At 33.7% G+C, this 72,089-nt stretch overlaps 5 protein-coding genes and 1 long non-coding RNA gene across 8 annotated transcripts; 4 read left to right on the top strand and 2 right to left on the bottom strand.

The window, feature by feature from the left end:
* Positions 1–9,304: 9,304 nt before the first annotated feature.
* Positions 9,305–10,171, top strand: LOC145162367 (uncharacterized). Its single transcript, XR_013739060.1, has 5 exons — positions 9,305–9,392; positions 9,543–9,595; positions 9,725–9,774; positions 9,868–9,946; positions 10,119–10,171. It is a non-coding gene; the product is annotated as an uncharacterized LOC145162367 (long non-coding RNA).
* Positions 10,172–16,798: 6,627 nt separating this feature from the next.
* LOC145163608 (uncharacterized) lies at positions 16,799–20,585 on the top strand. The gene is made up of 4 exons (XM_079082425.1): positions 16,799–17,257; positions 17,377–17,617; positions 17,711–19,689; positions 19,758–20,585. The coding sequence occupies exons 1-4, from the start codon at positions 16,799–16,801 to the stop codon at positions 20,583–20,585; spliced, it is 3,507 nt and encodes a 1,168-aa protein (XP_078938551.1).
* A 519-nt stretch (positions 20,586–21,104) lies between these two features.
* Positions 21,105–22,577, bottom strand: LOC145163607 (uncharacterized). The gene has a single exon (XM_079082424.1). The coding sequence runs from the start codon at positions 22,575–22,577 to the stop codon at positions 21,105–21,107; it is 1,473 nt and encodes a 490-aa protein (XP_078938550.1).
* Positions 22,578–22,769: 192 nt separating this feature from the next.
* Positions 22,770–24,412, bottom strand: LOC145163605 (uncharacterized). The gene is made up of 3 exons (XM_079082423.1): positions 23,954–24,412; positions 23,594–23,834; positions 22,770–23,500 (listed from the first exon to the last, which is right to left on the bottom strand). Exons 1-3 carry the CDS (start codon positions 24,410–24,412, stop codon positions 22,770–22,772), a joined length of 1,431 nt encoding a protein of 476 aa, XP_078938549.1.
* Positions 24,413–39,579: 15,167 nt separating this feature from the next.
* Positions 39,580–40,493, top strand: LOC145163604 (uncharacterized). Its single transcript, XM_079082422.1, has 2 exons — positions 39,580–40,173; positions 40,251–40,493. The coding sequence occupies exons 1-2, from the start codon at positions 39,580–39,582 to the stop codon at positions 40,491–40,493; spliced, it is 837 nt and encodes a 278-aa protein (XP_078938548.1).
* Positions 40,494–51,150: 10,657 nt separating this feature from the next.
* LOC145165870 (protein ESSENTIAL FOR POTEXVIRUS ACCUMULATION 1-like) lies at positions 51,151–54,961 on the top strand. Of its 3 annotated transcripts, none has more exons than XR_013740212.1 (7): positions 51,151–51,530; positions 51,621–51,830; positions 51,915–51,980; positions 52,117–52,225; positions 52,759–52,901; positions 53,795–54,648; positions 54,752–54,961. XR_013740212.1 is itself a non-coding variant. In XM_079084781.1 (7 exons), exons 4-7 carry the CDS (start codon positions 52,208–52,210, stop codon positions 54,874–54,876), a joined length of 453 nt encoding a protein of 150 aa, XP_078940907.1. In that variant the 5' UTR covers positions 51,153–51,530; positions 51,621–51,830; positions 51,915–51,980; positions 52,117–52,207; the 3' UTR covers positions 54,877–54,961. The 3 variants fall into 3 exon arrangements, 2 of the variants coding, with proteins under 2 accessions (XP_078940907.1, XP_078940910.1); XM_079084781.1 differs by having other exon boundaries at positions 51,153–51,530; positions 54,482–54,648; XM_079084784.1 differs by having other exon boundaries at positions 51,153–51,530; positions 52,076–52,225; positions 54,482–54,648.
* Positions 54,962–72,089: the final 17,128 nt, after the last annotated feature.

Raw genomic sequence — 72,089 nt, 5'->3', positions numbered from 1 at the left:
GGACATACCTTAAGTATGCGATTTCCCTGACGTATTTCCTGAAGATCTACATGGAATACCACCCGTCCGACAAGTCGAGTTCCGGATCGACTTAATTCCAGGAGCAGCACCAGTAGCGAAATCTCCTTATCGGTTGGCTCCATCCGAAATGCAAGAATTATCCAGCCAACTACAAGAACTTCTTGACAAAGGCTTTATTAGGCCAAGTTTTTCACCTTGGGGAGCACCAATCTTGTTTGTCAAGAAGAAGGACGGATCCTTTCGAATGTGTATTGACTATCGGGAGCTGAACAAGCTAACGATCAAGAATCGTTATCTGCTTCCAAGAATTGATGATCTATTCGATCAACTGCAAGGATCCAGCTACTACTCAAAAATGGATCTTACATTAGGATACCATCAACTCAAAGTACAAGAAGACGACATTCCGAAAACAGCATTTAGAACTCGTTATGGTCATTATGAGTTCTTAGTTATGTCTTTTGGATTGACCAACGCTACAGCAGTGTTTATGGATCTCATGAATTGTGTTTGCAAACCATACTTGGATAAATTCATGATAGTATTTATCGATGATATATTGATATATTCACGAACCAAGGAAGAACATGGTCAACACTTGCAAATAATCTTGGAACTACTAAGAAAAGAAAAGTTGTACGCCAAATTCTCCAAATGTGAGTTTTGGATTAGAGAAGTACAATTTTTAGGTCATGTAGTTAGCAATGAAGGAATTCATGTTGTCCCATCCAAAGTTGAAGCAATCAGGAATTGGGAAGCACCAAAGACGCCAACAGAAGTGCGTCAACTCCTAGGACTTGCTGGCTATTACCGCAGATTCATAGAGAATTTCTCCAAAATAGCCAAGCCGCTTACAACACTAACCCAGAAGGATACGAAGTTCAACTAGGAAGACAAACAAGAAGCTGCTTTTCAGAAACTGAAGCAAATGTTGTATAGTGCACCAATCCTATCCCTTCCAGATGGGCTACAAGATTTCGTCGTATACTGCGACGCATCAAATCAAGGATTGGGATGTGTGTTGATGCAAAGAGGAAAAGATATCGCCTACGCATCACGACAACTTAAGGTGCATGAGAATAATTACACTACCCATGATCTTGAATTGGGAGCTGTAGTTTTTGCATTAAAAATATGGAGACATTACTTATACGGTACTAAGTATACTATTTTTACCGACCACAAGAGTCTCCAACACATCTTCGACCAAAAAGATCTTAATATGGGACAACGAAGATGGGTTGAATTGTTGAATGATTACGAATGTGATATTCGTTATCATCCTGGAAAGGCAAACTTGGTAGCAGATGCCTTGAGCCGGAAAGAATATATATTAAACCCCATCGGGTATGAACATTAACTATAATTATCCATTCTAACTTTACCGCACAAATTAGAGAAGTTGAACTTGAGGCTCTAAAATAAGAAAACATCAAGAATGAAGCTTTGTGAGGAATGGAAAAGCAATTCATACAAAAAGATGACAGAACACGACACTTTATGAACCGAATTTGGACGCCTAAGTTCGGTGGAGTCAGGAACTTGGTCTTAGAAGAAGCCCACAAGTCCAGATATTCTGTGCATCCAGGCTCTAACAAAATGTACTTAGATTTAAAAGTACATTATTGGTGGCCAAACATGAAGGATGAAATTGCTACTTATGTGAGCAAATGATTGACTTGTTCTAGAGTAAAGGCAGAACATCAAAACCCGTCAGGTTTACTTCAACAACCGGAAATACCTGAATGGAAATGGGATCAGATATCAATGGACTTCATCACTAAGTTACCTAAAACTCCTAGTGGGTTCGACACTATTTGGGTAATAGTCGATAGATTGACTAAGTCCGCCCATTTCTTACCAATTAAGAAGAACGACAAGATGGAGAAGCTAACTAGAGTTTATCCTAAGGAAATTGTCAGATTGCATGGAGTTACAAATTCTATTATTTCTGAACGAGATAGTAGATTCACTTCACGATTTTGGCAATCTCTACAAAAATCCTTAGGAACACGTCTAGATATGAGTACAACTTACCATCCACAGACTGATGGTCAGAGTGAGAGAACCATTCATACTTTAGAAGATATGCTCTGAGCCTGTATAATAGACTTTGGAAATGTGTGGGATACTCATTTACCGTTAATTGAGTTTTTCTACAACAATAGTCATCACACCAGCATCAAGGCTGCACCGTTTGAGGCTCCTTATGGACGAAAATGCCGTTCCCCAATATGTTGGATAGAAGTTGGAGATACGCAGATGGCCAGAGAACGTACAGGCGATACCTTACGTACTGGACCAGAAATAATCCACGAGACAACTAAAAAGATCTTGCAAATTAAGAATCGATTAAAGGCTTCACGTGATTGTCAAAAGAGCTATGCTGACGTAAGACGTAAGCCTTTAGAATTCCAAGTTGGAGATAAAGTAATGTTGAAGGTCTCTCCTTGGAAATGCGTAATTCGATTCGGGAAACGAGGCAAACTAAACCCAAGGTATATAGGACCTTTTGAAATTCTAGCAAGAATTGGTTATGTCTCATACCAACTCAAGTTGCCTCAAGAACTAAGTAACGTGCACGATGTTTTTCACGTATCAAATCTCAAAAGATGTCTATCCGATGAAACTCTTGTTATACCTCTAGACGAGATACAAGTCAATATGAAACTCAACTTTGTAGAAGAACCTGTCGAGATCATGGATCGAGAAGTCAAACGATTAAAGCAAAGTCGTATTCCCATAGTGAAAGTTCGATGGAACTCTTTACAAGGACCTGAATTTACTTGGGAACGTGAAGATCAGATGAAAGAAAAATACCCCCAAGTGTTTGACAAAACCCCATCCATAAGATAAATTTCGGGACGAAATTGTTCTAACGGGGGGAGAATGTAACACCAGTCAAAATAGGTCAATAACAATCACATGTGATTATGCCAATCATGTAATATGATTTTATTAAACTAGTAATGTGATAAACGTACTATGTAGTTCATGATAAATTCTAATATAAATGTGAACTTTCTTTATGATACAACTCAAAGTATACGTCCACACGATTCCAAAAATATAGAGAACGTCTGAATCTGACTTCGCATGAAGAAGTTATGATAAACCGAACACTATAAATATCTATAATAAGAGTACTCAAAGTATAGTACTCGTAAATACCTACACGTGGATATGAAGAACGTCAAAAACGGAGTTCGTATGCGAAAGTTACGACCTTCCGAAGATACAGCTGTCAGAAACCCTAATCCGACTGAGCTCACGACGTGAGCATAGAAACTCACGACGTGAGGAGTCAAATTGCCACATTTCGGACCTAGAAGGTGTGTGGCGAGGCTACGAAGGGATAAGTTCTAAGTTCACGATGTGATCAAGGATATCTCACGACGTGAGGAGTCATATAGCCACCTTCCGAAGCGAGGGACGCAAATGGCAAATCTACGAGGTGAGCAGGCTTGGCTCACGACGTGAGTTTTATAAACTCACGACGTGAGAGGCCAAAAACCTTCCTATAAATAGCAGGTCTGACTTTAGCTATTCCTACACCTGAACTTCTTCCCTTTCTCTTATTTGCTGAAGCCCTCTTGCATCTCGAGCCCGACGACCTCGTGCTGCTGACCGTTTCTGCTTAGATTACATAAAATCACGCTGCTAGGGTGAGTTTCACGGCCCCACTTTCTAATATTTTCGGTGGAAAAGGCATGCTAAATATTGTATATACGTTACTATTATGTCTATATGATAGTATATTAGTATCAACGTAGAAAGTTATATTAACCGGGATATAGTTGTTCTAAATATAATATTTTGAATATATACAACTATTATCAACTTGTTAGCATGTTCTTGTATTAATGTAGATCTTGAGTTATAGTTAGGATTCTATATATATGTTGTGTGCGATATAGTCTAGAAGTTATATTCGGGAGTTCTATATATTAAAAAGTATGTTGCTATTATTGGTCTTATGTCAAGATAAAACTTGGTATGCTATATGTTGTTATTGTTGGTTTTATGACAAGATAAAACTTGGTATGTTATATATTGTTATTGTTGGTTTTATGTTAAGATAAAAGCTGATTTTTCCTCAAGTTGTAGTTGTTGTACTGCCTAAATTAATATGAACTTAGGAGTAATGTTTAAAGGCATAGTCTAATAACTTAGGGTTTTAGACATGAAAATGCTTTTGTTGTTAGAGCTAGAGAGAGCCATCGGAGTCTACATGAGTAATTGTATTCATCAACTAAGATTGGGGATCTTAGCGGAAATCCTCTGAACTATAACCGTTAATCACGTGTGAGCGAGGAAGTCGTGTATAATTAGTATACGGGTTGACAACCCCACTTGTGATTGTTAGCTACAGTCAACCATAAGCGAGTGACGAACTATCCTCTTACTTGTTATTGTTCCGGCGTCGATGAAGCGTGCAGTGTTGTTTCTCATGGAAATCATGAGTGTGTTGTTTCTCATGGAAATCATGAGTGTGTTTTATCAGAGGTATTATGTCATAGCAGCGGTTACAGGCTCATGGTAGCAAATTGTTAGAAACATTATGCTTTGTCGTATACAAGTATTAATGTTAAGTATAAGTTTCCCCCTACTTATACCGTAGGTTCAAGGAACGTTTAGGTATAACACTTAATTGATAAGTAGACTATTATACCTAATATATATACTAAATGTTGGAGCTTTAAAATGATACTTTCATAAACTAAACTTTTGAACTCAGAAAAAGTATTATTTTTATAAGGAGTCAAAACCTGTGAACTCACCAACTTTATATTGACGTATTTTAAAATGCATTTGTTTTCAGGAACTTGAAAAGCTGGTATGTATTCGAACAGGAGAAGTTTTACTATTACCTTTATGTTTATTAAGTAGTATACAATAGTCGGATATTATGTAATAGGTTCTAGAAAATAAAGTAATGTAACTTTCAATCATCAATAAAGGTATGTATTTTCTTTAGTACTGTTCAATGTATGTTATATAACTGTGATACGAAGAATGACTTTACACCACCCGGTGTTTCCGCCCACGGCCGGGGTGTGACACTATTCTCTTGGTGCTGTCATAGGTTGTAGGTATTGATGCGATCACCATGCCTTTGATTTGCGATGCTAAACCCCAGATATATCGCTCAATCTTCTTATATTCAGGGGTTACAAGTGTTGGGCACATTACTGCAAGATCATTAAATCTAGCAGTATAAGATTTTATCTCTGAACCCTTCATGGTTAGGGTCCACAATTCTTGTTCCAGCTTTTGTATTTCCTCCCTAGGACAATACTCCTCTACCAGCATCATCTTTAGCTCTTCCCATTTCAGGGAATTTACAGCATCAATTCCCATTGTATTCATATGGCTGTTCCACCATGTAAGTGCTGCATCAGCGAAAGTACATGCTGCAAATCGTACATTACAATCGTCTGGACAGAAGCTTATTTGAAAGACAGACTCTGTCTTTTCAATCAACCTAGTAAAATTAACAACCCCTTCATTTCCATGAAATCTCTTTGGTCTGCAATTCATAAAGTCTTTGTAGGTACACATTCTAGCGGTCCCTACATTTCCTTCATTTCTAACTCCACCTCTTGTGACATTAGATAGAGCCGCAACGATTCTTTGAGCTATGATTTGTTCAAGTTCTGCTGAACTTATTGGGGGCTTTTGTGGTGGTGGTTGTTGTGGTGCTGATTGTTGGTTAAGATTTAGCCGAGCACTACTCCTTCTAGGCATTTTGTTTTAGTTCTTATTATAAATAATAAGAATTTTATGAGTTTTGTTAGTCATTTAATACACGAGTACTAAATACTTCAATTATTCTTCAAAGTGTAAAACATAATGGATAACACAATGATTACTGTAATATATGCTTCATATTATTACCAGCGGTTACATCAGTTTATTTAGGCTTATAAGAGAAAAGTTCCTATAAACATTGTAAAATCTGTAAGGTTTACTACACCCTTGCTCTAAACTTTACTCTCTTTGCCTTAACTAGTCTGATTTCTCTATTTACACAACCACTAGTTTTAGCTTATCTACCAGAAACCTAAGTGATGACCTAGCACGTCAGTGACATGAACCACTCTCTCCTCAAGTGCTTGAGTTCTCTGCTCAAGACCTCCTCTGTGCTCCTCGTTTCTCGAGGTTTGATTGCAAAGCTCTAACTCTGCAATCCTTGCATCGTGAGTAATCATATCGTTATAAGCGAAATTTATACGATGATGGACATCCATCACCGCCTCTTGATTGCGTCCTCTGTCCTTCTATCCTTCGTACTCTTCCGTAGAGATGAGTAGCCCTTCCTTCGATAATTTCCATCTTATCTTCAATTTTCACACTTTTCTCAAACAATTGAGATAAGGTGTTAACTTCAGAAGAATGTGGGGGATGTGGTCGAGAAGATTGACCAGTCTCATACATCTTAGCAGCTCTTTCTTTTGTCACCCACCTATCAATGGTTTGTGATATCCGTGCAAGTTCATCTTGAACTCTATGGGTTCCTGAAGATGTCGCCTTCTGATTCTTCTTAACCTTTATCCATTTCGGTATGTATTTTTGACCTGTGCGTTTCATCTTTGCTCCTCCTGGAACTTGACGGTAAAGAGTGTTCATGGGTGGTAAGGATGATGCAATTAATTATGTCTCTTCCATTGGATCGCTTTCTTCCATTGGTTCACTCTCTTCCCATTCGTTGGAAGGTAAAGGTGCTCCATCGTCAGAAGGTATTGGATGGAAGGTAGTTGGATTTATAGGGTAGTAAGGATCGCCTACTAGCATGGGGAATGAAACTTCTTCTTCTTCATCCGTATCCTCGATGATTATCCCTTCTCGTGAATGAGCCATGTCGAATTCCTATACGATCACCAAGTGATTAGTCTATCAAATATTTCTCCCAAATTAAAATTTTCATATGATCTGATCATAATAAAATGTAGTTGCGCACCTACACCTAGTTGTGATAGGATCTACGCACATATAAACTTTAGTTGGAATATTTGATCTAAATCCTTGAGATCAAAATCATTCCGGGTATTAAGGTGTATTCTCATCGCGGCTCTGAGTCTTTATATATGACTCTATATTCTTATTTATTGTATTCACGCTTTATTAATTATTTGATTGTTACTTCAGGCCTATCTGATAAGATACCTCCAGTCAGGACAGTCGAAAGGGCAGGATCATTTTAGCATATAGCCGTTCTGAAATCTAGCAACCCAAATCAACATGTCTATCATGTCACCGCTCCCGTAAGTAGTCCTTTAGTAGAATAATTAATAATACTTTTTATTAGGCTAAGGGATATACCTAAACCTAATAGAGTAAGCCCTAAACTATAGTCGTGCTTTCCTAAGAAAGTACTAGTTCACTATAGTTAATAGCTCTGATACCAAATCTGTCACACCCCAGCTGTCCGCGGAAACACCGGGTGGTGCAACGTCATACATTGTATCAAAGTTATATAACATACACTGAACAGTACTAAGAATTTTATAAAATACATACCTTTATTGATGGTTGAAAGTTACATTATTGTTTTTCTAGAACCTATTACATAATATCCGACTATTGTATACTTCTTAATGAACAGAAAGGGTAATAGTAAAACTTCTCATGTTCGAATAACATACCCGCTTTATCAAGTTCCTGAAAACACATGCATTTGAAAATACGTCAACATAAAGTTGGTGAGTCCACAGGTTTTGACTCCATATAAAAATAATACATTTTCCAGGTTCAAAAGTATAGTTTTGAAAGTATCATTTTGACTCTCCAACGTTTAGTATATATATTAGGTATAATAGTTTACTTATCAAATAAGTGATATACCTAAACGTTCCATGTACCTAGGGTATAAGTATGGGGAAACTTATACTTAACATTTATACTTGTATAACGAAAAAGTATAATGTTTCTAACAATCTGCTACCATGAGTCTGTAACCACGGCTATGACATACAATGCCTCTGATAGATCCCACTCATGCTTTGCATGAGGACAACCCACTCATGATTTCCATGAGGATTTCCACAATATATACTCAATACCGAACGATTCATCGACGCCGGAACAAATAAAAGGATAGTTCGTCACTCGCTTAAGTTGGGTTGTAGCTAGCAACCACGAGTGGGGTTGTCAACCCGTATATTATTCATACACGACTTCCTCGCTCACACGGGATTAACGGTTATAGGTCAGAGGACTTTCACTAAGATCCCCAATCTTAGATGATGAACATAATAACTCATGTATACTTAGTCGACTTCCTATAGCTCTAACAACAAAAACATTTCCATGTCTAAAACCCTAAGTTACTAGACTATGCTTTTAACATTACTCCTAAATTCATAATACTTTAGGCAGTACAACAGCTATAACTTGAGGAAAAACCAGGTTTTATTTTAACATAAAACCAATAATAACAACATATAACGTTCCTGGTTTTATCTTGACATAAAACCAATAATAACATCATATAACGTTCCTGGTTTTATCTTGACATAAAACCAACAATAACAACATACTTATCAATTAACATATAGAACTTTCGAGTATAACTCTGGAACTATATCGCACACAACATATATATATTTGTATATATATATATATATATATATATATATATATATATATATATATATATATATATATCTATACCATCTTATAAAGAGTTTATAATTGTGGGCCCTTCAAAATTTAAGACATTTCTCTTAAAAATCAAGGAAACCAATTTTTGACCTTTGGATTTAAATTGAATGGCCATAATGTTGTTATTAGCTATCCATGTGAAATTGTTTGAACCAATCAGGAAAGAGTTTATAATTGTGGCCCTTCAAAATTTAAGACATTTGTCTTAAAAATCAAGGAAACCAATTTTCGACCTTTGGATTTAAATTGAATGGCCATGATGATGTTATTAGCTATCCATGTGAAATTGTTTGAACCAATCAGGATAGAGAAAACCAATTACACGGATCTTCTATCCATCAAGCCCTAATTTACAATCTAATCTTTCTTTCTTTCTCATTCCGCCGTTACTCTCCCCATCAGCAAAATATCGACGTCCCAAAATCCCCTCGATCATCTTGTAATCGTGAATTATCCAAAGATCTCTCCTCCTCTTCTCTTAAACCATTCGCCATCTAAATCTCGCTCAATACCCTTACCCATCGTCACCAACGTCGTTACAACCAGCGATAGAAAGGTTCGGAACCCATCAGCCTCAAGAAAACTCGCCAAAATCCCATACATTTTGTCCTGTGTTAACCGATTTTGGTTTTTTGTTTCGATTTCACGTGCTAGGGTTCATACACTCTCGAAGTTTTCGAAGATTTTGTGGAACAAATGATAGAAAGGTTCGTTTTTTGATAACTTGGTTTGGTTTTTGAGTTTTGTTCTCCAGATTTTCGAACGATCGCCATTAGCCACAAAAAAATCGAGAAAATCCCCTACCTTTTGTCCTGTGTTAACCGATTTTGCTTGTTTGTTTCGATTTCATGTGCTAGGGTTCATACAATCCCGAAGTTTTCAAAGATTGTGCGGAACAAACGATAGAAAGGTTCGTTTTTTTTATAACCTGGTTCGGTTTTTGAGTTTTGTTCTCCAGAATTCAAAAATATCGCCAAAATCAAATACCTTTTGTCCTGATTTAACCGATTTTGGTGTTGCTTTCGATTCCATGTGCTAGGGCTCATACAATCTTGAGGTTTTCAATCTTGCAGTACAAACGAGAGAAAGGTTCGTTTTTTTTTCTAACTTGGTTTGATTTTTCAGTTTTCTTCTCCATAATAATGAACAAACGCCATTAGCCACAAAAATCGTTTTTTTCAGGTCCAAAAAGCTGGAACGGTGCATCCCATGGATGTTAGACGAAACTCTGATTTTACTTGGTGTTTTAGAATATTAGCAGGTTATATTTCTGTTGCGTTTTTTTGGTTGAACGAACCATTTCAGCATTTTCTTTTTCTATCTATTTACACATAAAAATTATGATTTTGTGCATTTTCTTTTTCTATCTATTTACACATAAAAATTCTGATTTTGTGATTTTTTCTTCTATTGTATATATGAAATGCAAGCAGATCAAGAAAGAATGATATCAGATTTGCACCAACAAACTTTTACGTTATTTAGGTATACTTGTTGGTGTTTATTTATATATTCATGATTAACTCATAATTTATGTTATTTTTTTTTTCATATCTGATGAAAGGGTGTGATTAATTGTTAAAGAAATATTTATTGAAGGTAGTTGATATTTTTCTAAACTCTTCATATATTTTTGCTGAGGTTTTTTTTCTATATGATATCATTATAAAATTTAAACTTTTAATTAAATCAAATTTTTATGAAACTTTTTTACCCTTAGAAATTGCATTATGCTTTTATTTAAATATATATGATCGTATTTATTCCTTTGTAAAATACAAAGTAAGAAATATCATCATACTTTAAATGGCACCTTTATTTGATTTAAAGAACAAAAAATGAAACCTTTTTATGAAAGGTATATAATGGCATCCTACTGTATGGTATATGTATGTAATCATGTGTGTATGTAAAAGTATAATGCAATTATAAAGATTTTATTACAAGCATCAGTATTTCTTTTTTAAAAAGTTAGAAAGGCTCGTTTTTTTTATAACCTGGTTCGGTTTTTGAGTTTTGTTCTCTAGAATTCAAAAATATCGCCAAAATCGAATACCTTTTGTCCTGATTTAACTGATTTTGGTGTTGCTTTCGATTCCATGTGCTAGGGCTCATACAATCTTGAGGTTTTCAATCTTGCAGTACAAACGAGAGAAAGGTTCGTTTTTTTTTCTAACTTGGTTTGATTTTTCAGTTTTCTTCTCCATAATAATGAACAAACGCCATTAGCCACAAAAATCGTTTTTTTCAGGTCCAAAAAGCTGGAACGGTGCATCCCATGGATGTTAGACGAAACTCTGATTTTACTTGGTGTTTTAGAATATTAGCAGGTTATATTTCTGTTGCGTTTTTTTGGTTGAACGAACCATTTCAGCATTTTCTTTTTCTATCTATTTACACATAAAAATTATGATTTTGTGCATTTTCTTTTTCTATCTATTTACACATAAAAATTCTGATTTTGTGATTTTTTCTTCTATTGTATATATGAAATGCAAGCAGATCAAGAAAGAATGATATCAGATTTGCACCAACAAACTTTTACGTTATTTAGGTATACTTGTTGGTGTTTATTTATATATTCATGATTAACTCATAATTTATGTTATTTTTTTTTTCATATCTGATGAAAGGGTGTGATTAATTGTTAAAGAAATATTTATTGAAGGTAGTTGATATTTTTCTAAACTCTTCATATATTTTTGCTGAGGTTTTTTTTCTATATGATATCATTATAAAATTTAAACTTTTAATTAAATCAAATTTTTATGAAACTTTTTTACCCTTAGAAATTGCATTATGCTTTTATTTAAATATATATGATCGTATTTATTCCTTTGTAAAATACAAAGTAAGAAATATCATCATACTTTAAATGGCACCTTTATTTGATTTAAAGAACAAAAAATGAAACCTTTTTATGAAAGGTATATAATGGCATCCTACTGTATGGTATATGTATGTAATCATGTGTGTATGTAAAAGTATAATGCAATTATAAAGATTTTATTACAAGCATCAGTATTTCTTTTTTAAAAAGTTAGAAATAGCATCATACTTGCATTGAATCTCTTTATAGCATCTTATTTTTCATGTTTATTTAAATAAAAAGCATGAAATAGGATCAAACTTTCTTTTATTCATGTTTTATAATGTGCTATTTTTTATTTAACTGAAATGAAATTATGAAGCTTTCAGGCAACAATTAAAGTTAGCTTATTTTTATATAATGCACTATTTGATGCTATATTGTGCTTTGTAAATACAAACTTTCATTGATTCCTTTTTTTAGTGTTGTTTTCTAATATATTTTAAATACAAGGCATGAAATAACATCATAATTTCTTTGATCCAATTTTTATAATGCACTTTTTTTTCTCATTGAAATGAAAGTAAGATACTTTTAAGTCTACAATTAAAGTACGATGCAAATATGTATACAATTCATGATTGTTTTATGATGGCTTATATTTTAACTTTTTTTGCTAGGTACAAGTTTTTGATGTGTTTAGACAACCTTCAAAATAAGTAAGGGTAGAAATATGATATTTTTTCTATTATGTAATCCGTTAATAAGTGTGTAATTGTATGTATGTATGTTAAAGTAAGGTTAAATGATAAAGAATTCGTGAAAGTACCTTGTTATTTCCCAGTTTTTAAAATACAAAGTAGGAAATAACATCGTACTTTCATGATTATGTCGGCATTGAAGTACAATGATATTTCTTGCCCTTCCTTGTAAGGAATAAGAAATATCATCTTATTTTAATTGATTCCATTATAATATAACCAAAAATTGAAATTATGATGCTATTTCTTGCATTGTAAACATTGATCATACAAGTTTTGTATAATATCATATTTTCTCACTTTTTAGTGTCATAACATTCTAAATTTATCTATATGTTTTTGAATTTGTTAATGTGAAAGTAGGATGCTTTATTAAAGAATAGAATAAAAAAAATTAATGCATATCTTAAATGTTAAGGTACATTTTTTATATTCTGTGTTTATGTGAAAGTAGGAATTTATTATAACGAATAAAATAAAACAAATAAAGGTATTTCGTTTTTTTTTAAACACAAATTGATTGCATGTCAAAAAAGTAGTTTTCTGATTGCAAAGTATTTTATTAGGTACAAATGTTGCCAGTAATAGTATTGTTGACTCTGAAAACAGCAATGTAGTAGGTAAAATCCATGTCAAAAACAGTAAATTAGTAGGTAAATGGGTGGTCATAAATAGTATTTTTCAGAGTGTCTAAAATAGTTTATTTCACAGTCAACAGTAGAATATTAGGTAAAAGCATGTAAAAAGAAAACAGTAATTTATAGACTCATAAAAAAAGTCTTATAGACTGTAAAATAAACTGTTTAATAGACAATAACAACAGTTTGTATAAACTGTCGTAAAGTAAAGTCTACTTTTGATAGCCTAAAGCCTAATTGAAACACTATTTTTTAAAGTCTACTTTTGACAGCCTAAAGCCTAATTGAAACACTATTTTCTGAAGTCTACTTTTGACAGCCTAAAGCCTAATTGAAACACTATTTTATAGACCATCAAAGTCAGTACTAGCAAAAGATTCCAAAAGTAAAACCAATATAAATATGTTCATTGGTTGATAAACAAATTGTAGAAGTTGAGTTTTAAAAAAACAGGTATGCTTCCTTTTTCTTTCTGTTGTATTTTGATATACAAAAATCAAATCGTAATTTCTATTTTTAATAATGAGTGATGTGTTTTGATTTTTTTTCATTTACCTACAACAAATTTTTAGTGATTTTTAGTGTATGCTTTAGAGTAACATTTACAATTTTGTTTAAATTTGATTAATTTCTATTTTTAATATAAAGTGATGTGTATTGATTTTTTTTTTTCATTTACCTAGCAACAAGTTTTTAGTCTATACTTTAGAGTAACACTTACAATTTTGTTTATATTTGATTTGGTTTTTAACAACTTATTTTTGTTTTTAATCATATCTATGATGCAGGCCGGTGCTTACTTTTGACTTGTGACCAAAATAGAGGTAAATTGGAAGTCTTTTTATTTACATTATTCATCTTGTTTAAATATCATTATGCTTTTTTGCTACATGTTTTATTCTATTATATTTTAATATAGTATTAGTTTTTCCTACATGTATAACTTGATAATACTATGTAGTTTCTTTTATTTACATGTTTTATTTTGTTTACATATCATTATCTTTTTTTGCTACATGTTATACTCTATATAATTTCTTTTATATTTATTCATTATAACAAATGTAAATCATTTAAAATATAAGTATAAACCATTTAAAGCTAATGATGTAAAAGTGGATGCAAATTTATACAAGACCAAATGTAAGAAATAGAGATATTAATAGTATAATATTTATAGAAATATATTATATGAATAGTTATTATTTTTTATTGGTTTTAGTTTAATATGTTGTTATTAAAATATAACAAAGAATAAAATTTTGTAGCAGTTATGATATCAAATTAGGTTTGTCAAAACTTTTAACATTGTAAATGAAAGTCTAAAATATTATATATCTGTATTTTATGTTGTTTATTTTAATAATTATAAATACAATATTTATTGTTATGAACATTATGAATCTTTTTAATATTTAAATTAATATTGTAAATGAAAGTCTGAAATATTTTATATTTGTAATTTCTATTGTTTATTTTAATAATTCTAAATACAATATTTATTGTTATGAACATTATGAATCTTTTTAATATTTAAATTAATAATATTGTTATCAATTATTTAACTTTTACATTTTATTTTAAATTTTGTAGAAAATGGATATGTATTTCAATGTTAACTCTTTTCGGTCACTCAATAGTTCATATGCATGGTATAATTTCGCTTGCGTTCGGATTGATTTTGTTTGGGTGGATACAAGGGAAAACAGACAAATTATGCTTGTAATCGACCAAAATGTAAGTTCCAAATATATATATATATATATATATATATATATATATATATATATATATATATATATATATATATATATAATGCCTAATTTCACCATATAAAGAGTATTTCTATTACTATTTTTTAAAATTTTTTTTATTAACTAGAGAGAAAAAATGGTGGTGGTTGTGCCTAGCTCTTTAATAGGAAGATACCTAGAAAGAGGTATGGAAGGCCGCTTATATTCTATAAATCATTTTAAACTCAATTCCACTCCCGATGACTTCCCCAAGTATGAAGGATACAACTTTGTTGATGATCAATATGTCATAATTGTCAACCAAGCTACCCGATTTACTCTACTTGAGCCAGTCATTGAAAATCATTTTCCGATTTATCCATTGGTTGAGTCTATTGAATATCTCGTGAGAAATCCACGTAAACGAAATCTGATCGGTAATTCTTAAATAGTTATTACAATATAATATTTAACTCATTTTTTTAAAAATAACTAAAATTTGTTTTACTTAAATGGTGGTTTAGATGTTGTTGGTAAAGTTATTGATGGCCGTCTTTTACACCATGACTGTGCGGTTGATTTACTTCTTCAAGATCAATCGTAAGCTTTTATATTATTATTATCATTATTATTATTAAGAGTTTAATTATAACTACTATTAAAATTAATATTTCAAATTATTATAGTGGCTATGTAATTCAGCTTATTTTGAACGATGGTCCTGAAGCCTTACCTTTTAAACTCGCACGATCAATTCAAGGGAAATGGATCATATATGTATCTCGTGTTAAATATCGAAGCCGAGGGGGGAGTAAGTATAAACTTTTCAGTTCAAATAATTTAACAAATTAATTATTTTTATTATCCATATGAAGTATTTATGTATAAAAATTAATTTCAGTGAACTTTTTGGAGTCTACTTCCATTTCGAGGGTTGCATATGAGCCGGTTATGGCACAAGCAAATGCTATTAGGGCGATTTATAGATGATATAATTATGTATTTCAATTTTAAAAATAAAAAACTTAAGAACGTTTGGTGGTGGTTTTTTTATGTAAGAATATTAGCTATTGGTATTTTGTTGTTGTAACCTTAATATATCTATTATGTTGCAATTTATTATCTTTGATCTATATTATTCAAGTATTGAACAAATTTATGTATTGAGTTGGTAGATATAATATGCTTTTTATTTATGTTTTATAAACTTATAGTGTGAAATGGGGACCCAAGATAGTGAAAATGAAAATGGCGATTTGACCCAAATTTCTTTAGATATCGAAAAAGGTATGCATATTATATTAATGATAATCATATATTGATTTTTCTTAATTTGAACTAAAAAACTTATAAGAAAAAGGATTGTATTATTAATATTATTGCAGAAAGAAGAAAACGATACAACAAAGAATATTGGAAAACACGATTTACGCAATACAAAAAGCAAAAGGTTGTTATTTGTGAGGAACCCCAAAGTAGTGCAGAAAAACGAAAAAAAAGCTAATCGTGAATATTATGTACGAATTAAGACCAAACAACAATTAGAAAAGGTACCATTACAAAACTTGGAAAACCAATGTAGTGGTGGAATAATGCTATCCGCAAATAACCATTCAACCTCACATGGTACTCGAGCCAGAGACAAAGAAAATATTATGCCGCGTAGTAAGGATAAAGCTGCTCAAAATAGGAAAGATACTAACAAAAAGTATTATGAACGCAACAAAGAAACAAGGAGAATGATTGAAAGAGATCACCAACAAAGAAACAATGAAAGTATATTTGCTACTGCAGAGGTCATTCACAAACATCATGTTACATGTGCTGAAGAAAACAACCAAATATATTCGGGGTTAACACACGAAACATTAGATGGTTAGTCCTAATTTAATTCTACAACAAATTTTAGTATAAACCATCATTATTTAAAATGAACAATTACATCTTTTTTATCTTTCATTTAAAATAGTTGTTTTTTCATATATTATAGAAGTTGGAGGTTGTAGCGAGGTCCATGTCAATCAAGTAATTCCAGATGACATTCTTCTAGAGGATCCATACCATTCTATTTTCGATGGTATCCCTGAAGTACATTCTATTTTGGAGGGAAGTAATATATGTGTTCATTGTGGAGCCAAACGGTTCAAACATGAATTCGCTACTTTTTGTTGCATGAGTGGGAAAACAAAGTTGGCATCTTCCCAAATTCCTGATGAGTTATATCGTCTTTTTACATCAGAAGAGGAGTCAAGCAAAATATTTAGAGATAATATACGTGCTTACAATACAAACTTTTCTTTCACATCCATGGGAGTAGAGTTGGATGATGATTTGAGCAATATGAAATCCGGAGTATATACATTTCGTGCGAACGGAGCAATATATCACAGAATTGATCAGTTAGTACCGAGGGATGGATTACCTAGGTACTTACAATTATATTTCTATGATTCTGAAACCGACTTTATACATAGACTTCAATGGCCAAATATTGATCGAAAGATCATTCAAGTGTTGGCGGGCGTTCTTTCAACAAACCCGTATGCTACAACGTTTCGAAGCCTTCGTGAGCTAGGACCTCTCGATAACTATAGAGTCACTTTGAACGCATCAGTGGAACTTGACCAAAGGGTATACAATCGACTGACCACATCTGAGGTTTGGATATAGTAATTATTTCTCTTAATTTCAAGTCATCATATCAGTTATCGTATTACATATTCACCATACTAAAATCAAAAATAATATAGGTTGCTGGTATTTGGGTAGAAGGTAATGACAACATAACAACATATAAAAGAAGCATTGTTGTATATGGGAGATCTGACTATAGTACACAAATTCAACCTTACGAAGGTTGTTATGATCCTTTGTCTTATCCATTGTTCTTTCCTAATGGTGAGTCTGGTTGGCATGCAAAAATAGCAAGGGATGGGGTGTCCATCAATGAAGTTGTGGGTATTGAAGAAAATATTGTGGTTGATTTAGAAGGTACATACATTTTTGAAATATGAAAATGAATGATTTCGGTAAAAATATACATAAATACAAAATTTACATGTTTCTAACATTACCCTTATGCAGGGGCTAAGTCAAAGAAGGGTAGGAATACCGTAACAATGCGTGAGTACTACTGTTACAAATTCCAGATTCGTTCATCTAAAAATTTAATTCTATTGGGAAGAAGATTGCTACAACAATTTGTGGTAGATATCTACATAAAGATCGAGACTTCACGCTTGCTTTTTTGTAAGCTAAACCAAAAGAAGATAAGATCTGACCTTTACCAAGGAATTGTTGACTGTGTCAATGCCGGTGAAGTTGAACCAAGTAGAGTCGGTCAACGGATAGTCTTACCTGCATCTTTCATCGGTGGACCACGTGACATGCGACGAAGGTTCCTAGATGCAATTACGTTAGTTCAAGATGACGGAAAGCCTGATATATTCCTTACAGTAACATGCAATCCAAACTGGCCAGAAATTGTTGATGATTTGAAACACGGGCAAAGTGCACAAGATCGACCAGACCTTGTATCAAGAGTGTTTCGTGCAAAATTAGAGGATCTAAAGGACCAACTTCTAAAGCACCATATCCTGGGTGTGGTTCGAACATATGTTTATGTGGTGGAGTTTCAAAAGCGTGGTTTGCCACATGCACATTTCCTCTTGATAATGAGACCAGAACACAAGATGACAAATGCTGACCATTATGACAAAATGGTGTGTGCTGAACTTCCCGATCCGAAAAAGTATTCCAAAATACACGAAATTGTTGTGAAGCACATGATCCACGGACCTTGTGGTCATTTACGAGAAACCAGTCCATGTATGCAAGGAGAGCCAAAACAATGTCGGTGGAGATATCCTAGACAATTTAATGAAGCGACGACACAAGGAGAAGACTCATATCCATTATATAGGAGGAGAAACAATGGGATAGAGGTCAACGTACGAGGAAATACACTTGATAACAGATGGGTGGTACCATATAACCCGAAGCTGTTAATGATGTTCAATTGCCACATGAATGTCGAGGTTTGCTCGAGCATAAAATCTGTGAAATATGCTTTTAAATACGTTTACAAGGGACATGACAAACAAGTTGTCCACATTGATCAAGATGGAGCGGAACCCATCATCAATGAGATTAAAAGATATCAAGATGCACGTTACGTCTCACCCCCCGAGGCAATATGGAGGATTTTTAGCTTTGCGCTTTCTCAAATCCACCCTTTCGTCATGTCTTCGCATCTTCATCTCCCGAACCAACAATTGGTTAGATTCTCAGATAATGATTCAATGATTAATATTGTGGACAGGGAGAAAGATAAGAGTTCAAAGTTGACCGCATTTTTTGACATGAATAAAATGGATGAGATTGCGAGGCAATATCTATATAAAGAATTCCCAAGATACTTTACATGGAATTCAACCAAACGTTGTTGGAAGCAAAGGAAAAAAGGAGCAATGAGAGGCCGATTGGTTTCTGCTAACCCTGCCGAAGGAGAGAGATACTACCTACGGGTTCTCCTATCACATGTTAGAGGGCCAACATGCTTTGAAGATCTTTACACGGTGAACAACGTGTTACATCCAACATTTCGTAAAGCTGCTCTTGAGAGAGGGTTAATAGAGACCGATGATAACCTATCTCAATGTCTTACTGAGGCTTCATTATATCAATTTCCAGGTGCTCTTAGAAGGTTATTTGCAACTATACTCATTTATTGCGAACCCGGAGATGTTCGCAAGTTATGGGATGACCACTATAATTCACTTTCTGAAGATTATATGCGACAATGTGAAAGTGTTGAGCGAGTTCAAACCATGGTTCTTATGGATATCTCTATAATTTTGCAATCTATGGGTAAGCATCTCAATGAGTTTGATCTTCCTATGTTAAATACAAACATCAATTTGGAATCTGGAGATTATCGCGAGGTCCAAGAGGAGTACTCCATCGTTGTGGATGATGAACACCTTCGTGCAAAAGATTCTCTCAATACCGACCAAAAAAATGCATATGATGAGATCATGACCCACGTTAATCAGAATCGTCCGGTGTGTTTTTTATAGATGGTCCTGGTGGAACTGGAAAAACATTTTTGTACAAAGCCTTACTTGCCGAGGTTCGTTCCCATGGTCATATTGCACTTGCGACAGCTTCATCTGGTGCTGCAGCTAATAATATGCCCGGGGGGAGAACATCTCACTCGCGGTTTAAGATTCCGATAAATCTTGATAATAACTCAATGTGCAAAATCAATCAGCAAAGTGGGGTTGCTCAACTACTTCGTTTGGCCAAAATAATCATATGGGATGAAGCATCAATGGCGAATAGGCAAGCAATAGAGGCGGTGGATCGAACGACGCAAGACATTACAAAGGTGAGCCTCCCTTTTGGTGGAAAGATAATGATCTTGGGAGGTGATTTTAGGCAGGTGTTACCAGTAATCAGACGTGGTACTAGAGCACAGATTGTAGACGCCAGCTTGAGGATGTCACCTCTTTGGTCTTTGATTAAAAAAATACGTTTAACTATAAATATGAGAGCACTGGCCGATCCATGGTTTTCAGATTTTTTGATACGAATTGGCAACGGAGATGAAGAAACCATCGATGAAAGTTTTGTCCGAATACCTGATGATATGTGCATTCCTTACACCGACCAAGACAAATCAAAAAACGAGTTGATTAATGCAATCTTTCCTTCTTTGCACATCAATGGAGGCTCTTCAGAGTATATTATTTCTAGGGCGATACTATCAACAAAAAATGAAAGTGTTGATGGAATTAATGATCAACTGATTGATAGGTTTTGTGGAGAGGAGAGGATTTACTATAGTTTTGATGAGGCAGAAGATGATAAGAACAATTTCTATCCGATGGAATTCTTAAACTCTATAAATATCAGTGGTTTACCTCCTCATTACCTTCAAAGCATGTTGGCCCTATAATACTATTAAGGAAGGATCAATATTCCTTAATAGTATTATAGGGCATCTAGTTTTGAGTCGAAGGTAATGAGGAGGTAAACCACTGATATTTATAGAGTTTAAGAATTCCATCGGATAGAAATTGTTCTTATCATCTTCTGCCTCATCAAAATTATAGTAAATCCTCTCCTCTCCACAAAACCTATCAATCAGTTGATCATTAATTCCATCAACACTTTCATTTTTTGTTGATAGTATCGCCCTGGAAATAATATACTCTGAAGAGCCTCCATTGATGTGCAAAGAAGGAAAGATTGCATTAATCAACTCGTTTTTTGATTTGTCTTGGTCGGTGTAAGGAATGCACATATCATCAGGTATTCGAACAAAACTTTCATCGACGGTTTCTTCATCTCCGTTGCCAATTCGTATCAAAAAATCTGAAAACCATGGATCGGCCAGTGCTCTCATATTTATAGTTAAACGTATTTTTTTAATCAAAGACCAAAGAGGTGACATCCTCAAGCTGGCGTCTACAATCTATGCTCTAGTACCACGTCTGATTACTGGTAACACCTGCCTAAAATCACCTCCCAAGATCATTATCTTTCCACCAAAAGGGAGGCTCACCTTTGTAATGTCTTGCATCGTTCGATCCACCGCCTCTATTGCTTGCCTATTCGCCATTGATGCTTCATCCCATATGATTATTTTGGCCAAACGAAGTAGTTGAGCAACCCCACTTTGCTGATTGATTTTGCACATTGAGTTATTATCAAGATTTATCAGAATCTTAAACCGCGAGTGAGATGTTCTCCCCCCGGGCATATTATTAGCTGCAGCACCAGATGAAGCTGTCGCAAGTGCAATATGACCATGGGAACGAACCTCGGCAAGTAAGGCTTTGTACAAAAATGTTTTTCCAGTTCCACCAGGACCATCTATAAAAAACACACCCGGACGATTCTGATTAACGAGGGTCATGATCTCATCATATGCATTTTTTTGGTCGGTATTGAGAGAATCTTTTGCACGAAGGTGTTCATCATCCACAACGATGGAGTAATCCTCTTGGACCTCGCGATAATCTCCAGATTCCAAATTGATGTTTGTATTTAACATAGGAAGATCAAACTCATTGAAATGCTTACCCATAGATTGCAAAATTATAGAGATATCCATAAGAACCATGGTTTGAACTCGCTCAACACTTTCACATTGTCGCATATAATCTTCAGAAAGTGAATTATAGTGGTCATCCCATAACTTGCGAACATCTCCGGGTTCGCAATAAATGAGTATAGTTGCAAATAACCTTCTAAGAGCACCTGGAAATTGATATAATGAAGCCTCAGTAAGACATTGAGATAGGTTATCATCGGTCTCTATTAACCCTCTCTCAAGAGCAGCTTTACGAAATGTTGGATGTAACACGTTGTTCACCGTGTAAAGATCTTCAAAGCATGTTGGCCCTCTAACATGTGATAGGAGAACCCGTAGGTAGTATCTCTCTCCTTCGGCAGGGTTAGCAGAAACCAATCGGCCTCTCATTGCTCCTTTTTTCCTTTGCTTCCAACAACGTTTGGTTAAATTCCATGTAAAGTATCTTGGGAATTCTTTATATAGATATTGCCTCGCAATCTCATCCATTTTATTCATGTCAAAAAATGCGGTCAACTTTGAACTCTTATCTTTCTCCATGTCCACAATATCAATCATTGAATCATTATCTGAGAATCTAACCAATTGTTGGTTCGGGAGATGAAGATGCAAAGACATGACGAAAGGGTGGATTTGAGAAAGCGCAAAGCTAAAAATCCTCCATATTGCCTCGGGGGGTGAGACGTAACGTGCATCTTGATATCTTTTAATCTCATTGATGATGGGTTCCGCTCCATCTTGATCAATGTGGACAACTTGTTTGTCATGTCCCTTGTAAACGTATTTAAAAGCATATTTCACAGATTTTATGCTCGAGCAAACCTCGACATTCATGTGGCAATTGAACATCATTAACAGCTTCGGGTTATATGGTACCACCCATCTGTTATCAAGTGTATTTCCTCGTACGTTGACCTCTCTCCCATTGTTTCTCCTCCTATATAATGGATATGAGTCTTCTCCTTGTGTCGTCGCTTCATTAAATTGTCTAGGATATCTCCACCGACATTGTTTTGGCTCTCCTTGCATACATGGACTGGTTTCTCATAAATGACCACAAGGACCGTGGATCATGTGCTTCGCAACAATTTCATGCATTTTGGGATACTTTTTCGGATCGGGAAGTTCAGCACACACCATTTTGTCATAATGGTCAGCATTTGTCATCTTGTGTTCTGGTCTCATTATCAAGAGGAAATGTGCATGTGGCAAACCACGCTTTTGAAACTCCACCACATAAACATATGCTCGAACCACACCCAGGATATGGTGCTTTAGAAGTTGGTTCTTTAGATCCTCTAATTTTGCACGAAACACTCTTGATACAAGGTCTGGTCGATCTTGTGCACTTTGCCCGGGTTTCAAATCATCAACAATTTCTGGCCAGTTTGGATTGCATGTTACTATAAGGAATATATCAGGCTTTCCTTCATCTTGAACTAACGTAATTGCATCTAGGAACCTTCGTCGCATGTCATGTGCTCCACCGATGAAAGATGCAGGTAAGACTATCCGTTGACCGACTCTACTTGGTTCAACTTCACCGACATTGACACAGTCAACAATTCCTTGGTAAAGGTAAGATCTTATCTTCTTTTGGTTTAGCTTACAAAAAAGCAAGCGTGAAGTCTCGATCTTTATGTAGATATCTACCACAAATTGTTGTAGCAATCTTCTTCCCAATAGAATTAAATTTTTAGATGAACGAATCTGGAATTTGTAACAGTAGTACTCACGCATTGTTACGGTATTCCTACCCTTCTTTGACTTAGCCCCTGCATAAGGGTAATGTTAGAAACATGTAAATTTTGTATTTATGTATATTTTTACCGAAATCATTCATTTTCATATTTCAAAAATGTATGTACCTTCTAAATCATCCACAATATTTTCTTCATTACCCACAACTTTATTGATGGACACCCCATCCCTTGCTATTTTTGCATGCCAACCAGACTCACCATTAGGAAAGAACAATGGATAAGACAAAGGATCATAACAACCTTCGTAAGGTTGAATTTGTGTACTATAGTCAGATCTCCCATATACAACAATGCTTCTTTTATATGTTGTTATGTTGTCATTACCTTCTACCCAAATACCAGCAACCTATATAATTTGTGATTTTAGTATGGTGAATATGTAATACGATAACTGATATGATGACTTGAAATTAAGAGAAATAATTATTATATCCAAACCTCAGATGTGGTCGGTCGATTGTATACCCTTTGGTCAAGTTCCACTGATGCGTTCAAAGTGACTCTATGGTTATCGAGAGGTCCTAGCTCACGAAGGCTTCGAAATGTTGTAGCATACGGGTTTGTTGAAAGAACGCCCACCAACACTTGAATGATCTTTCTATCAATATTTGGCCATTGAAGTCTATGTGTAAAGTCGGTTTCAGAATCATAGAAATATAATTGTAAGTACCTAGGTAATCCATCCCTCGGTACTAACTGATCAATTTTGTGATATATTGCTCCGTTCGCACGAAATGTATATACTCCGGATTTCATATTGCTCAAATCATCATCCAACTCTACTCCCATGGATGTGAAAGAAAATTTTGTATTGTAAGCACGTATATTATCTCTAAATATTTTGCTTGACTCCTCTTCTGATGTAAAAAGACGATATAACTCATCAGGAATTTGGGAAGATGCCAACTTTGTTTTCCCACTCATGCAACAAAAAGTAGCGAATTCATGTTTGAACCGTTTGGCTCCACAATGAACACATATATTACTTCCCTCCAAAATAGAATGTACTTCAGGGATACCATCGAAAATAGAATGGTATGGATCCTCTAGAAGAATGTCATCTGGAATTACTTGATTGACATGGACCTCGCTACAACCTCCAACTTCTATAATATATGAAAAAACAACTATTTTAAATGAAAGATAAAAAAGATGTAATTGTTCATTTTAAATAATGATGGTTTATACTAAAATTTGTTGTAGAATTAAATTAGGACTAACCATCTAATGTTTCGTGTGTTAACCCCGAATATATTTGGTTGTTTTCTTCAGCACATGTAACATGATGTTTGTGAATGACCTCTGCAGTAGCAAATATACTTTCATTGTTTCTTTGTTGGTGATCTCTTTCAAGCATTCTCCTTTTTTCTTTGTTGCGTTCATAATACTTTTTGTTAGTATCTTTCCTATTTTGAGCAGCTTTATCCTTACTACGCGGCATAATATTTTCTTTGTCTCTGGCTCGAGTACCATGTGAGGTTGAATGGTTATTTGCGGATAGCATTATTCCACCACTACATTGGTTTTCCAAGTTTTGTAATGGTACCTTTTCTAATTGTTGTTTGGTCTTAATTCGTACATAATATTCACGATTAGCTTTTTTTCGTTTTTCTGCACTACTTTGGGGTTCCTCACAAATAACAACCTTTTGCTTTTTGTTTTGCATAAATCGTGTTTTCCAATATTCTTTGTTGTATCGTTTTCTTCTTTCTGCAATAATATTAATAATACAATCCTTTTTCTTATAAGTTTTTTAGTTCAAATTAAGAAAAATCAATATATGATTATCATTAATATATTATGCATACCTTTTTCGATATCTAAAGAAATTTGGGTCAAATCGCCATTTTCATTTTCACTATCTTGGGTCCCCATTTCACACTATAAGTTTATAAAACATAAATAAAAAGCATATTATATCTACCAACTCAATACATAAATTTGTTCAATACTTGAATAATATAGATCAAAGATAATAAATTGCAACATAATAGATATATTAAGGTTACAACAACAAAATACCAATAGCTAATATTCTTACATAAAAAAAACCACCACCAAACGTTCTTAAGTTTTTTATTTTTAAAATTGAAATACATAATTATATCATCCATAAATCGCCCTAATAGCATTTGCTTCTGCCATAACCGGCTCATATGCAACCCTCGAAATGGAAGTAGACTCCAAAAAGTTCACTGAAATTAATTTTTATACATAAATACTTCATATGGATAATAAAAATAATTAATTTGTTAAATGATTTGAACTGAAAAGTTTATACTTACTCCCCCCTCGGCTTCGATATTTAACACAAGATACATATATGATCCATTTCCCTTGAATTGATCGTGCGAGTTTAAAAGGTAAGGCTTCAGGACCATCGTTCAAAATAAGCTGAATTACATAGCCACTATAATAATTTGAAATATTAATTTTAATAGTAGTTATAATTAAACTCTTAATAATAATAATGATAATAATAATATAAAAGCTTACGATTGATCTTGAAGAAGTAAATCAACCGCACAGTCATGGTGTAAAAGACGGTCATCAATAACTTTACCAACAACATCTAAACCACCATTTAAGTAAAACAAATTTTAGTTATTTTTAAAAAAATGAGTTAAATATTATATTGTAATAACTATTTAAGAATTACCGATCAGATTTCGTTTACGTGGATTTCTCACAAGATATTCAATAGACTCAACCAATGGATAAATCAGAAAATGATTTTCAATGACCGGCTCAAGTAGAGTAAATCGGGTAGCTTGGTTGACAATTATGACATATTGATCATCAACAAAGTTGTATCCTTCATACTTGGGGAAGTCATCGGGAGTGGAATTGAGTTTAAAATGATTTATAGAATATAAGCGGCCTTCCATACCTCTTTCTAGGTATCTTCCTATTAAAGAGCTAGGCACAACCACCACCATTTTTTCTCTCTAGTTAATAAAAAAAATTGTTAAAAAATTGTAATAGAAATACTCTTTATATGGTGAAATTAAGCATTATATATATATATATATATATATATATATATATATATATATATATATATATATATATATATATATATATATATATATGGAACTTATATTTTGGTCAATTACAAGCATAATTTGTCTGTTTTCCCTTGTATCCACCCAAACAAAATCAATCCGAACGCAAGCGAAATTATACCATGCATATGAACTATTGAGTGACGGAAAAGAATTAACATTGAAATACATATCCATTTTCTACAAAATTTAAAATAAAATGTAAAAGTTAAATAATTGATAACAGTATTATTAATTTAAATATTAAAAAGATTCATAATGTTCATAACAATAAATATTGTATTTATAATTATTAAAATAAACAATAGAAATTACAAATATAAAATATTTCAGACTTTCATTTACAATATTAATTTAAATATTAAAAAGATTCATAATTTCATAACAATAAATATTGTATTTATAATTATTAAAATAAACAACATAAAATACAGATATATAATATTTTAGACTTTCATTTACAATGTTAAAAGTTTTGACAAACCTAATTTGATATCATAACTGCTACAAAATTTTATTCTTTGTTATATTTTAATAACAACATATTAAACTAAAACCAATAAAAAATAATAACTATTCATATAATATATTTCTATAAATATTATACTATTAATATCTCTATTTCTTACATTTGGTCTTGTATAAATTTGCATCCACTTTTACATCATTAGCTTTAAATGGTTTATACTTATCTTTTAAATGATTTATATTTGTTATAATGAATAAATATAAAAGAAATTATATAGAGTATAACATGTAGCAAAAAAAGATAATGACATGTAAACAAAATAAAACATGTAAATAAAAGAAACTACATAGTATTATCAAGTTATACATGTAGGAAAAACTAATACTATATTAAAATATAATAGAATAAAACATGTAGCAAAAAAGCATAATGATATTTAAACAAGATGAATAATGTAAATAAAAAGACTTCCAATTTACCTCTATTTTGGTCACAAGTCAAAAGTAAGCACCGGCCTCCATCATAGACATGATTCAAAACAAAAATAAGTTGTTAAAAACCAAATCAAATATAAACAAAATTGTAAGTGTTACTCTAAAGTATAGACTAAAAACTTGTTGCTAGGTAAATGAAAAAAAAAATCAATACACATCACTTTATATTAAAAATAGAAATTAATCAAATTTAAACAAAATTGTAAATGTTACTCTAAAGCATACACTAAAAATCACTAAAAATTTGTTGTAGGTAAATGAAAAAAAATCAAAACACATCACTCATTATTAAAAATAGAAATTACGATTTGATTTTTGTATATCAAAATACAACAGAAAGAAAAAGGAAGCATACCTGTTTTTTTAAAACTCAACTTCTACAATTTGTTTATCAACCAATGAACATATTTATATTGGTTTTACTTTTGGAATCTTTTGCTAGTACTGATTTTGATGGTCTATAAAATAGTGTTTCAATTAGGCTTTAGGCTGTCAAAAGTAGACTTCAGAAAATAGTGTTTCAATTAGGCTTTAGGCTGTCAAAAGTAGACTTTAAAAAATAGTGTTTCAATTAGGCTTTAGGCTATCAAAAGTAGACTTTACTTTACGACAGTTTATACAAAGTGTTGTTATTGTCTATTAAACAGTTTATTTTATAGTCTATAAGACTTTTTTTATGAGTCTATAAATTACTGTTTTCTTTTTACATGCTTTTACATAATATTCTACTGTTGACTGTCAAATAAACTATTTTAGACACTCTGAAAAATACTATTTATGACCACCCATTTACCTACTAATTTACTGTTTTTGACATGAATTTTACCTACTACATTGCTGTTTTCAGAGTCAACAATACTATTACTGGCAACATTTGTACCTAATAAAATACTTTGCAATCAGAAAACTATTTTTTTGACATGCAATCAATTTGTGTTTAAAAAAAACGAAATACCTTTATTTGTTTTATTTTATTCGTTATAATAAATTCCTACTTTCACATAAACACATAATATAAAAAATGTACCTTAACATTTAAGATATGCATTAATTTTTTTTATTCTATTCTTTAATAAAGCATCCTACTTTCACATTAACAAATTCAAAAACATATAGATAAATTTAGAATGTTATGACACTAAAAAGTGAGAAAATATGATATTATACAAAACTTGTATGATCAATGTTTACAATGCAAGAAATAGCATCATAATTTCAATTTTTGGTTATATTATAATGGAATCAATTAAAATAAGATGATATTTCTTATTCCTTACAAGGAAGGGCAAGAAATATCATTGTACTTCAATGCCGACATAATCATGAAAGTACGATGTTATTTCCTACTTTGTATTTTAAAAACTGGGAAATAACAAGGTACTTTCACGAATTCTTTATCATTTAACCTTACTTTAACATACATACATACAATTACACACTTATTAACGGATTACATAATAGAAAAAATATCATATTTCTACCCTTACTTATTTTGAAGGTTGTCTAAACACATCAAAAACTTGTACCTAGCAAAAAAAGTTAAAATATAAGCCATCATAAAACAATCATGAATTGTATACATATTTGCATCGTACTTTAATTGTAGACTTAAGAGTATCTTACTTTCATTTCAATGAGAAAAAAAAGTGCATTATAAAAATTGGATCAAAGAAATTATGATGTTATTTCATGCCTTGTATTTAAATATATTAGAAAACAACACTAAAAAAAGGAATCAATGAAAGTTTGTATTTACAAAGCACAATATAGCATCAAATAGTGCATTATATAAAAATAAGCTAACTTTAATTGTTGCCTGAAAGCTTCATAATTTCATTTCAGTTAAATAAAAAATAGCACATTATAAAACATGAATAAAAGAAAGTTTGATCCTATTTCATGCTTTGTATTTAAATAAACATGAAAAATAAGATGCTATAAAGAGATTCAATGCAAGTATGATGCTATTTCTAACTTTTTAAAAAAGAAATACTGATGCTTGTAATAAAATCTTTATAATTGCATTATACTTTTACATACACACATGATTACATACATATACCATACAGTAGGATGCCATTATATACCTTTCATAAAAAGGTTTCATTTTTTGTTCTTTAAATCAAATAAAGGTGCCATTTAAAGTATGATGATATTTCTTACTTTGTATTTTACAAAGGAATAAATACGATCATATATATTTAAATAAAAGCATAATGCAATTTCTAAGGGTAAAAAAGTTTCATAAAAATTTGATTTAATTAAAAGTTTAAATTTTATAATGATATCATATAGAAAAAAAACCTCAGCAAAAATATATGAAGAGTTTAGAAAAATATCAACTACCTTCAATAAATATTTCTTTAACAATTAATCACACCCTTTCATCAGATATGAAAAAAAAATAACATAAATTATGAGTTAATCATGAATATATAAATAAACACCAACAAGTATACCTAAATAACGTAAAAGTTTGTTGGTGCAAATCTGATATCATTCTTTCTTGATCTGCTTGCATTTCATATATACAATAGAAGAAAAAATCACAAAATCAGAATTTTTATGTGTAAATAGATAGAAAAAGAAAATGCACAAAATCATAATTTTTATGTGTAAATAGATAGAAAAAGAAAATGCTGAAATGGTTCGTTCAACCAAAAAAACGCAACAGAAATATAACCTGCTAATATTCTAAAACACCAAGTAAAATCAGAGTTTCGTCTAACATCCATGGGATGCACCGTTCCAGCTTTTTGGACCTGAAAAAAACGATTTTTGTGGCTAATGGCGTTTGTTCATTATTATGGAGAAGAAAACTAAAAAATCAAACCAAGTTAGAAAAAAAACGAACCTTTCTCTCGTTTGTACTTCAAGATTGAAAACCTCAAGATTGTATGAGCCCTAGCACATGGAATCGAAAGCAACACCAAAATCAGTTAAATCAGGACAAAAGGTATTCGATTTTGGCGATATTTTTGAATTCTGGAGAACAAAACTCAAAAACCGAACCAGGTTATAAAAAAAAACGAACCTTTCTAACTTTTTAAAAAAGAAATACTGATGCTTGTAATAAAATCTTTATAATTGCATTATACTTTTACATACACACATGATTACATACATATACCATACAGTAGGATGCCATTATATACCTTTCATAAAAAGGTTTCATTTTTTGTTCTTTAAATCAAATAAAGGTGCCATTTAAAGTATGATGATATTTCTTACTTTGTATTTCACAAAGGAATAAATACGATCATATATATTTAAATAAAAGCATAATGCAATTTCTAAGGGTAAAAAAGTTTCATAAAAATTTGATTTAATTAAAAGTTTAAATTTTATAATGATATCATATAGAAAAAAACCCTCATCAAAAATATATGAAGAGTTTAGAAAAATATCAGCTACCTTCAATAAGTATTTCTTTAACAATTAATCACACCCTTTCATCAGATCTGAAAAAAAAATAACATAAATTATGAGTTAATCATGAATATATAAATAAACACCAACAAGTATACCTAAATAACGTAAAAGTTTGTTGGTGCAAATCTGATATCATTTTTTCTTGATCTGCTTGCATTTCATATATACAATAGAAGAAAAAATCACAAAATCAGAATTTTTATGTGTAAATAGATAGAAAAAGAAAATGCACAAAATCATAATTTTTATGTGTAAATAGATAGAAAAAGAAAATGCTGAAATGGTTCGTTCAACCAAAAAAACGCAACAGAAATATAACCTGCTAATATTCTAAAACACCAAGTAAAATCAGAGTTTCGTCTAACATCCATGGGATGCACCGTTCCAGCTTTTTGGACCTGAAAAAAACGATTTTTGTGGCTAATGGCGTTTGTTCATTATTATGGAGAAGAAAACTGAAAAATCAAACCAAGTTAGAAAAAAAAAACGAACCTTTCTCTCGTTTGTACTGCAAGATTGTAAACCTCAAGATTGTATGAGCCCTAGCACATGGAATCGAAAGCAACACCAAAATCGGTTAAATCAGGACAAAAGGTATTCGATTTTGGCGATATTTTTGAATTCTGGAGAACAAAACTCAAAAACCGAACCAGGTTATAAAAAAAACAAACCTTTCTATCGTTTGTTCCGCACAATCTTTGAAAACTTCGGGATTGTATGAACCCTAGCACATGAAATCGAAACAAACAAGCAAAATCGGTTAACACAGGACAAAAGGTAGGGGATTTTGGCGAGTTTTTTGTGGCTAATGGCGATCGTTCGAAAATCTGGAGAACAAAACTCAAAAACCAAACCAAGTTATCAAAAAACGAACCTTTCTATCATTTGTTCCACAAAATCTTCGAAAACTCCGAGAGTGTATGAACCCTAGCACGTGAAATCGAAACAAAAAACCAAAATCGGTTAACACAGGACAAAATGTAGGGGATTTTGGCGAGTTTTCTTGAGGCTGATGGGTAAGGGTATTGAGCGAGATTTAGATGGCGAATGGTTTAAGAGAAGAGGAGGAGAGATCTTTGGATAATTCACGATTACAAGATGATCGAGGGGATTTTGGGACGTCGATATTTTGCTGATGGGGAGAGTAACGGCGGAATGAGAAAGAAAGAAAGATTAGATTGTAAATTAGGGCTTGATGGATAGAAGATCCGTGTAATTGGTTTTCTCGATCCTGATTGGTTCAAACAATTTCACATGGATAGCTAATAACAACATCATGGCCATTCAATTTAAATCCAAAGGTCGAAAATTGGTTTCCTTGATTTTTAAGACAAATGTCTTAAATTTTGAAGGGCCACAATTATAAACTCTTTCCTGATTGGTTCAAACAATTTCACATGGATAGCTAATAACAACATTATGGCCATTCAATTTAAATCCAAAGGTCAAAAATTGGTTTCCTTGATTTTTAAGACAAATGTCTTAAATTTTGAAGGGCCCACAATTATAAACTCTTTATAAGATGGTATAGATATATATATAAAGAATCCTAAGTATAACTCAAGATCTACATTAGTACATTTCTATAACCATAGCATGCTAACAAGTTTACGATAGTTGTATAGATACAAATTAATTATATCCCGACTAACGAACGTACTATCATATAAATATAGTATTAACTTGTATTAAATATTTAGCATGCGTTTTCCCCCGAAAACATTAAAAGTGGGGCCGTGAAACTCACCCTAGTAGCGTGATTTTATGTAATCTAAGCAGAAACGGTCAGCGGTACGAGATCGTCGGGCTCAGGAAGTGATATGCCTTCAACAAATGAGAGAAAGGAAAGAAGTTTAGGTGTGAGATTGGCTGAGGTCGAACTTGCTATTTATAGGAAGTTTTTTTGGCCTCTCACGTCGTGAGCCATGGCTGGTCACTTCGTAGACTTGCCATTTGCGTCCCTAGCTTCGGAAGGTGGCCATATGACTCCTCACGTCGTGAGATATCCTTGCTCACGCGTGAGCTTAGAACTTATCCCTTTGTAGCCTCGCCACGCACCTTCTAGATCCGAAATGTGGCAATTTGACTCCTCACGCCGTGAGCCAACTTGCTCACGTTGTGAGCTCAGTCAGATTAGGGTTTTTGACAGCTGTATCTTCGGAAGGTCGTAACTTTCGCATACGAAGTTCGTTTTTGACGTTCTTTATATCCACGCGTAGGTATTTATGAGTACTACAACTCTATTTTAGACTCCAATAGCTAATTCTAAGTCTATTTTAAATTCCTCTTATTGTAGAGATTTATAGTGTTCGGTTTATCATAACTTCTTCATGCGAAGTCAGATTCAGACGTTCTCTATATTTTTGGAATCGTATGGACGTATACTTTGAGTTGTATCATAAAGAAAGTTCATATTTGTATTAGAATGTATCATGAACTACATAGTAAATTTATCACATTACTAGTTTAACAACATCACATTACATGATTGGCATAATCACATGTGATTGTTATTGACCTATTTTGAGTAGTGTTACAACATGTGTTAGTTATACACAAAATATGACCGTTATAAATATCAATAAAAATAATAACGGTAATTAGCCGGGATCCTGATGTAGCTGAGGATCCCGGATATTTGAGGATCCTGAAAATTGTAAGGATCTTGGCCTTAACATTATTTACTCCATGTGTTCTTGATTTTGTATGATGATTCACTAGATCTTTCTTGTTTTGCACATGTCATCATAATCAACACCACTATAATTAGTATCAGAACTCATAATCAACACTACTACAATTGGTATCAAAGCGGGTATTCTTGATTGGATCAAGAATTGATCCATGGTGGCATTCTAGATTTAGTGATTCTTCATTTGATCTTTGATCTTCGTGTTATAGAGAGTTTGGATTCTAGAAATCGAATTCCTCAATGATTCTACTCATAATTTGATTTTCTTCACTAGAATTCAAGTGATTTTTACTTTCTCTCTCTATAAAACCTATTCACATTTACTTTCTCTCTCTAGAAAAACTCAAGATCTTATTGATTGATCAAAGATGGTGGACTTGCCATATGATTCTTGGGTTGTGATCGTTGAAGATGTCAAATACAAAGTCAATGAAAATCAATTTTATGGGTTATTGTTAAGCAAGTTGATTTCATGGGGTAATATGGTTTCTTATGGAGGTTTGAAGAATGATCATGGAAGCTTGATATTTCAACCAATTTGTAAGATTGAATGGTTGAATAACATTGTCTTGTCCATATTAGTTCGTAGTAGAAATCAAAAGATAGGAGAAGAAAGAGATTTGTTTAATAAGAAATACATTTCTCTAATTGAAAGCCCAAGTGATCTTCATGCTCTTAAGTATGTTGAAGTTCAAGATTATGGAGTTCAATGTGATGTTCTTGATGTTATTGAAGTTCATGACAAGAAGATTCAAGTTGATTCTCATGAAGATGAAAAAGTTTTTTGCTCGATTGGAGTTCAAACCGATGATATTTTGTGTTCTTGTGATTCGTTTGAAGGAATGATTCCTTATCGAAAACCGGTAATCCAAGAAATTCACAAGTATCAAACTCCAAAAGATTTGATTCAAGCTCATAAACTTGAAGTTATGGAAAGTGGGTTTGTTCATGAAATCAAATCTTCAAGATGCAAAAAGATGAGAAAGAAAAAGAAGAAGAAGATTAAACAGAAGAACAAGAGGCTTTATTCACAAAAATCGTCAAATGTTGTTGTGAATTCGAAATTCGTGAAGCAAATTTGGGCTCCAATGCAACAATCTCCAAGTATTGCATTGAATTTGATGTCAAAACTCAAAAGTGTTGGTGGTTCTTATGAAGATGTTCTTGGATCGTTGAAGAACACGAAGAACATGAAGAACAAGTTGTACACCACGCATCATGGGTGGAACAATGTTCAAATTGGAGATATTCTCCTTCCAACAAAAGAACCAAGATCTTCTAAATTTGATTCGTTCATTGAAAATGAAACTCGATTCATCAAAAAGCTATCACAAATTCTCAAATAGATTCCAAAACGTTATTGATTATGATTCATGCTTTACGTTTTTTTTTGATGATTTTGATTCGTTGGATCTATTCCGTTTCAACTTCATTGTTGATCCAACAATTTTTTTTTATAGATCAAGCCCAAAACAAACATTAATTTTGTTTTGATTAAATCTTGAGCCTAAAATCATTTTACTTCAAAGTTCAAGAGATTCGATTCGTAAGCCCAAATCAAGTGCAATTACTGTGCATGATCCATTACTTCGAGCCCAAGTTGAAAATCAGTTCACTTTCATCTTTTAAGTTTCGATATCTTATCTCCGACTTTGATCAAAGGAAATGTTCATGACTTTCAATTAATTTGTCACGATTAGATTTGTTAATTGATTCCTTCTCCTGAATCGAAATTGATGAAGGATTGATATATAGAACGAAGTAATTGTCAATTCTCGTTTTTTTTCTTTGCATCTGTTTGACTTTTTGATTTTGGTTGAACGAGGAATTGATTCTATTCATCTTGGTGATTTCGATGAAATCGATCAACATAAGATTTCGATAATGGCAGAAATAAGTCGAATTGATTATTGAGTTGAAAGTCAAGATTGATTTCGATTGTTAAAAGGCTCGGTCAAAAATTGGTGTTCTTGTAAAAATGGCTTTCGAATTGCTTACTGATTTCGAATTAAAGGCTGATAATGAGTATCGATATGAGTAATCAATATGCGAATGGTGGATTAATGGTTAAGGTCGAAAGAAATCTCAATTTGGACTGGATTAGAATCGAAATCGTATTTGTCTGGATTAGTTTGAATTCAATTTCGATGGTGTTGGTTGGACTTCGTGCAGATGGAGTGAATGTTCTTCAAGTCAAACTCAATTTTGACTTGTGAATTCTGGAAACGAATTAGAGTTTGTGGATATAGATGAATGCGAAGTTGGTTCTTGGTATCGTTCGCACTGAACTCAACTGAAATTGGGTTGGGATGTCGAAAGGAGTTGCTATGGGTTAATTGATGGGGATATCGAACAGATCTTAGCTTTGGTTAATTGCTTTTGATAACGGAGAGTTGATGTTTGTATCGACGGGGAAGCGATGGTAGAAAAGCAGTTACTCATGTAAAATTATTGACTCTAGAATCGTTTGGAGTCGAATATCTGATTTCGAAGGTTGTTGATGTTGGTTTGTTAATGGAAGTCGACCCGGAAAGAGGCAGATTTCAAAGGGCTGTATGTTGATGAACACAAAGCGAATGGCTGTAGGATTTTGGACTCGTGATGTTAATTTTAGATTCGACAGTCGAAGCCGTGGAATCTGTGATGATATGGTCGACTAGCGAAGGGAGAGACCCGAGATTTCTTTGCTTTGAAGTAGACGTGCGAAGAATTGGATTTTGATGTGCGAAGGCTGGTTGATTGTTGATTCGATTAACGAATCGTCGACTGGGTAAGAATAATGGTTCGATAGTCGAAGGGTTGGAAAATGAGAATCGGGTATCGACCAAATAAAGGTTGAATTTTGACTTTTATTGGTCAAACTCAAGAAGAACATGAGATGTTTCGAAACATTTCCCTTATCTTTTCACAAAATGGTAAAATTGGTAGTTTCGAAATGGTGACAAAAGATGTGAAGAATGGCAGAATTTCTCTATTAGCCCTTGCAGTTTCGAAATATTGGCAGAAAATACCCAACTTCGAAAATGGGCTAATTTACGAATTCAGTCCCTGCAGTTTGTGCGAATTTACACTTAATGCCCAGTTTCGCAAATAGGGTAGAGTTTCGTATCTTAAGTTGTTTTTGGCGCAACGGGTCCCTGTAGAATTCAAAAAGTGACAATTTTTACCCGAATTTTGGAAATACTCCAACTCTTACCCAAAAGTCAAAAAATTTCATAAATTGAAAATTTTTCAAGGCTTTTTTCGCGATTGTTTTTCCATGCTAGATTTTCAAGGTTTCATTTTTGGCACACATCAAGGGGGAGTATTGTGAAGATTAATCCTAGGGCGCTTCTCACCCTTAATGGGTTTTATAATCATTTTTTTATTATAAAAAGGGGGAGAATGAAGAGTGGATATTCGAAGCGGGTTTTTCGGGTATTCATTCGTGGATTTGAAGACCAGTTTACTTCGTGGGGGAGTTTTATCTTGATCGCACGAGCTCGTTGGATATTGAAGCTGGCACATCTAATCCTAATTTTGAGGGGGAGAATGCTAGGGTGCAAACTCACGCGTGGATGTGGATTGTTAGGCTTACCCTCTTGTATGTGTAAATGATTTGAGTCTTTCCTATAAAAAGGAAGTGAGTGACTCCCATTATGTAAGGAAAGATTTGGAGTGTTAGACTAGAGAGAGAATTTGTACAATACGCACTTTGTATGTTCTTTCCAAATCTAATATGAGCTTAACAAGATTTATTTACTCTATGTGATCTTGATTTTGTATGATGATCCACTTAATCTTTCTTATCCCGCACATGTCATCATAATCAACACCACTACACAAATAAAAAAAAAAAGACGAACTTAGCACTGAAACTCGAACTTGAATCTCTTTGTGGAAGGCCAACCTATTATTCATTTGTAGACTAACCATAATTCACCATTTAGTAGGCCCATTAACGAATCGCAAAATATCGTGGATTTAACATGTTTTCTTCGTTTTACAACGGACTTTGCGAAATTGATGGAAATTTCTATAATCTTTTTTTTATTAATATAATACATCATTTATAATCTAAAAAGCTAGTCGTTACAAATCTAGTTGTTTTTTCTTTAATCTTGTAATTTAATATAAAAGATATAGGTTAAGATAAATAAATAAAAACAACCTATTCATAAACATTAAAACAAACTATGAACGTGAACTTTATAGTTTAGTTGTTTGGTTGAACAAGTAAAAGAATCTATATATATTTATAAAAAAACATTTTCATATGTATTTGAAAATTTCATAACTTTTCAATTTCTTTCTAATAATTATTATAAACTGATTAATAATATTAAATTAATGCAAAAAAGTAAATTTTAATCTTAAATTAACTAAACTTTAATATTAAAATATCATATTTTATTTTTATTTATAAAATTATGACTTTAAGTTTTTAACATATTATAGTTAACTTATTGATTTAGATATGTTGTCGTATGTGAATAATTGTCATTTTAAAGTCGCAACTTTTATATTATTTATGATTTTATGCAAAATAGTTAAATTATTAATTTCAATATAATGTTAAACGGTTAACTTAAATCAAAATTTCAGTTAAATTTAAAAAAAATCGAAAGATTATTTATAAATAGTTAAAAGTTATATATAATAGTGTTAAACCTAAATTGTAATCCTAAATTAAAAAAAAACCATGAAACTATTTTTATAATCATTAAGAATTTTTAAATAAGTAGCTTAAAAATAACTTACAATAAAAATAGTTAAAAGTAATACTATATAAAAAACTATAGTGTTATCTTCAAAAACAAAAAAAAAATGTTTTTTGTTTTAAATAATTACAATAAAAAAAACTAACAGTATTCAACAAATAGATTTCAAAATAGTTAAATTTCTGAAACCAAATTAAAATAATTAAGAGTTTCCAAACACATTATTTTAAATAACTTACAACAACAATAGTTAAAAATAAACATTATACATAAAAATTATATTGTTACCTTTAAAAATAAAAACAATGTTTGATGTTTTAAATAATTACAATGATAGAAATTAAAATCTTAAGTAAATAAACCTTTTAAAATTAATTAATCATAACTAAAACTATAGATATCATTAATCTTATATTATATTTAATTTTATTTGTTACCCTAATATGCATGTTAAGACCATCTAGACAATTGACAATATATATATATATATATATATATATATATATATATATATATATATATATATATATATATATATATACTATCATTTAATTTATTCGGCAAAACTAACTGGTAGCGTGTGACGGGTAGCGCAAAACGTTTGATTTTGGAGTGTTTTTTTGGAAGCTACTCCATGTAGCTTTTGATTTTGGAGCATTTTGTTGAGGTTAAAAGCTAAACATTCCTGTCACCGAGCGAAACTTTTTCTTTTTACTAGCGTTTTCTTAAAAGCTAGAAGACAGAAGCTTCCAAACGCTGCATGCCGAATACGTCCAATGTCATTGATATATTTAAAAAACATATATTTATAAACATTTCAAATATATTACTGTATTTTAGGCAACGTGAATCTCTATTACGAATCCTTTGTGTACCTTAGTGTTCCTAGCTATCCACTCATTTTTATCAATCTACTTTAGGGTAATACATATGGTAATAGATAGTAAAAACCCCATAAAGTTGATCTTTTGAACCCGTCGTCAAGTTATGATCACTAATCAATTAATCTTAGGGTAAACTTGGCCTAATCTAATCACTAATATTGTAGCAATCTCGTAAATGATAATTCATTGAGGGTTATGAAAATAATTGTGACACGTGGCCAGCGTTGCCGAATCCCACGTGGATAAACATAGCCGCGCGCCCATGCTCCAAACACACCACGTGTAATCTAGGATCCGCAACGAACACAATCCATTACGTTGGTTTTACAACCTGATCACCCTTACCGAAAGAAAGATGTCTGGTGTATCCCTTGCGGTGGCGCCACGCCCTGACTGCGACCAGAACCCCCCAAACAATCACCGACAAGACCAGACGGCCGGCGCCGTTGAAGATGTAATGGAATCACTACGTATGATCGACCTCCAGTTGGTAGCTTTCATAACGGTTTTCTCAGCTAGCGGTCTTGTCCCCCTCTTCGACCTTCTCTTCCCAGCCATCACCTCCGCCTACCTCCTCCTTTTATCCCAACTAGTCTTCCCGGAGCACGCCTCCGCCACCGCTTCAAAAGAGCGATTATTTCAGTCAAGTAGACCCTTTAGACTTTATGTGATTACGGGTCTCGCCGTGGGGCTATTCTCGCCGTTAGCTTATATTTTGGGAGGGTTTGTGAGGGGAGACGATCATGCAGTTAAGTCGGCTACACCTCACTTGTTCTTACTCTCGTTTCAAATATTGACGGAAAAGATTGTAAGTGGGCTGTGTTTGTTTTCACCTCCTGTGAGGGCTTTGGTGCCGATGTTTTATACAGTTAGAAGAATCTTTGTTATATTGGATTGGGTACGAGATGTGTGGTTCAACAAAACCCTGCCATTAAATGCAGGAATTAAGGTAAGATAACTCTTTTAATTAATGCATAGAGGTTGTAATTAAGTGATTTTTCTGATATACATTTGTGTGTTGAGTAGGATGTTGGATGGTATTGGTTTGGGAGAATCCTAGCGATAGCTAATCTGGGTTATTTCTCAATCAATCTGTTTGGATTTTTGATTCCACGGTTTATTCCAAGAGCATTCGAGCAGTATTTCAAGGAAAGAAACGAGGTACACGAGAAGTCGTCGGTGAAGGACTTGAGATCCAAGTATCCAACACCCACAGGAATCAGGATGTGGGCTGCAAGAGACCATCTACAGTCGGAGAAATCTGATTAACATGGACTGTTCATTAATACACGCCAAAATACGGGTTAATATGTTTTTGTTTTATGTTGATAAAGTTTAGATATACGGGGAAACGGATCTTTTATTTTTATGATCGATCTTCGTTTAATTTCATTTGATTAGCTAAACATATGAAACATTTGCAAATATGGTTATTGTTGAATTATGGCTTTATGGACAAATAAAGGAAGACAGGTATACTCGAAAATAATAAGTTTCTCCTAAAATTTAGGCAAAATTAAGTTTTCAAAAATAGCCATAAAGTTGAAAATTGAAAATTTGCAAGGGTGTCCTGCCAAAATAGTTGTTGAAATAGTTGTTTGTGTAAGATAATTGGCCATTTTTTTTATTAATCTTAATAATATATAGGTAATTATGGATTACTAACCCGGTTTTTTAGTTGATTAAGTGTCGTGACTTGGTCATACATCAACTGGTTGTTAGCCGGGTCAAGCCTGATTTTCAGAAAAGACTTGCCCACTACAAGTATTTGGAAAAAGTAGCTCTTACTTCGAAGCGGAAAGATGATAGCTGGAAGCTATATGTAAAATTATATAAAATAACAATTGTTTAATATATATATATATATATATATATATATATATATATATATATATAGTAGGTTTAAACCCGTGTAAACCAACGGTTGAGAAAAAGAAAAACATAATTCAGAATACGAATTCATAACGAGTAATCAAATATTTGTAAAAAATTTATTAGTATATTTGTAAAAAATTTATTAGTTTACAAAGATGAAAGGTTTTTTAGTAAGTTTATAATTTAGTTTTAAAATAAATATATTTGCAAAGTTTCTTTTACTTCTACTTGTAACAAGCAAAAATAAAATAAAAAACAAAGTAAATTGTTATTTTTTGCAACATGGTTTCATTGTTACAAATAGTAGCAATATGTAACTTTCATTTACAAAGGTTAAAAGTAAGTTTTAAAAAATTAGTGCAATAGGGGTAAGTAGGAACCTTTTTTAGGCTCTTTTAAATTAATTAACTTAACATGGGTTTATTATTCCTTCGAACGATTAGATAGGATCTTCGAACGATTAGATAGGATAGAAGTATAATAACATTATTCGAAAAAAAAAGTAACGTTACTACTGTAATAACAAACTCTTGTAATCAAGAAAAAACAACCAATGTCTTTGTAGTATGGAATGTAATAACAAACTCTTGTAATCAAGAAAAAACAACCAATGTCTTTGTAGTATGATTCCAGCTGGGCTATCACCAAAATTTCTAACAAATGACAGGTTTTATATCTGCAAAGTTATAAACTGTTTGATTAAAATCCATTCATAAAGAACAAAATAGAGTGGCAGGAAGAATTGCATTACATGACATGCTTTCATAGTTACCTCGGTAACAAATTCCTAATAAGAATTTTAGCATGGGCATTCTCTACATACACTTGTTCTTGAAAATATACAGGTTTATTCTCTTAAGAAGCACAAAGTAGTTATTAATGCTAAGAGGTTTGAGGATGTTTCTTTCTAGAAGCATCTGGTTCTTGAGTTCTTATGCAACCAATGACACATGTCTTTCATGCTGATGGCCTCTAATGTTAATTCTGAAAGTTGTATTATTTTCTTCATTTTCAGAAACACGAAAAAGGGATTCCAGTAATAAGATTTCCTAGTCACATGGCCAAGAAAATGGAAGTATGTTCTCTTCTTTTTAAACATTATCATCAAGAAGTTTAAGATTAAAAAACAAACATGATGATGAGATCAAGGAAGTAGAAATAGTAATCGCCTATTATGAGATGGAACATTGTAACATACTATTTTAAATATATATACTAATATAAGAGAGTGGGTATTGAGTATTTACGTTCACATGTTGCTATTAAGCAACTTACATGTTGTCCATCTTTGTGATGGCTTAAATGGACCAGTGGCAACAAAAGTAAATAGATATGAATAGAAATCTCAGATGTCACGACCTTATAAGGCTTTAACACTAAGTAATTCAAGTAGTCCAAGCAAACCTCAACCTGTCCATTAAAGATTGGAAACCTCTATATCTTCATCTTCCACAATCAGAACCACTTCCATGCATAACCACAACATGTCCAATTACACAAATAAACCATAAGATTACATAAAACAAACATATATTAATAACAACATGGATAAAATTCTTACATATCAAAATTGATCCACCAAGAACCCCAAATGTATGCATGTACAGGACTCTGGACGAAAATACTCTTACAATCCAAAAGCACCCAAATCCATATCTAGATTATATGAAACTTCAAAATAATCAAACATTTAAGAGATTTCATATCTTATTTGATTCATAGGGGAGAGGCTTCATCCATTTGTAGCCCTGGAACAAAAAAATCAAAAAAGAAGCAATCTATTTTCTCCTATTGCAATCGGTAATCATCCTTATAATTGAAAAGGATGTAATTGGGGGGAAAATATTGAAATTAGAACCTGGAACAATAGCGTTTAATCCCTGAACGAAAACCTTTAAACTCAAAACAGATTTGCAAGATTTGAGAAAATGGGTCAATTTCGAATGGATTTCAACCTTTTAATGAATCACGACACGATGAATGCGAAATACCTGATTCGTTTTATCGACAGCAAGCATGGATAAAACTCATAACCACGATATTGTGTGTGTAAATACAAAGGATAAGGGGGGAAGAAGTACATAAAGTTAGTCCATTATAAAAATTTGCAAGTAAAGGGATGAAAGAAGATAATGCTTCACGCAACCGATCCAAGACAACCAAGAAATTGAAGATGGATTTAATTAAAATGGGGTAAGAAATTAAAGCTATAACTGACCACTTAACATCCAAGAAAAGGAGGCAAGGAGAGAAGGAAGCAACATCGTTTATGGTGGGGTTTGTTGCCAGAGAGGTGGGTGGAGGACGGAGGGGACACAACAAATCGTGGTGACATCTATGATTTTAGATTGGGAAAATAGGAAGATAAGGAGTCAACAAAATAGAAAGATCTATGTGTTATACCTATTTACAAACACAAACCGAGTATATTGTTAATTGATTCCCAATTTTCAGGAACGAAATTGGAGTATATGGATGAAGGAATAGTTGGATTTAATTGCACCGAGAGCTTAAAGGAACAGAAGAAATGGCAATAGTGGCAATTCACATACATGATTTAGGCACGAAAATAAGCTGGGAGGAGGCCGCTCAAATGCCACATGGCCATCAAGGTACTCTTTTATTAGAGTAGGGGATATATATATATATATATATATATATATATATATATATATATATATATATATATGTATATATATATATATATATATATATATAATATTAGTCATATCTTGAATTTTAAGAAGTATAAATTATAAAAACTTTTGTACAAATAAATTTCGTATAAATATCATTAATACTTGCTAAAAATTTGAAGACTTGAATTAAGGAAGGTTATTAAGAAAATTAATTTGGAGCATAATGATAATTTTAAAGTATTAAATTCATGTATATATAAATTAATTTAAATTTCTTAATTAAGAGCAAAATGATAATTTTAATCCCCGTAAGAAAACTATTCGCCAAAAGAGCTATTTTATCCCAGCCGCTTTGTGCGGGTATATATATATATATATATATATATATATATATATACATATATGTATATATGTATATATATATATATATATATATATATATATATATATATATATATATATATATATATATATATATATATATATTAAGGGCAATTCTAGAAATTGATTTCAAAAGCTTAGTAGCGTTTTGTTAAACGCTGCATAAAGTAGCTTTTATATTTGAAGCGTTTTGTTTAAACTAAAAGCTAAACGCTCATAGTGTCGAACGTTTTTTTTAAATGAAGCGTTTTCTTAAAAGCTAAAAGCTAGAAGCTTCTAAACGCTCTCAAACGCTCTGTGCCAAAATAACTACAAAACTTTCTTAGACACACTACTTCTGCAAGATTTGCCAATGGTACTGGACCAAAGGTTGAGCCCTTGTAATTTTCTAGACGGTGGCTGCCATAAAAACAAGGGAACCACCATGGCTAGCTGGCTGCTACCTTAGCAAACCATGGTCGGACCTGCTGGTAACCAACGATGCATATAGTTAAGTAAACAAACTTTTTATATATAGTTTGTGTGTGTATGTCTCTCATAAATTAAGAGAAATGATAGGTGTTGCATCTTGCGATGGTTGTCCTTGCTTGAACTATAAATATTTAAATTGGATGTTTTATTTTCTTATGTTAATGGTATTAATAAAAACTTTTGAACTTGAAGTTTAATCATAGCTTCTATATGTATGTGAAATTCCAAATACAACCAAAACATACATCTGTCAAAAAGATGTTCCAAATGGTCAATGAGTCGGAGGGCCATCTGTAGAGCTACCTGTCATCGACCTCTTGGCGTATTATTATCTTTATTTTGTTTGTTTTTTGGCCATAATTTCATTTTTTTTGTAAAAGAATTTAAAAACTAAAATTCTGATGCGGGCCCTAGTGTGGATGATGGACACTTGTATTTCTAGAGGCTCATGATCGTGTGAATAAAAGAGTTTCACGGAAATGTTCATAACTTTGGCTACCAGGCTTCGTTTTGGGCGACGACCAGTCAAATCAAAGCTTGGAACAAGAAGCACGTCATGATAAGCTCGTGAAGGGGACTTATCAATTTTTGAGTCTGGAAATGAGTTATGAACAATATTATTATTTTTCCATAATTTTTGGGTTTTGTTTTTGGGTTTGTATTTGGCTCATGGATCTTTAGGGTTCCATTTTAATTTATGCTTCTTATTTTACCGTTACCAATTTAATTTGGGTGGTCATTCATCAGTTTTAAGGACTTTCAATTTTCTCCTAAAATTTTGTGTGTGTTGAAGCATTTTGAAACCCATCACACGATATTTGTAGAATTACGTGATTTGGGGGGTATTGTCGTGAGTATTCTATATGAATCAACATGTTCAATCTTGTCTACCTTAATTTGCTAGTTTTTGTACGTTGCATCAAATTCTGAAAACTTAATTCTGTCATAATTTTTTTAAATAATACATATATTTTTATTTTATATTTTTACAAAAACCAAAAAATAAATTCCTCATAAATATTCATTATATTAATAAGTTTATAAAAATTATATAAGTTTTTAAGTATTTTATTTTAATTTCTATCAAAATACTAGTTTTTTAAAAATATAATGGAACTTTTTTTTCTCCAATTATAAAAACAAATAAAGAAAGTTTTGCATCTTACTATTTTAGTGAGTTTATAAAAGGAAATATCAAGAATACTATTGTTAAGGTTATTTACATTTTTATTTTGTTAAAAGGAATTCAAATTTTTATAAATTTTAAGAAATGAATTTTTTTTGTTTTTAATATGTAACACCCGATTCAAGGTATTTTTCATTTTCGACCCTTGGTGTGTAATTAGTTTGCAATTTTGGTCATTAGGGGCAATATTGCAATGTTTAGGAGGATGGTGTGTACACTGGGCGTTCCTCCTAAACGTTGGGCGTACGTAATCAGGGGACATACCCTAATTTTAGGGTTTGGACCCTATTTAAGTAAACTTATGTCCTAAGGTTCTCTCATTTCCCAGCCTCCATTGCCCTTTTGAGCCTCATTTCGAAACTCTAACTCATCTAGAGAGATTTGACCCCCTTTGTGTGTGTTTTAGTGGGTGTTTGGTGAAGATTGAAGAAGAAGAAACTTGGAGAAGGAGCTTTGATCAAGAAGGAGCTTGTAGATCCAGATTCCACTCTCATTACGAGCTTCATTGAGGTATAAAGCTTGGACCTTGCTCATTTTTTGCTTAGATATAGTTATTATGGATTTTTGATCACTTTTGGTCCCATGAATGAGATCTAGTGGAATTTTACCACTCCAGAAATTATGAGTTGCTTCTCTTGATGTTTATGAGACCCCTAGTCCATAAAGTTAGCATCTTGATGGTTGAGGATCAAAAATGCATGAGTTTATGTCCACTTGGTGAAAGTAGGATGCTAAATCTAGGGTTTGAGTTTATTTCAGCCATGCAAAGGCATCAAATTAATGACTTTATGAGTTAAGACGTTCCCGAAGGTCTGGATCTGAAATTTGGACGCTTGGTCTTAAGCATTAAGTGCTTAATGGCAAAATAGCTTAATAGAGGGCGTACGTCGGGTGTACGCAAGCATACCCAAGCGTACGCATCCGAGTCCCCGATCAGGCGTAGCCACCCAGTACGCCGGATGTACTTCTGGAATGCTTAGCGTACTCGGCCTAGTCATGGGCTTTTGTGGTTGGGCTACAAGTCTTTTTGATTATAGGCCATTGTTATGGATTGGGCCTTCTTAGATTTGGGCCCATATTGGGCTTTGAGTGTCCTTTAGGAATTGGGCCATTATTGGGCTTTTGTGCCATTAAGTGTGGGCCTCGGCTTTTGGGCCAATTGAGGGAAGGTTAAAATGGTATTTTACCATGGGGGTCGAGATTAGTTGATTAAAGTCCCGATTATGGTTTATGACCTAATTATTAATTAGGGTTTTATTTGATTGGTTAGTGCGGGGATTCTCCGGTTCAGCAGCCCGAGCATCTATTTGACTGACAGCAGTCTGAGGTGAGTTTGCTCAGTATACTATATGACACTAGGGATTATATGTGTGCTTGTAGTATTTGTAACTCCTGTTGTATATGTGTATGTCTGTATGCATGTTTGCTATAGACCCGGGGGTGAAATAGACCTGGTACAGCCTTGTGTTGACATATGAGTTGAAATAGACTCGGGGGTGAAATAGACCCAGTATGGCCTTGGGCTGACATATGAGTTGAAATAGACTTGGGATGATCGCATCACATACACCATGACTTTTCACTTATTTGAATCTGATGTATTTTGGATGATTATAGGTACATTATGATTTCCCTATGGTTTTGATAAACACGTTCGGTCCCTATGGTTTAGGGTAATTTGCGCGTTTGGTCCTTAATTTATTTTTTTAACTCAGAAGGTCCCTATTGTTTGTTTTTGTTACACGCTTGGTCCCTGTCTTATCTAAAAATACTATTTTGCCATTGATTTTTTAATTTATTTAATAAACACACCCCCAACCTCACCCCCATCATCTTACATTACCTACCCCACCATTTTTCCATATTTAAATAATAGTCTTTTTAGGTAAGACAGGGACCAATCGCGTAATAAAAACTAACAGTTGGGACATTCCGAGTTAAAAAAAAATAAGTTAGCGACCAAGGGCACAAATTATCCCAAATCATAGGGACCATTCGTGTAGTTTACTCTTTAATATAAAAACAAAATTTCTGGTTTTGAGCTTTGGGACGTTACATAATTTTTTTCTAAAAGTTTGTTATATATCATAGATTATGATTTTTTTCAAAAATATATTCATTTTGATACCAAACTTAAATTTTAAGAAATGTTAATTTTTATTAATTTGTAATTTTTATGAAAACTAACTATACATTTTTTGAAAAGACTTTATATTTTAAACCATATAAAATAATTTGACTTCTTTTATAAAATAATATATAGATGTAGCGAGCTATAATGATGATTCTCTTCTTGAGTGACCTAATCTCAAATTGAGAACATAAATACACAAACCAATATTATATATACTAGTGGTGTACCCGCGCAAAGCTGCGGCGGCGAATAATAGTTCTAAATAGTTTCGTTTCGGCGATTAGTTTCACCGTGGCGAACGACGAAGAATTTTCTTGTTGTTTACAGTTATTTTCGATGATCAAATTTTAGAAATTTTAAATTTAAAATATTAACTTAAGGAATAATATAAAAGTAAAGTTTTAGGTTAATATGATTTTACAAAAGAAATTATATGTAAAAATGAGAAAAGGTAAAATATGTCTTTAATAATAGAATAATTTTATAGCAAACAATGAATTTTGTAGTGAGTATTGCAAAACCAATGGTGGTTTTGTCATAAGGGAGGGTTCTAGTCCCGTCTTGAACGTAGGTGGATTTAGGTGTTAGTTTAGGAGTAGATTATATATTATATTTGCCGGTTAAAAAAAAAGGTTTTGTCATAAGGAAAAATATTTTTACAATATGTGGCAAATATTATTAAAGTGGATATATTTGTATTTCTTACGAGTCAGTTTAAACGTATATTTTTATATGAATCTTTTTGTATGATATGATAAAAGATGATTGATTCAACTCAAAATCATTATCTTGGTTTTATATTTGAAAAATGATATATAGCAAATTATTTTAATATGTCATGAGTTTTTTTGATACAAAATAATTTAAATTTGTTATTCAAGTATTGTCGATATAAATTTGTTACTAAATAATTTGGAGAATTTGGGATTTTAAATATCTTTAAAACTTTGAAGATCAGATTTTGAAAAGAAAATATTTCACCACGCTTCTATAATACTTGATAACACTAAAATCATAATCATTCAAACAAATTATCCAAATCATTTCTTAAGTTTTAACAATATCTCTAGCGAGTCACAAACGACATCATGCGTCTAACTTTTCTTTCAAGATTTAGACAAGAGAGAAGTGATAATAAAGACTTTGACATATTTCTTTGAATTTTAGTAGCTTCTTTATTTATACTAATTTAAGTTGCAGAAACTTGTAAATAAGTAATTTACATAAATGGTCCCTTAGGTATGTTAAAATGTATGATTTTTGACTGATTTTTTCTTTTTTGCATAGAAACATATGGACTAAATTTAAAACTTTTTGCATACAACAAGATAGTTTCGGTGATTTAATCTTTTTTAACGCAAAGTTATGCATAATCACTCATCTAATAAATTTATAGAAAAAACCCTTTAAAAATATATTGAGTCAGTTAACAATCTTGAGTTACCAAAGTAACAAATGTTAACTGATGAGATAGAAAGTTATGTTTTGGTTAACAATAAAATAACAAACATCTTCCTTCGATAAATAAAGCCATAAAGAATGGCTTGAACATCTTTGTTATAGCAATGCAATTGTGTAGCTTTTCAAAATGGTAAAGAATAAATTCCCAATAAATTAAACTCTCAACCTTAAAATCTTTATAAAAAAAATATACTAATAAACTTGCAAATGAATTGCACCCAATCGATCAATTACAAAAAACTTCCTTGAGAGAACATTAAAAACATTTGATCAAAAACAAAAAAACTCCCTACCAATTAGAACAATTAATATATAACTAAATTTTGCTACCATTCTTTGCAGTTTAACCATTCCTTTTCCTCTGACCACTCACATTTATTGGTTAATTGGCTTTCTTCTTATCCACTTTAAATCATGAAACAAACTCTTTTAGTTCAGACTAAAAACAAACATATAGAAACAAAATCATAGATCAACTTAATCTTCATATATAAAATTACACTAAGATTTAAGATATCAACAAAAAAAGTCAAGATAGATTCGAGATGAAGAACCATATACCTGAAACTATCAAGGAAGAAAAATTTCTTTAAGTTTTTTTTAATTCAAAAATCAGAAGCAGAGAGGAAGAACTCAGAACTCAAAAACATATAACGGTAAACTTGAATAAATCAATACCCCCAAAACTTTAAGATACACACTCGCTAAGAAAAAAAAAGGAAAGTATATACATTTGTTGTTGTTTCTTGAACCATTAACTTGTTTATACACAGGAATAGAGAAATTAGTATTAAAATATCCAAACACATGTCAATAACATTGAAGAAAAAAGAAGATTACTGACAAAAACTGACCTCTAGTGATGGACTTCCATAAGGCTTCGTCTGTTGGGTCCTTTATTTCATGTTCCTGCCATTCTACAACCTATAAACACACATAAATTTAGGCCCTTTATTAGAGAGACAAAAAGGGAATGAGAGAAAGAGATGGAGTAGTTTTTAGCGAGAGACAAAGAGGGTGAAAGAGAGAAAGACGGTGGTGCAACTAAAGATTTGAGAACGACACCGAGCAAAAGAGTCAGATAAATTTTCACTCAGAAAGCTATTGTTCAACAAAAGAGATATCTATAAGGAAGCATAAATAAGTATCATACAAAATGACTGAACTGGAGAAATATGGAAAATAAGATATATGAGAAATCAAAAGCGAGATAAATTGGAAGATGCTTACCAGTTTAGGATCTTGTTCATTTGATGATGTAACAAAAAAAAACGGGTTTATGAGAGATACTCTACAAACCAGTGGTGAAAGTGTTGGCGGCATCATTGATTTTCGAAGGTAGTGTCTAACGAAGGAGATGGTGACGCAATAGATCGATAAAGGTGGGGAAGGCGGAAAACGATGGTGACGGAGGCATATGGTTGTTCGTGGTATCTAGGTCTAGGTTTTAAGATATAAAGTTGGATGAGAACGGATTTAGGATTAAGTGGTTATGCTGGGTGGCGATGGTGGTAATGGTGGAAGAAGCTGTGTATAGGAGTTTAGGGTTTTCCACGTAAGGAGTTACAAAGCAGATGTGTGTGTATATATTTAGCTTAACAAGATTGTACATGGTCTTATAATAATTGTACCTCTTAATTTTCAAGAAACATCTAACATGTTTTATATAATAGTAAAGATTATTAATTGTTGGTTGGTGAACACGAATCTTTTAGGATTTAAATTTCTTCCACAAATTTTCTGGGTTTTAAACATTTGCCACAACGACCGCCTTACAATATCGTTATCTTCTATTGTTCTCTTGCGGTTGCCGCCATCACCGCCATCCTTTCCACCAATGATATTTATTGCGCTTTGTTTATTTCTTTTCCTCTTTCGTACCTCTTTCTTTTTATCTCAATTTGCTCCCAATTTCATCAGGAAGCCTTCCATGTCTGTAACCCCCTTCCAGTCGTTTCTTTTTCTTTCTTGCAAAATATTCCACCGACTATTTCCTTTTCTTTCTTCCAAACGAGAAAGATGATGAAGAGAGCAGATGTGTCGCTGCTGCTGGTGGTCAGTGACGGCGTCACCAGAGTGCAGGAATGGCGACAAATTCCAACACCGATTGAACCATCTATTTTCCCGATTTCGGCATCCGACTTCTTCCGTAGATATAGGTGCCGTTTTCGGATAATAAGCTTCAACTGATTTGGTTTATTTTCTTTCTCTATCACTTTTTGTTCCTCTTATATGTTTCTGTGTGACAGATTTCGCTTAATCCATGGATGCTCTAATTGAGTAATTCTCCAACTCGCAAATGGAGTTTAGTCAAACATACCTCAAGTGCTTCCATCATTTTCTGTCCCTAAAGAGTTTAGTCATTTCAAGTGCTTCCAGCATTTTCTGTCCCTAAAGAGTTTAGTCATTTCAAGGCCTTAATCCCAACTGCTATGCTCATTACTGTTGTCGCTATACTGGTAATATTATTTTTCTCTAAAGTTACCTGTGATAATTAACTGTTTTTTTTCAAACATGCAAATGATTAGATGTCTTTAATTTAGGAATCTGTGGGGATTGATAAAGCTTTCGCAGTAAGGAATGGATATGAACCTGACTCTAATCAAGAGGTGTGTTTCACAAATGAAAATCTAATTCGGAATACTAATGGTTATATTATTATTAATTATTAATTATATATAAATATTATATTTCTTTTTAACAGTTATTTGGCCAAAACTAGCTGACCCTGCTTTGATATTGCAGCATCATTCTCCAAGAAAATTATTCAGTTATACCCCTAACTAATTAAGGTTGACATTTGAAAGAAAGTTTGATAAAGTACTTCAACTGCTCGATGAAATGCTTCAACCAGGTATCTGAATTTTCTTTCCAGTTTGCTATTAGCTCGTGCTTTGATGATTTTATTGTTACACTTGATCTTCATTTATGTAACATATATAGTTTTTGTTCACACAACACATTATGTCTCAATGGAAACCTTCATTAACACAACATTTATTACTTGAATTAGCAAACCTTATCAATTCCAAATAATTTTATGAATTAGTACTTATAATGAACTGTTAACTGTGTTGTTGGTTCATGGTCTTTATAGTGAACAAATTTCCAAGTAATTAAGGGTCTGTTTTCACTGTTAAGATCTCATATTTTTCCATTTTATCCCCTTTACTTAGCATGGTGAATAGATGATATTATTAGTTGAGATAAGATTCAACTTTAGAATTTTGGATACTATCACCAATATCAAGTATTTTTTGAAACATTATGGAACAAAAATGTTAAAAACAGTTATACTTAGGGACTAAAAATATAATATACTTGAATTTTTTTAAGAGGCTTTTGAATTGTCTTTGTGAAGTTGACTGTTTGACTTTTTTGATACAGGGTCAACACGTGTGTTCGTATTATAGTCTTTATGGGATTTACAAATACGGGCCGGGTTGTAAATATGATCAGCCTGTGATGGTATATTCGTATAATTACACCATGGGGAATGATGACATCATCAGTTCTCCCATATGCAACAGGTAATGGAAAGTTATCTACAAATGATTCTTCTCAATATCATTCCGTTTAATGTTGGATTATTGTTTTCTTATTTGTTTTTTGTTCAAAAAGTGGAAGTAAGCATAAAAAAGTCCTATTTTTTGACATACATTAATCTTGCTTCTTGATTTTGTGATGTTTTTAAAGACACCCATATTAAGTAATTTGAAAAAAAAATCGATAAATGGTGTCATTAGAAAAAGAATGGTTTTGTTTAATTTGTATTATTAGCTTCGAAAACTAGGAAAACCGTTGTTTTCACATTGTTATTTAGATTAATAGTTCAACAATTTTCATGTTTTGAAAACTCGATTTCTAATCCTAATATTCAAATTTTGTATTTTTTTTGGTACCTTGAACAGCAAAAAAAGGTAACCTGATTAAAAGGAAGACAAATAACCTTTGTTAAGAGTGTATGTGTTACAAAAAAAAGAGCAAGAATTGAACTTACTTTTTTTGGCTTACCCAATATTCTTTTTCCCAAACCTGGGAATAGTCGCTCATGTATTGGGTTGGGGTACAGGTCCTGAAAAGTCAAAAATTTATCTAATGTAAAACAAAAGTCTAACCGACTCACGATATCTATTTGGTTTCATTCTTAATCATGTGGGAATGCAATGGCCACCTACTATCATAAGATCAATCAATAGATTTTGTATTTCACTTAATTTTATCTAAAGAATATCAATATTTACTCTTTCATCCATTTACACAAATTCAAAGGCTTTCAACACAATGTACTTTCTGCAAATATCACTTATATGACAAGTTTTAATAAAAGTTTATGGAAGAGCTTGTATTCAATAATATGTATTAGATTAAAAGTTTAATTTAATGATATCTAAACTTATTCATTTTAATGTTGATATTTTAGGTGAAATTTGGCGAAAGCTTCAGGGTTGTGTTCTAGTGCAGCAGCCCAATTCTGATCAATACCTTTCTTTAATAGAAGTCAAACTGAGTTTATAACCAATTACCAAATATCTAATTAATGTTCTCATGTGAGAAAAATTGATAAATAACTCACACACATGATGGATTCCAACTTCAATTTTCTTTTGTGCCTCCACATTAAAAGGATATGCCTAAGAATGAAAACAGTAACATAACATCAGATTAAGGGAGTGTCTCTCTGATTTGGACCATTTTACCCCTGCATGTGGGCAGGTCATGTTGTCCCTAGGTGTTTGCTTTGGCTATCATACAATGCATAAGTAATTCTAACCAATTACATACCAATGGTTTATTTAATAGATATTGATTTAATGAAATTTATAATTAATTTATATTAATTATATACAAATAAATAATATTCTATTATAATTTTATAATACATAATATTTAGAACTATCGTAATAACAATATATATAATAATACTAAATAATAGTAGTATTTGTTAAAAGTATTTGACAATTCATATAAGTTATGATCTTTTTTGGGGTCCTTTGGATCACCCGAAACAAGAAGCAAAAAAATATGTTTATTTTATTGTATATGTGTTTTTATTTTATGATTTATATTTTATGGAAGTGTGTTTTGTGTGTTTGTGGTTGTGATGCAGGGCTGATTTTCGTCAACTTGCAAATCAAGGGAGTTGGGCTAAGAACACTCCTGGAAAAGGAGCCACTATGAGACCACAGAAGTCTGGGAGTGGAAGAGTTGTTGAAGCTTCTCTTTCATCATCTCCTTCATTGAAAGGGAAAAGAGATGTGATGGCTAAACATTCAGGTAAACTTCCTTCACTTAAAGGAATAACAATTAGCTTTGTATATGTAATCCTCCTTACAATTCTTCTTTCTATTGCATTAATTCTTTACTTGTGTTTTTGCAGAGGCCATGGACTTCAGAGATTTGTGCAAAAATGAATGTGTCATGCTTCTTGGATCCAAAGGCCTCCTGTATGTTGAATATGTCTTTATTAATATAATATTATGTTCTACTACTGATACAACTTGAAACAAGAGAAAATAAACTAACACAACGCCAAAGGCGCGCATGATTCACCTCTAGTTTATTATTAACATGCATAGCTTGAATTAAATATTATCTAAAGGTTGCTTTTAAAAAAACTTTTAACTTAGAAGTGTTGATATCGATTAAAGTACACTTGACAATGAGTTCTAATTTTCATATTAATTTTAAGAAAAAAAAGCTTGAATTGAAGAAAACATTTTATTCAGTAGTATGAGTTTAAAACATTTAAAAAAACTCCTAATCCAAAAGCTAATTCAAATAAATGTGTTATAAGTTCCAACTAGTAGCTATTTTTGCAAACTAGGGATGAGAATTTGGCCATGAATCCCAAACCGAATCGAAACCCGAACTGAATCAAACCAAATTAGGCTCGAATAAGCAATTCGTTTTGGTTTTTGGGTTATTCGGTCTGGCTGACCAAAATAAGAGTTTATTCGGTTTCAAATACCCGACTCAGAATTGAAAAGTCATTTAATTTTAATCTTGGTTACTTTCCCTCGTTAATCTCTAGTAACCCTTATCTAATCGAAGTCGAAATCGAATTCGTGCCCTGCATTCCTCGTCCCCTTCTTTGATCGACATAAATCGAAATCATGTTCACAACAGAAAAAAACCCTACGCTCATCCTCGTCGTTTCAAAATCGACCAATCTTCTCAATTATTGCCAAACTTGAAATCACATCTGTCGGTTAGATCTACCGTTCAAGTTTGATTTTCTTCAACACGCGTTTGAGAAGTTGATAAAATTGAAAAATATACAAAAAGATCCCCTGCTCAACTCGGTAGTCAGTTTGAAGGCTAAGGCCTTAATACGAGGTCTTCAAAAAAGATTTGAGAATTTTTTTTTCTACAAATCAAAATTTGACAATACCGACTCTTCTCAAAGTAAAAAACATGGTCATGCAGATGTAGTTGTGATTGATGACGAGAATGACTTCATAGGTGATTTAATAGTACAAACGGATTACCCATCGGTATCAATGGAAACGGAGTTGACATGATACCTAAACGATTAGTCAGTTAAATACTATAAAGATTTTGATATTCTACTTTGGTGGAAACAAAATGCATCTCGTTACCTTATTGTATCTCGTATGACGAAAGGTATAACTTTATTATTTGTATACTTTTTTATAATTATATTTGAACACATTCTATGATTATGTTGATAGATATTTTGGGACTGCAAATCTCTATCGTGGCATCAGAGACGACTTTTAATACAAGCGGGCGAATATTAGATCCATACCAAACAAATTTGTTCGCAAATATAGTAGAGGATTTGGTTTGCACCCAAGATTGGGTATGGAAATCAAGAAATCCAATTACGGACAACATTGATGAAATTTTGAAAGATGATGAGGTCGCGAAAGCTTTAGAAGGTGCGATAAACAATGGAGGCGGAAAAGAAAAACAACCAATCAATATTCCCGAATACTTAGTTCGTGTTTAACAAATGTTATATTGTATATGGTTAAAAACTTAATATTCATATTTTAGTTTGCGTGTTGAATGTTGAATGTTTAACTTATATACTTATATATGGATTTTTAGGTGTTTTGGGTGTTTAATGTTTAGTGTTTAGTATGTTGCTTCATAATTATATCTAAAGATTTTGATGTTTGGATTTTACATTCTTATGTCTCAAGAAGAGTTAATTTGTGTTTACATTCTTACTACATAAATTATAACCTTTTTTTGCACCTTTGAAACAGTTATGTATACTTTGCATTATTTTTAATTAACAAATTTGTTTCTTTAAAAGATTTATTCGGGTTATAGAATCCTAATACAGTTTATTCGGTTCTTTTCGGTTATATTATGTCCTTAATCATCTTCTACATGTTATTCGGGTAATAACCACATGAACCAATTAATAGCCGAACCGAACCGAACCGAACCGAAGGCGTACTAGTTAATCGATCCGGTTTTCGATTCATGCAATCACCCTTATTCAACTTTTGGGTTATTCGGGTTCGGGTCAGTCCGGTTTCTGCCCGAATAACTGTTGGATTAGGTGTCTAAGTCCATAACTAAATCTGGTATGTACTTGAATTGATAGTAGCACAATCCTTTTTGGTTGTCCTCAAACCTAGCAATTGGACATGATGATTTTAGAGAGAAAGAGAGATTAATTTATTATGTGAATAATAAATTAAATAAATGGTTTATTAATATGTTATGAAAATAATATATTAATTAGAAATCATATTATCTAATTAATAATTAATCAGAAATTAATTGGAATTAATTTTGGGATTAATTGGATTAATTAAAAGTACAGAGACTATTTTGTTATTTATTAATAACTGAGAAAGGAAAGCTCTAGAACCTTTTAAAGGAGGTGGACAAAAATATCTAGGGAAACCCTAGGAGATTTCATCCAAGGCCCCCTTGGACAAGGGGTTTGGGCTGCTTGGTCACCAAGCAAAGGATCTAGGGCATATCCCTTTAAAACCTAGCTTTGGCACCATGTTTCCTCAACTATATACGGAGTTCCCTAGCCTTATTTTCGTCCCATGCTTCCCTCCACAAACCTTGGACGGAATTTCCCTCCTCTCTCCTAATTCATTCTCTTGCTAGTTTGGGTGTGATTCCATTAGAGGCACGACACTTGTGGTGCTTGCTTCCAAGAGATCTTCAAGAGGAATCCTAGTTGTTTGCTATAGCAACTAAAAAGTATGTAATCCTAAAACCTTCTAATGTTAATTTCGAAAATTGCCTAGGGTTTGCAGGTTTCTTTTTGATGTTCTTAGTTATAGGTTCAATAGAGAAAATATAGATCCTATTTAGGTTGCATGAAAACTTAAGGGTTTTAATTTTATTTGTTTACCTAAATCTCATCAGTTGTATCAGAGCGTTTGGTTTGTTTTATGTTGAATAGCTATAATAGAAGAATAGACCAATTAGGGTTTATTGAAAATTAAACCCTAGGAGGCCATATTTTCGACAAAGGGTTAGGGTTTTGGAAACCCTAACCTCCACCCCTTGGATTTCAAATTTAAGGGCTAGGGTTTGGAAACCCTAGCCTTCCTCCCCAATTAATTTTGAAAATGGTAGGCTTGTAGGGTTTCCATATTTGATAATTGTTAGCTTAATTTGATTAAAAAGGATAATTATAAAATTGGAATCCTTTATCCTAATTTTCAAAAATTAGAGGGTAAGGATTAGGATTAAAATTTTTGATTAATTTAATTAGATAATCCTTAATGAATTTAATTGTTAATAATTAAATCATTATTAATTTATTTCAAATTTAATTAATTGAATATTAATTTTGAAATTTAAAATATAAACCCTAGTATTTTGAAAAGTTTAAAATACACATTATATTATATGTTAAACTAAAAGCTTAATTATTACTATATGTATAAAAATAAGTCATTAATTGAATATTAATTTTGAAATTTAAAATATAAACCCTAGTATTTTGAAAAGTTTAAAATACACATTATATTATATGTAAAATTAAAAGCTTAATTATTACTATATGTATAAAAGTAAGTCAGTCAAATCGCTAGTATGCCTCATTCACGAAGTTGGTCTATAAGGGGGTATAAGAAAACTGCCTATAAAATGGTAGTTGAATGGGTGTCCACTCTCACCCACTACTTCCTTGATTAGTGGAGGGTCGTTAGTCGAACGGATTTGATAGGACAAAATTAATTCTCATTAAAAGTATAATGATATTAAAAGGAACTAACCCTTTTTATTAAAAATCCCCATGTTAGTTACTTTAGAAAATATGAATTTGTATGCTAACCCATGAAAATGCACATTACACTTTATAAGTCGTTAGTGGAGCATGTGTGGTTAACCAAGACACTAGTAGGGACTAATAAAGAGTTGTGATGGGTATATCATAAATTATCATTGTTGATGGAGTGTGTGTGGTTTACCAACACATCAATTGAGATGATAAACGACATTAAGGTTACCAAGAACATTTGTATGGTTATTTACACCTTGTTTGTGATCCTCGACATCACAGTCACAAATAGAAGAGCATAATCTGATATTAAAAATGACATTGAATAGTTTCAATGAATCTCAAAAGATCTAGGAATTTCACTTAACTTAATTTCTTTCAAATTTCGTTTTCTTTTGGTGGAATTGCTAAATCGTTATTTACCTACCTTTATAAAATTTACAATTAGATTACGACATCCCTTTTCTAAGTTGTGAATTATATAGTTGGATCCTAGCCTTAATATTTTATTTTGGGTTATTATATTAAGGATTATTCTTATCTAACTAAAATTACCTTCCTTTTACAAATGTCCACTCTAACTGATGCTTCTGGTTCCACTTCCTCCAACCACCATAACTTTTCCTTTCTTTCCATCTACTCCAAAGTCATATTGGATGGTTCCAATTACAATGATTGGATGCGACCTATCAAAATGGCCCTTCGATTTGATAAAAAAAGAATATGTTCTTGAAAAAGAACTCAATGAGATTGACGAAGAGAAGGTCACTCCCGAAGAATTAGCTTCCTACAAGAAGCACTACAATGATGCAACAAAAGTTGCTTGCATCATGGTAGCCACCATGACCTTAGAGATGCAAAGGTTTTATAAGGTATACTGACCCTATGAGATGAACAAGGACCTTGTCGAAAAGTACCATAAGCAAGCATATCAAGAAAAGTACGAAGTGGTCAAGTCCTTCATGGCATGAAAGATGAAGGATGGAGAATCTGTCTGTGGCCACTTAGAAAGGATGCAATTACATGGATCGCCTTGTTAGGTTGAATGTGCATTTTGATGAGGAGTTGGCTATTGACATAGTCCTAAACTCTTTACCTAGTTGTTATGATCAGTTCATTTTGACCTATTATTTGAGCAATAGTGAGATCACCCTAGCTCAATTGCACAATTTCCTGTAGACAGCCGAAGCAAGAATGAAGGGAAAAAGTGTTGCCTCCACTCCTACTAGTGCTTTTGTTGTAGCCATTCGACAAGCAAAGGGTAAAAAGAGGAAAGGTCCTCCCAAACAAAATTGGAAAGGAAAGTCTCATGCAGGGTCATCCAGTAATGGCCCCAAAGGAAAGTCTAGTTCTGATCACCTACCCTCTTCTGATCCCAAAGAGGCTATCTGCTTTTATTGCAACGACAAGGGGCATTGGAAACGAAGCTGCCCGAAGTATCTTCTAGATATCAAAGATGGAAAAAGTGAAGCCAACTTCTGCAGGTATATACACTATTTCATATGATAATTCATCATCTTCTCATTCTTGGGTCCTTGATACAAGATGTGGATTTCACAGTAGAATGAACCTGATCATGGGAAATAGGTGGAGCACGGTAGAATGAACATGATCATGGGAAATAGGTGATCTTCACCTGTCACCAAGATTGGAGTTTATAGTCTAGTGCTTAGTAATGGTGTTAGTTTAGATTTGATAAATTGTTGCTACTCATCAGAAATGACAAGAAATATTATCTCTTTTCATGAACTGTTCAGACAATGGTTTAGATACTCATTTAACGATTTGAATGGCTCTATTTCTGCTTATAAAAATGGTGTTTTTTATTTTGAAGCTTTACCTTGTGATGGTGTGTATGAAAATGTGATGTGTGTAGACAATTTAGGCCATAATGTATTTCAAATTGATTTGTCTAATGGTATTGACAAAGCATGCTTGTGGTATTGTCGTCTTGGACACATTAACAAGAAACGCATATCCCAACTCCAAAAGGATGGAGTGTTGGAATCATTTGACCTAAGCTCGGATGATGCATGCGAATCTTGTCTTTTGGGTAAGATGATAAAATCTCCTTTTCACTCGATCTTGTGAAAGAGGTGAATGTTTGTTGGATCTCATACACACAAATGTGTGTGGGTCCTTCAGATCCACCATAAGGGATTCAAATCGATTTTATGTAACATTTACAAATGATTATAGTAGATATGGTTATATTTATTTAATCAAACATAAATCGAAAATCTTTGAAAAGTTCAAAGAGTTTGAACATGAAGTCGAGAATCAATTGGGTAGAAAGATAAATATGCTCTGATTAGATAGAGGCGAAGAGTATCTTCGTATCGAGTTCCACGACGACCTCAAGGAATGTGGAATAGTTTCAAAATTGACCCCTCATTGGACACCACAACTTAATAGTGTGGATGAGAGGCGCAATCGAACCTTTTTGGACATGGTTCATTCCATGATGAGTCGAGCATCTCTTCCAATTTCATTCTGGGGGTATGCCTTAGAGACTACCGACCATATTCTTAATCTTGTCCCAACTAAAAAGGTTGCCAAAACACCTCACAAGATGTGGACTTGTGGACAGGGAAAGTTCCCTCGTTCGCACATATCAAGGTTTGGGGTTAGACGAGAGACTCACGAAAAGCTTGAACCTCGAAGTGGGAGATGTGTTTTCATCGGCTACCCATAGAAGTCCTTTGGATATTTGTTCTACAGACCTAGTGAGAACGTGGTCTTTGTAGCATGAATAGGAGTCTTTCGCGAGAGAGATCACATGCAAAGCGAATAATGGGAGTACCATTGACCTTGAAGAGATTCAAGAGTCAAACGATGAAGGAACCTTTGAAGACGTTAGGGTTCAACCAGAGGAAGATATTCCAGTTGAACCAGTTGACAATTCATTACCTCTTCATCACTCTAGTAAAGTTAGCATGCCACATGAATTCTATGGTTTCCATATAACTAAAGATGGTGATACATTTATCAGTGATAGTACACTGGTAAATTTGGATGATCCTGCTAACTATAAGGAAACAATGACAGGCCTTGTGGCATCCAAATGGAAAGAGGCAATGGACAACGAGATCAAGTCCATGTATGACAACTAAGTTTGGAATTTAGTTGATCAACAACTTGGTCGGAAGACAGTTGGTCGCAAATGGATCTTCAAGAAGAAGACCGACATGGATGGTAATGTGCACACATTCAAAGCACGACTGGTGAAAAGAGATTTACTAAAACCCCAGGGATTGACTATGATGAGACCTTATCACGAGTGTCTAAGATAAAATCCATTAGGATAATGCTGGACATAGCTGCCTTTCATGACTATGAAATTTGGCAAATGGATATGAAAACTGCTTTCCTTAATAGGATGTTGGCTGAGGATGTCTACATCAGTCAGCCAGAGGGTTTTGTTGATGAAAAGTTTCCTAATAGAGTGTGTAAGATTGAGAAATCAATCTATGGATTTAAACAAGCATCTCACAGATGGAATCTGTGTTTCGATGAGAAAGTCAAAGAATTTGGTTTCTAGCGAAGATGAGTCATGTGTATATGTCAAAGCTAGTGGGAGTATAGTTACCTTCCTAGTATTGTATGTTGATGTCATACTTCTTATAGGAAATGGCATTCCAACTTTGCAAGAGGTTAAGTCTTGGCTTGGAAAGTGTTCCGCTATGAAGGACCTAGGTGAGGCCGCCTATATTATGGGGATAAGGATTCTAAGAGACATGAGTAAAAGACTAATAGGACTTAGTCAAAGTACATACATGGAAAAGGTGCTAAAACGTTTTAGTATTGAAAATTCCAAGAAAGGAGAACTGCCCATCTAGAGTAATACCAAACTGAGTAAGACTCAGAGTCTGAGTACTGATGCAGAGATAGCAGAAATGAGTCAAATTCCATATGCTTCCACCGTTGGATCGATCATATATGCTATGACATGTACTCGCCCTGACGTGTCCTCTGCTTTGAGCATGGTCAATCGTTATCAGGAAATTCCAGGTAAAGCTCATTGGATAGCAATTAAAAATATTCTCAAGTATCTGAGAAGGACTAAGGACTGGGTCCTAGTACTTGGTGGCAATGATACATTGAGAGTAACTTGGTATAGCGATGCCAGCTTTCAAACAAATAGAGACAACTTTCGTTCTCAATCTGGATGGGTGTTTACCTTAAATGGAGGAGCAGTTACTTGGAAAAGTTCCACGTAAGAGACAATGGGTGATTCTACATGTGAATCAGAGTAGATAGCGGCAAGCGAAGTATCAAAGGAAGCAATTTGGTTGTAGAACTTCATCGGAGATCTTGGAGTTGTCCCAACCATTAAAGAGTCGATGGAACTTGTATGTCACACCCCCGAACCAGACGACGGAAACGTCCGAGGGCTCGCATGACTTAAATTGAAATATCATCACAATGAATATACATGAAACATAACATAAACATCACCATGCATTAATACATTACAACTGACCTTGTTCACATCAAGTACATTGTCTAAATATTACATATCCATAGCATAAATTGTTTGAGAGTTTTCAAAGCATAACATCCTAACACACTTGGTATTGTTCTTTAGCTTATCTGTTACCTGAGAATACAAGTTATTTTGAAAACGTCAACATATATAATGTTGGTGAGTTCATAAGCAGGTTTGATATGAAAATGTTTTGTATAGTTTGTAAAACCCAGAAAATCCGATATTTTCTGAAACGACAATTGTTTATACAATAGGTGTGATGATCCATAAGTATATGTGTGAATGATTTCAAAACGTGTAAAAAGGGTATGTTTCTCATGATAAATTCTTGCATTATAGTTATCGAAAGTACAAGTGAATAATGTTGTTTCCCCAGAAACCCGATGTTTTCCGATAAAGTAGTATGATCGTTTTGTATTATTGTATCGTCACAACGAATGAATATGATTTCCCATGATTACTGAGATGGTATTGGATCTCTATGTGAGTCGTTATAACCATGCATGATAATGACTAGTTCGTCTGTCTTGGCATTCTAGCGAACGCCGGAATTGATCTTAAGATTTTGTCACCCTAGACTGGCCGAGTCTAACTGTAGCGAACAGCTCAGGTGTGGGGGAGTCACCCCGTATAGATCTATACACAAACTCTCGCTCTCCCTCCAAGAGACTCTGGTTATAACTACAGACTACGACCGACACTTAATAGTGTCACCCGTTATTTCCCACTAAATCCAACTGAATTTGAATAACCTTGTTTATCAACCAAAATTTATGTTTACCTGAATAACAGAGATAAGCCTAAAAGACGAAGAGAAGAGGACAACAGAGGCCCACTAATCCTGTATGATATTATAGGCTGTCGAGTATGAGACGGGCACGTTGGCCCATCATGCATATGTTTGATTTGGACCTTACTAGCAATGCCAATGGGCCACTGAGGCCCAATAACATGTAAAAGCCATTGAGGGTCCCTTAGGCATGTAATTGGGTCACAGAAGGCCCAATAAACATGTGTGAATATATCAGGCCCAATAAACATGATATTGGGCCACAAAGGCCCAATAGCACATATAGAAGGTATTTGAGCCCAACTTTTGAATCGCTTATGTTTTATCGAGTTTAATTTCGTATTGTTGGTATTCGTGGTATGTTAAATGTTTATTCGCAATAACAAAACAGTTTAACGTTTGTTTTATAACGAAGTTTTTATTATATGCATATATATTTTTAAAACTATGCGTTATAAACTTGATATTTTTAACCCCAAAAGTTATAATCGTTTATTTGGCCCAAAAACATTTAGATTAACCATTATGGCACCTTTTTCTATAAAAATGACAGTTTTAGTCCCTTTTTCCGAAAATTTACATTTTTGGTTCTTAAACCATTTTTATTGACATTTTCCACCCAAACTTTATTTGAATAGTAATTTCAGTCCAAAACTATTGCATTTGTCATTTCCAGCCTTCATTTGCAAAAAGTTACATTTTTGGCCAAATTTCCGTAAGTTTTACAATTTTGACCCCAAAATCACAAACTTTGCATTTTTAGTCCAAATTTGGTAATAAACTCATTTTTAACCCCTGAAAAAGTTTATTTACATTTTAGACCCATAGTTTGTTAAGTTTTCCAATTCAGCCCCTCAAAATCTCATTTTTTTCGCAACTTTGGGCCCAAAACCCATTAGGCTAAACACTTTTAAGCCCATTAAGCTAAAATTTATGTTTTTGACTCTTTGAAAAGTGTTATTTTCATATAAATAAGCTTTTATACAAATAAACATCTTATAACACTCATAAAACCGTCAGTTTACAATTTATACCCAATCTTTGTTATTTTTGCAAAAATGACACTTGTAAGGTTCTTTTGGTTTTGTTTTCCACTTTTTAAACTTAAGGACCCTTAGATCCATGATGTGTGATGTTTATTATGTTTTTGTTTATGATTCTTTCACCCTTTTTGCTATAAATCTTGAAATATAACAAATATTACATATTATCACAACCAAAACTAAAGAAATCACATATAGCATGCAAACACACATAGATCATCACATAATACTTGTATTCTCCCCCCCAAAACAAGTAAAAACCGAAAACAAGGGGGTATGAACTCACCTTGCTTAGTTGTTTCGGTTTTGAAGGAGGTATGAAGAAGATTTTTGGTCCTAGCAACACCTTGATGTGGATCTCGAACTTGAGGTGATTCTAGGAGTATAAATACCACAAATGTTTAAGAGAAGGGATCTAACATGAGAAAGAGTTATAAAATCCTTGGATATGTATAACTTACCAAGAAATGATGATATTCTCTTGAAAATCCTCTTGATACACAAGTAAAACCTCGATATTTTGGAGTGAGAAGGAAGAGAATGCTTGAGAGAGTTTGGAAGAAGTTTGAAGTGGTGTGTGTGTGTTCTCCTTGTGTTCTCGGCCGAAGAAGAAAAAGAGAGGGGGAAGAGAGAGGTGAAATGACTTGCATGGATGCATGTTGGTCCATGCATGGAGATATGGGGTGTAATAAGGAGGTGGCACCTCCAAAGTCAACCCTCCCCATTTACATATTTTTCTCTTTTTTTTATACTTGGGCCAAGAGAGAGAAGGAAGAGGAAAGATTTGGGCCTTAGTGTTTGAGTTCCATAATGTGAAGCCCAAATTGATAGTTTTCGGCCCATTTGGTCTTTGGAGTAGTTCACGGCCCAATCTTGCATAAAGGAATGCATTTTATGGCCCATTAGGGCTTATTGGATTGTTATGGCCCAACAAGGCCCATTAAGGATAAACTAGCCCATTTTAGGCTTATAAGGCCCAAAAAGGTTAAGTCTTATGAGAGTGGGTCCTATGAGAGCCCATTTAAGAGTTCTAAGCCCAAAATAGTCACATTGGAAGTTTATTGGCCCATTAGGCCCAATAAGGAAATCCTAGTCCATATTGGACTTAAACTGGGGTTTCTAGGGTTTCCAACCTTTTGTAGACTATTTGAGCGTTTGTATGGAGTGTTTGATGGAATTTTGTTGTCATTGAATAAGCATCATACATGCTTTCATGTTTTAGTTACAATGTTATCCTTGTTATTTGTTTACTAAGCATCAGAATTCCTAGTTGTGACATCATCCCCCCGTTAGAGGGAATTTCGTCCCGAAATTCTTTGTTGAGAGAAAAACTTGAGACATACTTGAATAAATGTTAGAACAAGTATAGTTGCGGAATAGTTTATCTCAAAGGATCTAAAAAGCTCAACAATAATAAGTTAATGAGTTAGATAGTTAGAGAGTTAGTTGCGGAAATGTAAGAAATATAAATGGCAGTTGGTGATATATCAAGAATACACTTAAGTTGATTCATAACATGGAATGCATTCAGACCAAGTTAATAAGCGAGATCAAACTTAGTGATAAAGTCACGAATGAATTGCTCCGGAGAGAGGTAGTATTCAGTTACGTTCTAGAGAACTTGAGAGTAAGAAGAGATTAAGATGCGTAAGAAGATGGAAGTAAGATATGTAAAGATAGAAGTGAAGATATATATTGAATAAGTAAGAATGAGCTCTATTTATAGAGTCTCAAGAATTACATGGGATCAGTTCTCTAAGAGTAGCCATGCAAGGCTTACTGGACAATAGAGAGTATTACAGAAAAGTAGATAAAATTATACTAAGTAAGATAAATGAGACTGCTGTTGGACAGATGACTTCGGAGCGGTTGCTGATGAGGGGTTGACTGCGGATCCTTTGGGGACTGCGGTAGCTGAAGTTCAAGAGGGTCACTTTTATGATTCAACAATTTCCCCCTAAGTGACCTCTTTAACTTCTCTTCACCTATCAAGTTTAAGGAACTTGATCAAAATCCACCAAAACTTTCTGATATTCTGCAGCCATGTGATCCTTCTTAAAATCTCAAACTTGACTTCATCAGTCGTATGCTTTGATTTTTCTACTGCGGTTCGACAGATTTCAAGTTGTTTCCTTGTGAGGCGATTCATGGAAGTCATAGGAATGAAGTATTTGATCTGATCGACCTTCCTTTTGAAAATGACTCCAAGATCAGGAAAGTTTGTTGCACCTAAGGATCTTTCTTGAAAACCTTCGGTAAGCATTGGTGCAGGATCTAGTGGTGGCAGATCGAACTTCTTGGGAATTGTTGGATAGATGTCCGCATCAATCTTTGCAAAATCGCAGACGGTTTCCTTCAAAAAATTGCTTGCCCTTTCAAGTGCTATCTTCATCTTTGGATGCTTTTCGCATTTGTTTTGGAACACCTTGGCTATCAAAAAGACTTCTTCTGGGTTCATACATGGGAAGTCAGCCTGAGTGTGGAGATAGTCCTGATTCCTTCTAGTAAGAGTGTATTGGATGAAGTCAGCTTTCATGAACTTCCGGGGCTTGTAGTTCTTGACTGCTGATGGTCTATCGTTAGACCATATTTTCTCTATGGAAGAGGCATGTTTGGCATAGAATCGATTGAGTCTCTCAAATTCCATAGGCAGTCTTTTGTGATCCGGTAGGCTGCGGTCAAGCTGCTCAAATACAGTGAAGTATTTAGCATTTGGGGAGATAGGAACATCCCAGTAGCCATCTGAAGGGGGTTCAGCATATGTAAGGTAGGGTTTGTAGTCATCGTCCAGTAATCTGCGGTGGGGATTGATCCAAGAGTTTATCAAGGATTCAACCATGACAGTGTCGAAACCGCATTCTCTCCATACGAGTTCAGCAAACTTAGCTGCTTTCCAGTCAGCTTTCTTTTGTTTTGTGACGGGAGAGTCATTGGAGCTTGCTGAAGACATTTCAGGAGCTAGATTCTTGAAGTGAGGGGGAGTCTTAGGTCGTTCAGGAGAGGGAAAGATTTTTGGTTGCGGTGGAGGAGACTGATTGCTTGGACTCTTGTGGGGAGATGGTTGCGGTGAGGCAATTTTTTCAGTTGTTATGGGGGGACTTTGATGATGAGAAGCGCTGTTGGATTGATGGACTTCTTCATTTCGATCTTCTTCATGATGGTCTTCTTCACTTCCCCCTCTTGAGGAGTTCATACATGGAGCCTCCTCAAGCCATTGCCTGAGACCATCGACCTTTGCACACACCTCCTGGAATTGGGCTTTAAGAACATCAGCCAGTTGCTGATTATTTGGGATGGTGGTGTTGAAGAGCAGGCGATGAATCTCTTTTGTGAGCTGAAGAATTTCGGGGCCGTGGAAGTTTGAAGATAAAGATCGTTGCAGTTTGTTGATGGTTGCATGAAGGACTGAGATGGTAGACTCATACGCAGTGTGAGTCTCATCGATCAGTTTTTGAGATAGAGTTGACTGGTCCGCGATGACTGCTTGTAAGTCTTCTTTGATTGCGGATACCTCAGAGATGAGGCGCTCCGCAGCAGCCATGAATTGCTTGTGGTCAGCTTGGCGACTTATATCCAGGGATCTGATTTCCATTTCAACCTTCAGGGAGATGCGCTCAACAACCAATCTTTCACGGGTTTCCAGTCTTTCAATGCGTTCGATCAAGGACTGCGGTCCGAAATTGTCTTCTGGTTGCGGTTGTGTTGGCTTAACCGCAGCGAGAATTTGGTCGACTTTTGCTTGCATACTGAGGAATTCTTTCCTGGTCACCGCATTCTTCTTCTTCTTCTTCTTCTTCTTCTTTGCTTTTGGCTTTGAGGTTGAGTGTTGAGAACCACTCGATTCCTCTTCTTCATCAAAAATCATAAGATCATCATCATAAAGGTTGGGTTGATTTACCTCATTTAGGTCAGCATCATCAAATCCAAATGTGGGAGCAGAGCTGACTTCTATTACGGTTCCGTCTTCTTGAGAATCTCGAGCAGAAGGAGTTGGAGTTTGAACTGGAGAGACCTTGGATGTACCTTCACCACCATGAGTGGACTGAGTCTTGCGGATCGTCTCAGCCATTTCGGTCATCCATTCTTGTACTTTCAGGATGGTGGCTACGGTATTGGCATTGTTGATTGCGTCTGCCCAATACTTAGCTACAGATTGAATTTCCTGTTGCTTTTGTTGCAGTTGCTTGATTTGCTGATCCTTTCTTGCTTGGAATGCCCTACAGAAAGCGGCATACTTCTTGATATCGGACTTAGATACCGGAGTGTAACGTAACCATGAATCATTCGATTCATCACCGTCAAATCCTTCAAAACGCACCGAGGTGTCCCTCGGGTTCACGGATCCTGGCACATTGGTGCTCACCGTGTCTAAACCACCTGGAACAGATGTAAGCAGAGTAGGATTTCCTGAGCTTCCTCGGTCTACTTAACCCGTGGTCAAGTCTGGCCTCGGCTCAGTTCTGGCAAGGGCTGAAGAATTGCCCTGCAGTTGGGAAGGAGTTTGAAGTGTTTGGGTAACAGACAAAAGTATGGAGTTCAACTCCTTAGGGGAAAAGAAGTGTAGACGGGAAGCCCTGGAGACCTTAGGGCGAGAACCAGTTCCATCCCCTTGGGATTGAACTGGGGGTGAGTCTCCACGTTGCGGTGAAACAGACACACTTTCTGTGTCTGAGTGATATTCGATTGTGGTGTTGAATGGGTCTGCGGCCACCCCAAGGACTACCGGAGTCTGTTGAGAGGCTGAGGTATCAGTCTGGTCACGCATATGGCCAGTGGGATCGGTTTTCCTTTTCTTGAGGATTGATATGGGTTGATCGTCCTCATAAGAATCACTACTAGAGGATTTGTCATTCGAGGGCATAGTTTGGGTGATTTTACGTTTCTTTGAGGGTTCAGTTGGTTTGGGAGCATCTTTCTTTGGGGTTCTTTGTTTCTTGGAGATGTTGCGGGGGCCTTGATGGGCTGAGGCTAACTTCTTACGTCTTTGAGAAAGATTGGAGAAAGTGGTGGAGGATGGGACTGCGGTACTACTAGGGATGGTGATTGCGGATGTGACTTGTAGAGGCGGGGTAGAAAGGTATGGGCTAATACCTTCCGTAGCCTCTATATGGTCTATGACATCTGGGGTTTCAAGTCCAAGTGATGTCAAAATGTGGACTGGTAGTCGTCTTATAGGTCCAAAGTTAGATTGATCTTTGGAGGGATTGTACCTTTTGAGGTCTTTGGTGATGAAGAGATTGGTGTCGTTGCCCATGTTAATTTCTGCATCCGCATGAAGATCTGAGATGCACAGAGACCAGAACCTTGCAAACGTGAGTTCGGTAGGGTTCTCTCTTGGGCTCTCCTTGGGAATGTATTGCAAGAAGTCGTCCCATAGAATCTGACCGTAATTCACGTCATGGCCAGTGAAAATGCTCCATACCAGTTCCAAAAGCTTGAGACCCATATTATCCGTGCCTCCGGTTCTGCCGGACAGGCTGCAGATGACAAAGTGACAAACGAATTGCCACACTACAGGCAGTTGATTCTTCTTGAATTCGCCAATTCCTTTAATCTTTTTTTGGTAACCCATCTGATAAAGTGCAGAAGTGACGTCCGCCATGCTTGGAGTGAAAATCTTGGTTGAAGGATGAACCATCAGATTAATGGCGTTGAGAAATTTTTCTTTGTTCAGAATGACCAAAGAATCGTTCGCTAAGTTCAGATGCACCTCTTGAGGGTTCTCGAGGGGTCTGTAAGCGGAGAATGCACACTTGAACAAGGTTGAAAGAGGAACTACGTCTGTGAATGCATCGAAGGGGCCAAACAGAGGGTGATTGGTCAAGAACTTGATCATTAGCTTGATCGGAGCATTGTAGGAGGAATGCTCTTCGAACACAGCCCTAAAATTGCTTGAAGCAATTGTAGGCATTTGATTTCTTGTTTTAGAATCAGACCCGATTGGGTTTGCAGAGGCAGAAGCCTTAGAGGTTTTCTTCGAGATGCCTGATTTCACCATTGTTAAGTGTTTGAAGAAAGTTGCAGAAACAGAGTGCAAGAAAGATGGAGGGAAAGTTAGATGTTCAGAAAGCGTAACCTTTTTCTTGAGGAAGAAGATGGGGTTTTATAGTGTGGGATTTGGAATGGTAAATGATTTGGAATGGTAATTGATTTTACCCTAAGTAAAAAACGTTTGGGTATTTTTCTTGGATTAAGAGAGATAATCTCAGCCACAGATTAAGGAAAAGATTTAATCTATAATTTTTGAGATATATCAAAAGGGTTGGCATTTAATGAAATGTCAGAAATCAATCCCACGTTTGAAGAACGTGTGGTGAGTTAGGGTTTAATCCGTTGTGTAAAGGGAAGTTGTAACAGATTAGACGTTTTGGAGTAATGGGAAGGGACAGTTTAAAAGGATTTGATTTTGGGAAATCGCTCTTTTTGTCATCATACATAAAATAGGTCTGACACAAGGTTTTTCAAAAGGAATGGGACAGTTACACAAAGAATGTTTTTTAATGATTTCTCTATTTAATGAAGGATCATTAAATAGCACACCATGTTTTTTAAAAAGAAATGAACAGTTTGAAAATCAATCAAAGTAACTGCGGATGGATACTTCATTGCGGATGGATCAACTGCCAAAATCAATCGAAGTGACTGCGGATTGATACATCATTGCGGATGGATCAATTGCCATTGGATGGATGACTGCGGTAGAAGAACTGAGAACACTTGAACAATGATTAGTAATACCAAACAATAAGGACCTTTGAAGAATAAATATGATATATGGTTGTGGTATACAGGATGTATCAAAACCATCTATTATAAGTAACTTCAGTTAGGACCGCAACAGAGACCAAGGATGGTCTGCGGTACCTAACAATTCAAGAAGAATTGTGGGTTCGGATTCATCATTCCTAACATTTGTAAGAAACTGTTGAGTTTTGTAGAGTCAAGTGCCTTTGTGAATACATCAGCAATCTCTTCATGAGTGTGAACAAAAATAAGTTCAATGTTACCTTTCAGGATGTGGTCTTTGATGAAGTGATACCGTAGTTCAATATGCTTAGTCTTGGAGTGCTGTATGGGATTGTGAGAAATCGCTATAGCACTTTCAGAGTCACAATAGATTGGTATCCGCAGCATTCTGTATCCATAGTCCAATAGTTGAGTTTT

Source organism: Lactuca virosa, chromosome 3 (genome assembly GCF_052849685.1).
Source record: "Lactuca virosa cultivar CGN04683 chromosome 3, Lactuca_virosa_CGN04683_v6, whole genome shotgun sequence".
Taxonomy (NCBI): Eukaryota; Viridiplantae; Streptophyta; class Magnoliopsida; order Asterales; family Asteraceae; genus Lactuca; species Lactuca virosa.
This window is presented reverse-complemented; position numbering and strand designations above follow the sequence as displayed.

Coding starts and splice junctions, on each gene's coding strand:
- LOC145163607 (XM_079082424.1), bottom strand. CDS start 22,577: ATGATGTTCAATTGCCACATGAATGTCGAGGTTTGCTCGAGCATAAAA.
- LOC145165870 (XM_079084781.1), top strand. Junction 52,902..54,481: donor AGTTCTCCCATATGCAACAG/GTAATGGAAAGT, acceptor GTTGTGATGCAG/GGCTGATTTTCGTCAACTTG. Junction 54,649..54,751: donor TGTGATGGCTAAACATTCAG/GTAAACTTCCTT, acceptor GTGTTTTTGCAG/AGGCCATGGACTTCAGAGAT.
- LOC145163604 (XM_079082422.1), top strand. CDS start 39,580: ATGTCTGGTGTATCCCTTGCGGTGGCGCCACGCCCTGACTGCGACCAG. Junction 40,174..40,250: donor CATTAAATGCAGGAATTAAG/GTAAGATAACTC, acceptor TGTGTTGAGTAG/GATGTTGGATGGTATTGGTT.
- LOC145163605 (XM_079082423.1), bottom strand. CDS start 24,412: ATGAGTGGGAAAACAAAGTTGGCATCTTCCCAAATTCCTGATGAGTTA. Junction 23,835..23,953: donor CAGTGGAACTTGACCAAAGG/GTATACAATCGA, acceptor CAAATTATATAG/GTTGCTGGTATTTGGGTAGA. Junction 23,501..23,593: donor TATTGTGGATGATTTAGAAG/GTACATACATTT, acceptor ACCCTTATGCAG/GGGCTAAGTCAAAGAAGGGT.
- LOC145163608 (XM_079082425.1), top strand. CDS start 16,799: ATGAGTGGGAAAACAAAGTTGGCATCTTCCCAAATTCCTGATGAGTTA. Junction 17,618..17,710: donor TATTGTGGTTGATTTAGAAG/GTACATACATTT, acceptor ACCCTTATGCAG/GGGCTAAGTCAAAGAAGGGT. Junction 19,690..19,757: donor ACGTTAATCAGAATCGTCCG/GTGTGTTTTTTA, acceptor TTACTTGCCGAG/GTTCGTTCCCATGGTCATAT.